The sequence below is a fragment of the Triticum aestivum genome, chromosome 6D (genome assembly GCF_018294505.1).
Source record: "Triticum aestivum cultivar Chinese Spring chromosome 6D, IWGSC CS RefSeq v2.1, whole genome shotgun sequence".
NCBI classification, from domain to species: domain Eukaryota; kingdom Viridiplantae; phylum Streptophyta; class Magnoliopsida; order Poales; family Poaceae; genus Triticum; species Triticum aestivum.
Genome location: NC_057811.1, coordinates 148,546,395 through 148,618,483, shown reverse-complemented (window position 1 = coordinate 148,618,483; position 72,089 = coordinate 148,546,395). Strand labels below are relative to the sequence as shown.

The 72,089-nt window shown below is 45.9% G+C and overlaps 1 protein-coding gene across 1 annotated transcript; it reads right to left on the bottom strand.

The window, feature by feature from the left end:
- Positions 1–29,090: 29,090 nt before the first annotated feature.
- Positions 29,091–34,275, bottom strand: LOC123144201 (protein MONOCULM 1). The gene is made up of 2 exons (XM_044563252.1): positions 32,401–34,275; positions 29,091–29,473 (listed from the first exon to the last, which is right to left on the bottom strand). Exon 1 carries the CDS (start codon positions 34,023–34,025, stop codon positions 32,838–32,840), a length of 1,188 nt encoding a protein of 395 aa, XP_044419187.1. The 5' UTR covers positions 34,026–34,275; the 3' UTR covers positions 29,091–29,473; positions 32,401–32,837.
- Between the last annotated feature and the right edge of the window lie 37,814 nt (positions 34,276–72,089).

Below are 72,089 nucleotides of genomic sequence, written 5' to 3'. Positions count from 1 at the left end.
TCGGTCGTTGACCAGGCCGCGCCGAGAGCACCAGGGCGGTGGACGACGGTGAGGCCTAGGAAGGGAACGACACGGAGGCAGGGAAGACTCGGCAGTTGTTTCCCATGCGGAGGGGAGTACGACTGTACGAGGGTTTACTGGTTTGTCTGCCGTCGCCGGAGAATAACAGCAGGTGTGGGTGAGTAGAGGGATGGCTAGGCCAGCGATGGGAGTACGATGGGGCGGTGAGGCCTGCGCGGCAGCACAGCCGGCCACGGGGAGGAGGGAGCAGGCAGTCCCGCTTGCGCTTGTTTGAGCGGCTGGAGCAGGAAGAGCAGAGATTGAAGAAGCACGACGGCCATTCGATGGACATCCAACAGTCACTGCTTGTGCGTCAACCTTTTTTTAGGAAAGCCTCAAATCTGTGGAAAACAGTATACAACCCATCTGCCATTATTTCTAATAATTTACAGCCCATTTGCTAATTCTTAAGGTTTTTTTAGAGCCCATATTCTTTTTGTTAGCATTACAGCCCATATTGTGGCCACGGTTAAAAAATTATACGAAATTTTGCATATTTCGGTGCGGTCCAAACTATTTTTAATCCCGAAATTTTGACTCACATTCAAACTGATTTTAAAAATAAATGTATATCAATATAAAATCCAACAAATTCTCCACGCATAAAAAGTAATGTAATTTAAAATCTCGAAATGAAAAAAAGATATTTGAAACTAATTGTCGGTTTGATGTGTTTTAAAAATGTACAACCCATTTCTCATTACTGATAGGCCATTTTCTCCGCCAGCCGAATGAAGCTCTCCTCGTCTTGAAAGATTTGCAGCCCAACAGGCCTGACAAAGCGACTTACTTGGCAAATCACAAAAAAACTGGGCTGTGGCCATGGACCCAGCTGTCAGCCTCTCCACGTACAGTACTCTTCTGATGGAAGTCGGTCGTTGACCACATTGACCACGCCGCGCCGAGAGCACCAAGGCGGTGGACGACGGCGAGGCCTAGGAAGGGGACGACGCGGAGCCGGGGAAGACGCGGCAGTGGATGCCCACGCGGAGAGGAGTACGAGGGTTCACTGGTTCGGCTGCGGCGTGAGGCTGCCGTCGCCGCAGAATAACAGGGGGTGTGGGTGAGTAGAGGGATACCCTGGGCCAGCGGTGGGAGTAGTAGGGGCGGTGAGGCCTCCGCGGCATCACAGCCGGCCACGAGAGGCAGGAGCACGCGGCACGACCGGCGCTGCTTTGGGCGGCTGGAGCAAGAAGACCAGAGGTTGAAGAAGCACTATGGCCGTTGGATGGGGACATCGTACGGTCACTGGAGCTAGAATCGTTCATATTGACTAAGTTGACAAAGCCCTCCGTCCTCGTCAACTTAGTAGGCCCACAAGTCAGCCACCCACTATGGTGGGTCCCAGCTAGCAGGGGTATTCATTTTTTGGTGCGTAATAAGGAGGCACTTCCTTGCGTGCGAAGATATAGCTGGTGGGTCCGACCTGTCAGCGGGGGAACGTTTTTTTCGCGAAATACAGAAGCCCTTCCCACGTACCGTGCACGTACAGTGCGTAATAAGGAGGAACTTTCCTTGCGTGCGACCATGGACCTCGTGGGTCCCAGCCGTCAGGCTCTCCACGTACAGTCCTCTTCCGATGACTCTCGTATGTTGACCACGCCGCGCCGAGCGCACCGAGGCGGTGGACGACGGCGAGGCCCCAGACTGGAACGACCCGGAGATGGGGAAGACGCGGCAGTGGAGTCGCAGACGGAGAGGAGTGGGAAACTTGACTGGTTCGGGTGCGGGGTGGGCCTACACTCGGCAGAGAATAACAGGAGGTGCGGAGTGGAGGGATGGCCTGGCCGTCGGCGGGGTAGCGTTTCGCTGAGGAGCGCAAAACAACGCCGCTGGACGCCGAAGGCTGGAGCAGGCGGTTCCGGCAGCGCTGGGGGAAGAAGATGAGAGATTGAAGAAGAATGCCGGCCGTTGGATGTAAATCCAACGCCTTCTTAGGCTTCGACCTACTGGCCCACATGTCAGCCAGTCCATTTGTTTTTTAGTCCATTTGGTGGGCTGGGTGAAACAATGATGTAGCATCTATGCAGCCCGTTTAAATCCCATTTGCATTTTTCTCGAAATCCGCGGACTTGCTGGGCTGGGTGAAAATATCATGTTGGGCTAGACGGAGAAATGTTATAAAAACATAAACACATGATTGCACGTCAGTAAAATCTTTGCAAGCTTATGTACGCAATCACTAGGAGTTAACTTGCCAAGTTATATATAAACAATTATTATTATTATTTTGTAAGAACTTTCAACTTACAAAATAAAATATCATTTTAATTTGATGAGTTAATAGTACGTGGGGTATTATTATTTTTTAGGCTAGACGTGGGACAGTTGAGTTGGTTCTAGGGGAAAGTACTTGAAAACTCAGTTTACATCGAAAAAGAAAGTGGGAGAAAATTCAGAGACCTGCTGGGTCCACCTGAGGAGGGGAATATGTTGGGAGGAAGGAGATTCAAAGCACGGCAGCCGAGTGAACTAGTTTTTTTACGGACAAGTGAACTAGTTTACATACATAAGCAAATAGCCACTAAAAAAGCAATCAGGTTAATGGGTTCTTAAAAGAAATATTTCGGACAAAACAGATAATTACGACACATAGGCTAATGCATGAAACACTCAGATGATAAAGGTGCTTATAAACAGATAAAGTACAACATCTAGACCTTCCTGGCACGCTTGATCATGACGTTGCGGCTGTCCGTGTACTCGTCGGTTACGGGAAGCAGACACGCCCTCATGTCCAAGATCTGCCTGTACATGTCGTAGCATGCGTATGCGTCCTTGGCCGCGTAGGTTATGTAGGCTAGATTCAGAGGTACCTCCCACGTGTTCAGGTCGTCTTCTTTCATGTTGGCGTATCAGGGGTCGATGATGGTCTCAGCGAGGTCAACCACGGAGTCCTTCTCCTGCCCGTTGCTGATGATCTTGTATTGCTTCTGGATGTCGACAAGCTTGTTGCACCAGATGGCCGAATCGTCGCGTTCTTCCTTCTCTCCACCATAGCGAAGGTGCAGTCGGCGCTGCCGATGAAACGGGCGAATGCTCCAGAACCTGGTGCAGCCATAGGACTGAGGCGAGGCAGAGCTTCACCGAGTCCGTATCGTTGGTGTACATCACATTCAACTTGGTGCAGCCATAGGACTGAACGGCGAACTCAAAGGGGAACTCCTTGCTGAAGTCCATATCCAGCAGGCTCACCCCTCGGATCGCCATTGGAGTCTCTTCGAGTGAACGAGTGTGTAGGCGGCGGCAGCAGTTCGTTTTTCAGCTCTTGGGGAACTGGATTCAACAGTAAGCTGAGTGTGTACAGGCGACAACAGTTACTACCCCTCCCTCGTCCGCTGCACGCCCGGCAGAAGATGCACCCTCGGCCACACGTCGGTTCACGAGCGGGTCTGTATTGGTACTGTAATAACAGGAGTTAGTGGTCACTTTACTTAAATTTAATTAGCTTTAATAGAAATTTATACTTAAAACAAGCAATGCATTCGCTCGTTCTATCAGTGCCACAGGATCAACATGCACAACAATTAGAATTATTATTCTCAGGACGCACACGATCAGCACATTTGTCGCACTTTCACAAAGATAATACTACCAAGTTTGAACTGTTTGTTATGGTTGTTGTCCTCTGCATCATCATGCCGTGTTTCCCAGCTTGCAAGATTCAGAACCAACAAATAAGATCCAAATAATAAGTACAACAAAGATGCCTACACATCTCATTGATTCCCAGCTTGCAAGATTCAGAACCAACAAATAAGATCCAAATAATAAGTACAACAAAGATGCCTACACATCTCATTGATTCCCAGCTTGCAAGATTCAGAACCAACAAATAAGATTCAAATAATAAGTACAACAAAGATGCCTACACATCTCACTGATTCCCAGCTTGCAAGATTCAGAACCAACCCATTAGAGCCTTTTGATAAAGTGAATATCGGGATTAAATCCATCTTGGCTAGCCATGTCATACAATCGAAGAACTTGGCGAATGCTCTTGACCGTCACAACATCTGTAGTTGAGTATTCCTGTTTGCACACACAGATAATAAAGAGCATGATTACTATAATACTGGCACTATTGGAAGTCAACCTGCAGCTCCACTCGATGATTCAATTCATGCCACTTTTTCTGCAGTTCACCTGAAATGAAGTAAAAATTGTATCATTCAGCTAGCAAGAAGTACTTGCTCTTGTGAGCTGGCAGGTTCTTCTTTAGTAGTTGCACAAAAATTGAGCAACATTAAGGTTGGCTGTCCGGCTCATGTAAGGTGCAACTATAATTTTCTTATCCTTTTGTGCAGTTCCACTAAAATAAAGTGCCATTGTGGTGACAGTGACGGCTCCATCTTGCAAAGGCTAATAAAATGTTGCACGAGATTACCAGCAGAACTTGACGGAGATTTTGGAAACTCCAATCACCATTTTGTGCAGTTCCACCAAAATTGAGAGATGTTGCCCACGTGACATTTTAGTTGAACTGCACAAGACACTCATTCCAAAAAAAGTGTTTTGTGCAGTTCACCAAAAGGTCACAATAGCAACAAGGTGAAATGGATATCCCTATCTGCACAAAAAGATAGAAAGTAAACAGTTGCTGGTCAATAAGAATATACGAAACATATACAAAATGAAAAGAAGCATCTTAATTATGTTCATGGCAATCACGCAAGGACAGTAGAAATTTTAAAACGTCAGCAATGCTTCATGTTACCAGAAGCATTACGATCAACAATGAGATTCCTCAAATATGGGATTACTTTAATGGTGGCATTGCTTGTTTACCAGACACAGTAAATCAACAGCAGCTAAAGAGTTGGTTTAAGGGCATGGGACCGTGGGGACACCAGGACACTCAGCAGCGTAAAGGAGCAACTTACTTATCATACTGGGGAAAACAGCAGGAGTGCCATTTGTAACACAGTTTAATTGCATCTTATCACTGGAGGCATTAGATTAACAATAACACTGGTTAGACATGTCCCTAAGGTAACAGTGTGATCGCTTCATTTTACATGCGCCCTTACATTAACAACAGCAAAAGGTTGGTATAAGGACATGCGACAGTGGACGCATCAGCACAATGTACCTACAAGGAGGCATAAAGTGGTGATGCCGAGTTTGTTCATGCTATGTGAGGGCAGCAAACCTAATCCTGGAGACCTTGTACTATGTGAGGGCAGCAAATCTAATCCTGGAGACCTTTTACTATGTGAGGGCAGCAAATCTAATCCTGGAGACCTTTTACTATGTGAGGGCAGCAAATCTAATCCTGGAGACCTTTTACTATGTGAGGGCAGCAAATCTAATCCTGAGACCTTTTACTATGTGAGGGCAGCAAATCTAATCCTGAGACCTTTTACTATGTGAGGGCAGCAAATCTAATCCTGGAGACCTTTTACTATGTGATGGCAGCAAATCTAATCCTGGACATACTCTGTTGACTTGTCCACCAGCCGCCACTTTCTATCCTTTTTTCAACCAATAATAGATCTGTTCCTTATCCAGTTTGTACTGCGTTTTCCCATTATTTCCCTTTTCAACCAAGAGACCGGTTGGGTATCCGGTCTCTACTACTTTCACCATATTATTTCCTCTTTGAATCAAGTCCTAGATTCATGCTACAACTTTCCCCCCTTTCTTCGTTGTTTGAACAAAGCCCTAGATTCGAATGCATGAAGTAGCTTTACCTCTAATAATACTAAAAATTTAGGTGGCTTTGGAAGAGCTGATGGGAGTAGAAAAAGATGCACATGCAGACACGTGGGGAGCTGGGGCAGTAGAGCAAGGCCGCTTTCGAAGAACTTATACCTGAGGGTCGCCGGGATGTCGGCGGCGGCAGGTCGGATCTGCGGACAATACGGCAGGGAGGAAGAAGGGTCGGAGGACCTCCCGAGCCGGCGCTGTGTCGGAGAGAACGGCACGGGCAGAGGATCGGGCCCCTCCGGCAGCTGTGGGTTTCCTCCCTCGGCGGTGATGACCGCGTGAACGATGCACCTTTTAGTCCTCTACACACACCGGCCGAAGGGATCCGGCCGGATCTGTGACCAGCGGTGAGCAGAGAGAAAATGTCGCTACCGCTGTCTTGTTTATATCTGGAGAGGATGAGAGAATGAAGAGAGCAACCCTAGTAAAGCAAGCGCTCAGGCCCCTGCGTCCATATATAGTGGAGTGATTATCTTTTTTCTCTCCACAACAAGCGTTTCAATTTGTGTACGTGGCATTAAAGAAAAGAAACTCTCTATTTAAGGTGACTACTGTACGACTCCTACTTACTACTAGTAGTACTACAGTATTGTTCACTTGTGCTCCCCGCCCCTCCATTCATTGAACAACCCCACGGGTGAATAAACATACAGTAAGTACTGTATTTATATAGAACGAACAAGCTCGAACTATTTTCGCGTAGTTAAAAGTTGAGGGCGGGGCTTTTCCCGGGCAGTACGCGCGACAGTTTTCGGGTAGGCGGTTTGACAGAGAGGCGAGGAGGGTGAGCGAGTGGGGCTGTGCGATTTGACGGCGCGTTACTGCTGGAAAGACTTGTGATATGACCACTCACTATAGTCATGAATTACTGGCGCTCCGACCGGGGTGATGCCCCCCTTCCGTTCCGCGCTCTAATCTGGTGCATGACACGTCGACCCGGATGCTGGCTCTCCCACATGTCGGAGTAGTAAGAAGGAGCAAAGAATGATGCGGTATATACTAGTACTATACTACAGTACTACTCAGGTCGGAGGAGTGCGAACCACGGCAGCCCAGTGAACCAGCAGTGCGAACCACGGTAGCCCAGTGAACCAGCAGTAGAAAACAATGTGGTGATATGGCCATAAAAAACAATGTGCTACGGTCCACACTGTAGCATGTACAGTAACACTCCTCTTTGTTTGGATCCCTGAGTTAGAGCTAGTTTGGGTTGAAATAGCCTCAAATTATCGAAACAAGAGGGGTTAGTTTGAGCTAGTTTGCTCTAACCCAGCTAAAAAAACTAGCCCGGTGGAGAGGTTCTAATTGGGTTAGTTATCCTCGGGCCCACTAAAAGAGAACTAAAAAAATCTCCCCTGCCCGCACCAGATCGCTCCCCCCTCTCGCACGACTCCTCTCTGTTCCCCATAGGGCCGCTCGCCCTCTCTCTCCTCCGGCCGCCCTCTCCTTCCGGCCTCCGCCGCCCTACTCCGGCCGCCCTCTCCCTCCGGCCTTCGAAGGTCGCCCCGCTCCCCCTTCACCAGTCGTTTTTCTCCCTCTGTCGTGCGCGGCGGCGGCGCATCTACCAGGGAGGTCGCGAGAGGGGTGAGTTTGTTCGTTCCTTCTCTGTCTCACGGCCATATCATTGATCTTGCTTGCTCTAGCGCTAATTCTGATTTGGAAAAGTAGATCCTGATCAAACTTGGTATAGATTTGTGGTGCACGCATGGAATTGTTTGATGCTGCTTGAGGAGGTAATAAATCTTTCTAGAGGCCCAAAGATTCAGGTCACCTTTCTAGGTATTTCAATTTCAGGCTTGCATTATTTCTAGAGGCCCAAAGATTCAGTTCACCTTTCTAGGTATTTCAATTTCAGGCTTGCATTATTTCTAGAGGCCCAAAGATTCAGTTCACCTTTCTAGGTATTTCAGTTTCAGGCTTGCATTATTTCTAGAGGCCCAAAGATTCAGTTCACCTTTCTAGGTATTTCACTTTCAGGCTTGCATTATTTCTAGAGGCCCAAAGATTCAGTTCACCTTTCTAGGTATTTCAGTTTCAGGCTTGCATTATTTCTAGAGGCCCAAAGATTCAGTTCACCTTTCTAGGTATTTTAGTTACAGGCTTGCATTATTTCTAGAGGCCCAAAGATTAAGTTCCCAGTCGGCGGCAAGCGGCCCTGCTACCCATGCCGGTGTCGACCTCAACTCGCAAGGGCCGGCGTCGGAGGGGTTCCCGGGGCTTGGGCTCTACAGAGCCTTCCTCCAGAGCGACGATGGCGAGCTCCTCCCTCGGTGCGTGAGGGGCTCCGGGCTCCCTCCCTATCGTGAATGACTTCCGTGATGAGTTAGCTCATTCTTTGTTTCATGAAGTGTTTTTTTATTTTGTGAAGCTTGATTGACGACTTGTATGTTTAAGTGGGATATCTCATTTGTATGGACAAAGTAAAAATTATCATGTTTTGCATGCTTGATTTGTATAGATGGTTCGTTTATGTCAATTGTGAGCGGGAGGAGGCCACAGAAGAGCCGGCCACACCAAGAGGGTGCTTGGATCCAAGGGACTTATTTTAGTCTGACTAAAAATAGTCTCTTTAAGAGGCTAAAGTTTCAAGCACCCCTGACTAAAGAGGGGCTAAAACTAGTCTTGAGACTAAAAATTTTTAGTCAGGGGTACCCCTACTAAAATGTGGATTAGTCCTCTCTCTCCTCATTTAACTCCTCTCCTTTAACACAGGCGAGTTCTGGATTGGAGGGTTTGGAGGATAATAAATGCTCATTAACTTGATTTTAGTCTCTTTAGTATTTGGATCCAAGCATGGGTGAGGCTAGCAAGTTTTAGTCGGGCGTTGCTAATTAGCGCTCGCGCGTCGGAGCGCTCGCTTTCCGACCAGCCTTTGTATTCCAGATTGAAGCGGTTCCATGTGTTGTTTCCTTTTCCTTTATTTCCTTTTTTTATTTGCATGCAAACCGTAAACACAAGTAAGGCCCAGGAAACAAAAGTACGATGCATGCAGCCACCCACCCCCTTAAAATCAGGGGGAGAGATTAGAGGGAGGAGAGAGAGAGATTAGATGGAGATCTCAGGGGAAGAGAGAGAGATTTATTTGAGGAAAGACCCCACGGTTGGATTAGGGGGAGATTTATTAGGAAAGAAAGAGGGGCCCACGGTTCCAACAATTCCCGCATGGGAATCGAGCGTCGCAGCGCTCGCTCGCCAAGGAGTAAATCCGGTTTTAGTCCCACTACTTTTAGTCATGGAACTAAAACGTATCCAAGCACCCTCCAAATCCGGCAGGAAATAGGGTCCAAAGTAGTCAAATGATTGAGATAGAGCATTTATTGTCAATCTAACCCTGCCATCCATACACCTCTTTGGTTTAGAGTTAGTTCAGGGTTAGAATCTAACTCTAACCTCTAACTGAGTTAGAGTTCTCCTCGTCTCGGTTCATCGCCATCATACTTTCCCCATTCCTGTGTTTTCAGTATCCTGCGAATCAAAGAGGCCCTTTTTTGCGGGAAAAATCAAAGAGGCCCTTAGACTGGTTTCGGTCCGGTCATTTTTTATAAACGTGTTATGTCCAAAATTTAATGAACGTGCTCCGGTTTCCACGAAAATAATCCGGTTTCATGTAGTAATTCATTCATTTATTTATTCTTCTGCGGGGGGTTTGCATGTAATTCGTGAGGTCTGAAATGTAAAGTACCCCGGCATATGCTCCGAGTCGTGCATGCACTACGACCCAGATGCTCTATGTCCCACATGTCGGCGAATGGGAGCACGTGGAAATAGCCTAGGAGTACATATAGGAGGATAAATGCGTGAAATAATATGTACTGTGAAGCGTAGCCGCGGTTCGAAAAGGAGACCTAAAGTGATGACAGCTATAGGTCGCACGCACCCAACTAGTGGTACTAGACATACGACTAATTTTTCCCTCAAAAAAAAGAGGCACGAGTGCTCAGTACTCCTATTCTATAAACACGAGTCCCATCTGACAACAGCGTCCGTGCTACAGCTAGCTCTCCTCCCTCGTTTCTCTCTTCTAGTAATTCTAAACTCGGCCGACGCCCGGTGGGCGGGGTGGGTTTGCTCAACTGCGGCCCCACCTCACAGTGAAAACGTTACGACTGGAATAAAAATGCCATATACTCCCTCCGTTCATAAATATAAGCCTTTTTAGATACTATTTCAAATGGAATACAGCATACAGATGTATGTAGACATAGTTTAGAGTGTAGATTCACTCATTTTGCTCCGTATGTAGTAGTCACTTGCTGGAATCTTTAGAAAGACTTATATTTGGGAACGGAGGGAGTACTATACTAATAAAACATTAAGGCCACGAGGCGATGCAGTGCTGGTTACAGGAGGCAAGAAGAGATGCATCCATCGACGACGTCCACCTCCTCGACTCAGGGCGCCGGCCCACCGAACGGCGCCTAAGTAGCAGCGGCTTTCGTGGCCAGGTCGACGTGCTTCTGAACAATGGCGTCCAAAGATTCCAGCCGCTGGAAGAAGGCCAACGTCTTTCTGTCCTCGCTTGCCTTGTAGTGGCCTATGTAGACGATTTCCTCGTAGACGTGGATGTGCAGGTCGACGGTTTCTTGCATGGCGAGGCGCTGCGCGGCGAGCGCGGCCTCGAGGTGCACATTCTTCGTCGCGACCTCCGGCACCTGCAGGGCCACCAGGGCTTGAAAGAGTTCGTCACCATGGAGGCCGATGAGGGTGGCAGGCAATGAGGAGCCTGGGCGCGCGGGCTGGAGCAGTACGGCAAGGTCGTCCGCGCGCTTCTTGACGGCGGTGAACTTGCGGATGGAGTTGACCATCATGTCGTCCATGCGAGAGGCGAAGCCGGCGTCGGCGAGGGCTACGATGCCTGCGGTCGCCAGCACCGTCTGGAAACGCTGCGCGGTGCGGGGCCGCAGGCCGGCGCCTTGGATGATTTGGCACAGCCGACTGCCGCTCGCGTCCATCGCCTCCATAGGTGCTTGTGGCTTCTGGTCACTTGGTCTTGGATTGGAGTGAGCAGTGTTGCGCAGAGACTTGGGAGTAGATGGATTGGAGTGGTGGGGCGCCTTTATTATATGAGAGTCCAAACTCTGTTGCATTCACATCGTGCTGGCTCTATTCTGCTTCTCCAATTAATTCCCTCTGCATGTAATTGAGGATGCATCATTGACCGTTCAACGTCTCGGGAACCGCTACCCTCTCCCTCCTTGGCATTCAAGCACCTATGGACCCGTCGACGACGAGGTGCCTATGGTGACTTCGTAAATTTCAAGATGATAGTGCCGTGCGTGTGTGCGTTCATAGGGGTGAGTGTATGCGCGTGTATATGAGCGCTTGCGTCTGTACTGTGTAAAAAAACGTAAATGCGTGTCAAAAAGAGACTAGTCAGTATACTCAATATTGTGCACCTCGGAGAGGAAAACGATAGAACTAGTACGTATTTATTTACGGTGCAGATTCACTCATTTTGCTCCATATGTACTCCGTCTCGGTGTAGTCTAGTCACTTGTTGAAATCTCTAGAAGGGCAAATACTCCTTTCTGGTTTACAGGGCTATACTAGCAAGTAGTTGTACGTACTAGTACAATAGTGGGCTCACATAGCAATTTTGTCTCATGCAAGAGCCTGGCTATATGCGTGCTCCAATGTTCGCAACTGCAACGTTCGGTTTGCGCTTGGCTCTTCGCCTCTTCGAGAAGACGAACAATGATGTTACTACTACTGCTTCTACAGTGTCGAATCCACTGCTGCATGTCCGTCCACCGCGAGCGGGACGGATAGCTTGTTGTAGAAGTACTACTAAGCAAAAGCCTGTCCTCGTTTGCGAGCAACCGCGCGCATGGGTGAGGGAGAAGGCGTGTAGTAAAATCAAGCTTCTCCTCGTTGTACGAGTTGACGCGACACATCATAGCACTGGCCCCACATGCTTGCCTCTAAACTTGGCTGAAAGACCCGCAGTGTACAATATATTTGCTGCAACCTCTAACATTTACCCACCACAAATTAAAATATATGTGGCCGTATGCATCGTTCTGATGCAGAGGCCGGGGAGTCCCCCCTTTTCGAAAAAAACAAATTAAAATATATATTCCTGTCTTGACCAGATGAGCGTGCAAACTACAATCACCAGGGTGTCAGGTAGGGCCAGAAGACTATTTTAATTTTTTTAAAACTTCGAGACGGCCACATAGCATGGAGCCGACCCCAACGATTTTAAGCTTACAGGCACGGTACACGCTATCCTAGACTACTCTACACATGAAACTGCCACACGAGCGTCCGGGCTGCGCTTGGCTCTTCGCCTCTTCGGGAAGTCGAACAATGATGGAGTACTACTGCACTGGAGGAGTACTACAGTACGCTTCTGGCCATCTGACACCGATTGAACTGCTGCATGTCCACCGCGTGCGGGAGGGAGAGCGTGTAGCGAAAGCTTCTCCTAGTCTTGCCAGCCACCACGCTCATGGGCGAGGGAGGGACGCTCCTGCCTTTGCGTGTATGACAGGTGGGCCCGACAGGTGTGTGGCCAACCTGTCATACAGCCAAAGGCAGGTGCAGTTAAGTCCGCGAGGGAGAGGATAATCAAACTTCTCGTTGATGTACGAGTTGACGCGACACATCAAAGCACTGCACTCGATATATTTCAATAATTTGCGTTTACCGATGCATTAATTACAACGCATGCATGCATGCCGTGACTCTCCTTTTGATACTTGCATGTGTTGATTTAATGCACCTTGAAGTAGTATAAAATATGTGACGGTAAAGCTTTGTAATACCCCGGCCCAAGTCGAGAGATGGTTGTGCACGAGGAGGGCGAGATCATGCAGACCGAACAGGACCCGACGATGGAGCTCTCTAAGGTCTCGATGGACCTCACCGTGCTCCACTGCCCCTTGTGCCTCCGCCCCTTGACGCCTCCAGTGTATGAGGTTCGAATACACCTCGTCCGTTCGGCTGATTGAGCAAGGTGCAGGTTTCTTGATTGATGTGCTGTTCGATTGATTTCTGCAGTGCAAGGGAGGGCACCTGGCCTGCGCGGACTGCCGCGTCGAGCGCCCCGGGAACCAGCGGCAGTGCCAGAAGTGCGAGCGCGGCGGTGGCTTCGACGTGCGGAACACGGCGGTGGACTCCGTCCTTTCGTCGGTGAGGGTGGAGTGCCCGCACGAAGGCTGTGGGCTCTACGTCACTTACCACAAGCTCGCCGATCACCAGAGCGTGTGTCCGCTCGCGCCCTGCAAATGCCCCGTGCCCGTCTGCGGCTACGAAGGCCCGCCGCCGGCGCTCTACCACCACATCAGCACCGCGCATCCCATGCCCGTGCACAGGATCCAGTACGGCAAGGTGCTCCAGCTGCAAGTGCCACTGTCGGAGCCACGGCTCTTGCTGTTCGCGGAGGAGGACCGCCGCGCGTTTTTCTTGGTCGGCGGCGTGCTCGACATCGGCGCGCCTATCGCCGTGTCGGTCGTCTGCATCAGAGCGGGGGCGTCCCCACTGCCGCACTACGTGGCCAAGCTGTGGGCGAACGGCCCGCCGGGGGAGCCCAAAGGCACGACCGACGCCGTCAAGGTGGAAATGGAGGTGACAAGCAGCAAGGATCCCGGCGACGTCGACGTGCAGGAGCTGACCTTCTTGACAGTTCCGCCCAAGCTGCTGGCCGGGGCTAAGCTTGTGTCCCTCCACATTCAGATTGACAAGCTCACGTCCTAAATGTTTCTACAGTGCCTTCTGTTTATCTTAGTAATATGCTAATATAGGGATTACCTTGGTCTACTTTAGCTTAAGAAATGGTGGGTTTTGGTGGCGATGCAGCAATTACTTCGACATCAGATCAGTAATTTCCAACAGTCGAACGGATATTTTGTGTCTGTTGGATATAAAGTTCCTTTGGGTAAGAAGTACTACTTGTCATCAAAATGGATAAAAGGAGATGTATGTAGACGTATTTTAGTTCTAGATACGTCCCTTTTTATCCATTTTGATGACAAGCACTCCCTCCGTTCCACAATACATGCCTTCCATTTGTCAAAATATAGATGTATCTAGACATGTTTTAGTATATAGGTACATCCATGATAGAGCCAATCGGATGGTTGAGAACACTACAATTCGTAGCTACAGATGCGTGTGTGACTCCCAGATGCAGAGGCCGGGGGTCATCATCCTCCTTTTCGAGAAAAAACAGACGCGTGTGTGAGAGGACGAGTGCGTGCGTGCACCTCTTCTCTTCCTGTATAACGTACTACTAAACTCAGAGTACAAGTTTTTGTGGGTGGCACGATGGTGCGTGCGAGAAGTCCCGAGAGATAGGTTTAATGCGTCTGAAAAAAAGACTAGCCTAGAGCTCGCCACGCGGCTATTCCTGTCGAACGCCCCATTAACCGTAAGATATGTATACGACGGTGCCAGTTATTGCACGTACACAGCAGTACTCCCTCCTTTCCGGTTTATAGGGCTTAATTCAAAAATCTCACCAACCAAGATGGTGAGTGGTGGAATATTTTTTGTAGTTTGCAAAAGCACCTAATTAATGCTCTTGTTTTTCTCAAAAAATTATGTTTATCAATGCATTAATTGCAATGCATGCATGCATAAAGTACATGCATTGGTCAATTTTCTCTTAATACTTGCATGCAATGATTTAATGCACCTTGGAATCTGAACATGTGTTGGGGAACAACCAAATTGAGCCTTATAAAATGGAAAAACTAAAATTTTGAGATAAGCCCTATAAAACCGGAAAGGAGGGAGTAGAAAAAGAAGTACTCCATCCGGGAATAGTGCCGCACTTCGAAACTAGAACCGTCAATAAATTTTGAGCTTGCGTCTCGTCACATTCCAAATTACTCCACGCTATATTGAATTGCAAACCTGTTCACACCGATCACAACCTAAACGGTTTCCCACTTAGGAGCGTATTAGTACCACGCTATATTGAATTGCAAACCTGTTCACACCGATCACAACCTAAACGGTTTCCCACTTAGGAGCGTATTAGTACTCGGTTATAAATACTAGTATGCCAAGATGACTGCACATTCCTCCTCAACTCCTCATCCACAAAAACAAACAAGTCATTCAGCATCCTTCCCTTGCGTCTGCCATGGCCAGCGTGAGTTCTGGGTCGAGAGATTGCCACCAGGGAGAGGCGAGCATGGAAGCGGAAGCACGAGAGATGTCCCGCCTCGCTGCGAGAGCAGCCGACATGTCCCGCCGCGCGGAAGTAGCAGCACAGAGGTCCCGCCGCGCCGCTGAAGCAGCACGGAGGTCCCGCCGCGCCGTCGATGCAGCAGACTGGTCCGGCCGCGCCGCGGAAGCAGCAGAGATGTCCCGCCGCGCCACGAATGCAGCAGAGATGTCCCGCCGCGCCGCGGCGGCCTGGGAAAATTTCTCGCGGGCAGGCGACGACTGTTACAGGCGCATGCATGCGATCGTCCATAGCCAGATGGATCAGATCTCCGGCTGGGCGAGGTTGCAGGACGACATGAAAGCCTCGTTTGAACAGGCTACCGGCGTCATCCGGCAACTAAGGGAGGGCAATGAGAGGCTCCGGGCCGAGCGCGACCTGCTGAGGGAGAAGATCGTCCGAAGTGCAGACCAGCAGGAGGAGACCAGTGCCTTGTTGAAGAGGACCGGCGTCATCGTCAAGAAACTTATGGACGAGAATGACATGCTCCGCAACGAGCGCCAAAGGCTGGTGGAGGAATCCGTGGATGTTCTCAAGCAGCGTCTTGAGGACACGAAAGAGCTCATCGCCGCTCGCCGCGGAGACTAGTTCCCGCGGCCTGCAGCAACGCATCAAGAAAGTAGAGATCAGCGAGCCAGATCCTTGTCTTCCTTCTTCTTTTGCCCTTGTGTATTTCGGGCGTAGCCGCATGTGGCTTTTTTAATTATCTTTCTAATTATGTAAGACAATTAATCGTCCTTATCTTTCTGTGGAAGATCAATGTTGCGAGGCTGGAATGAAGAAAACTCTTGCTGTGGCGACCCTGGCGTTGCTGTTCTTCTAGTTGCTGCTGGGCTTCCTTCAGTTTCCTGGTTTCTTTTGATGTAATAATCGGTTTAGGATGTGGATTGTGTCGTCGGTTGTGAAATGTTGGGTTCTAGCGCGGATGTTTGGCCTTTGTTGGCCTCTTGGGATGTTGCGATTTCAATCTGGTAGCTTTTAGTCCTTCGTGTTAGGCTGGAGTTGTGCTGAACTTCTTGTGAATTGTGGTGGTTTTCAGTAATGAAAATCGGAAGGGGCAAGCCCTTCTTTGATCAAAAAAAATTAATCGTCCTTATATATTCATCAGTCTTGCTATAAGTCGCAGTAGATGCTATATAGGTCCGTCGGATCTTACATCAAGATCCGTGCTTTCAGATTTTCTTTTTTCTCTCTTAAATCTCAGTCGAGTGAGACATAGCCACGCCATTAAACAGAGGCTCGGGCGCCATTAATGGAGACCTTGGGAGAGAGGTGGACGGCAGATGGAGGTCAAAGGGCTCTCCTCCCGATAAGCACGCGCAGGGGTCTGATCGCACGCCTCTCGTACTCAAATAGCTACCCTGCACGGCGCCTCCTAGCTAATAAAAAATGGGGACGCGTGGCGGCACGTAAATGGTACTAGTAAGTAGAACGCCCACGGTTTCAATAATACTTGTGTTTCCGATTGTAACGTGACAGCACTTGTTCCAAAATGACTTTGTTGATTGTTAATGTGTGCGCCTTCGCAAATCGGACTGCAAATTTACCACAGCATGTTGGTGCCATGTCATGGCACCAAGCCAAGTTTCATTATTTTCATGCGTGTTTTGGATTTACAGGAATTAAAAAACTAAGTTTCTCAATGTTTCCAACCCAGCCACGACGCCCAGAATTTTGAATTTCATTCCCATTTCTTGCATGGAACCTAGAAATTTACCCGAGGACACACATGTGATTTTTCAACCAACTTTGGTGCACTGGAACATGTGCTTGTATTTCAAATTTGAATTATGCACACAAAGGTGACACGTTCCCTCCCAGAACCACGAGCCTTCTTGAGAGAAGCTCCGATTTGCAAGAAGCTTATACCAAAATTTGTTCCTATTCGGCCAATTTTTTTACCACGGCATGGTACTACCATGACATGACACCATGCCAAGTTTCATGATTTTAAAACCAAGTTTCTCAATGTTCTCGACCGAGCCACGATGCCCAGATGTTTGAATTTTATTCTCATTTTTTGCATGGGACCTACTCCCTCCTTCCATCTATATAGGGCCTAATGTGTTTTTCAAGACAGCCTTTGACTATTGACAAGATTAATAGCACATGAGATGTATACTATGAAAATTATATTATTGGAAGCTCCTTTGACATACAAATTTGAAGGTATGCTTTGTGTAAGTTGCATGTCATATATTATTGCTCTAACGTTTGGTCAAAGTTAGCCTCGAAAAACGCATTAGGACCTATATAGATGGAAGGAGGGAGTAGAAATTCACCCGAGGACACAAATGTGATTTTTCAACCAACTTTGGTGCACGGGAGCATGTGCTTGTAGTTCAAATTTGTATTATGCACATTAAATGACCAAAAACTCAATTAATGTGTAAATAAGGCCAAACGAAGCCGGAATAATTCCAAAATTTAACAGGGCACTCATGTAGTTCTATGTTGCCTTTGTAAATAAACTCAAGGGGGACAACGTATATCGTTTCGCACTCAAAGGTGGCACGTTCCCTCTCAGAACCACGAGCCTTCTTGAGAGAAGCTTCGGTTTGCAAGAAGCTTATACCAAAATCTGTTCCTATTCGGCCAATTTTTTTACCACAACATGGTAGTACCATGACATGACATCCATGCCAAGTTTCATGATTTTCAGACGTGTTTTGGATTTACAAGAATTTTAAAACCAAGTTTCTCAATGTTCTCGGCCGAGCCACGATGCCCAGATGTTTTAATTTTATTCTCATTTCTTGCATGGGACCTAGAAATTCACCCGAGGACACAAATGTGATTTTTCAACCAACTTTGGTGCACGAGAGCATGTGCTTGTAGTTCAAATTTGACTTATGCACATTAAATGACCAGAAACTCAATTAATGTATAAAAAACGACAAACGAACCCGGAATAATTCCAAAATTTAACAGGGCACTAATGTAGTTCTATGTTGCCTTTGTTAAGAAACTCAAGGGGGGGCAGCGTATATCGTTTCACACTCAAAGGTGGCACGTTCCCTCTTAGAACCACGAGCTTCCAAATCGGCCCAATTTTTTACCACAACATGTTAGTGCCATGACATGACACCATGCCAAGTTTCATGATTTCCAGGCGAGTTTTGGATTTACATGAATTTAAAATCAAAGTTTCTCGATGTTCTCGGCCGAGTCATGACGCCCAGATGTTTGAATTTCATTCTCATTTCTTCCATGGGACCTAGAAATTCAACCAAGGACACACATGTGATTTTTCAACCCACTTTGGTGCACCGGAGCATGTGCATGCAATTCATATTTAGATTATGCACATTAAAAGTCCAGAAACTCAATTAATGTATAAAAAGGCCAAATGAACCCGAAATAATTCCAAAATTTAACAGGGCACTCATATAGTTCTATGTTGCCTCTGTAAATAAAATCAGGGGGGAGGCAGCGTATATCGTTTCGCACACAAAGGTGACACGTTCCCTCTCGGAACCACGAGGCTTGTTGAGAGAATCTCCGGTTTTGCAAGAGGCTTATACCAAAACTTGTCCCAATTCAGCCAAAAATTATACGTATGAAAACAGGGTTTAGATTATCCCAAACATCTCGCTACCTAGACCAATAATGTACTATGATTTGAATTCAACATAAAATGGATACAAATATTTGAATTGGAGAGCGTATGGTACATGTAGTTCATAGTGAAATATGATTACTGCTATATGTATGTTTTTTGTTATCAAGATAATATTTAAATTATTGTATAACTTGACAACAATCGTATTCAAATAAGGAAAATTGATTCAAATTTAGTCCATATGGTAGACGACAATATATATGTTCACATGGTGGAGTAAAATGTTCATATATGATGGAAGATCAAAATGTACGACTACATCAATTATAAACCGCAAGGTCACCTAACGATATATTCGAATTCAACATAACGTGGATTCAAAAATTGAAATTCGAGATCATGGCATCTGTAATCATATAAAAAGGGACATTACTCTTTCTTTGGTGGGAATTGATTTGTTTTTTGTTGTTGTTGAGGGAAGTGCGAATCGATTTGGTACTGTGCAGGGTAATCTTGTTCTCCCGATTTTTTTACATTTTTCTTGTAGTTTTTTCAATGGCATCTATAGCAATATAGTAAAAGGGGACATGACTCTCTTGTGTCTTGTATGAATTGTTTTTTTACACGTTAAGTTTGTTCTGCCGAACAAGGAATCCGCACCTTGTTATCCCGAAATTTTCAAGCTCGAGTATCTTTTGTCTCACCTGCTTTGAAACTCCCGCTTCTTCAACCCGCGCCGCGCCTTGTTATCCCGAAATTTGGACGCGCGCGAGAACTCCCTCCTCATCCGAAATCGCTCCCGCAGCCCAGACACGCGAAATCCCCCTTCTACCCCTCAGCCGGAAATGAAGCTCCACGTCGCGGTGTCAAAACCGGTGGGGGTACGCTGGTAACTTACCCTACATTTCGGACAAGCGCGTCCCTAAGCTTGGCTCCCCCCTCCCCCTTCGCCCCCCCATTCGTACACCGAGGCCGCCAAAACCCGCGAAACCCCACGCTCCTCCGTCGGCCTCCCGACCGCCGCCCAGCCGGAGACTCTTCCCCGACTACGTCGTCCACCGCAACAGCTCGCCGTCCCTCATCCACCGCACCGGATGAGGATCCGTTGTCGATCTCGTCGTCCCGCCGGATCAGCCGCCCCGTCCTCCACCTCCAAGGAGCTGCCCCGACGTTCGCCTCGTCTATCGCGCCACCTCAATCCCCACAGCGCCGTCTTGACCTGCCCCACCGGAACCGCAGCACCCTCACCAATTCCTCCGATGAAGCCGAGGCCAACTCGGCGCCACCAAGGAGGTTCTGCACTCACCGCTGCATTTTATCTTTTATTCGATCTCACGGGGCTGCCGGTGCTCGATACCGAGCAGACATGGCGTGTCTCCATCGACGGCGCCGTCGCCGGCCACATCATCCACGGCGTCTCTCCCCCATGTCGTTGCTTCCTCGGCGGCGACTTCCACAACGGCACTAGCTGCAGCTGCTCCGGCTCTCGCTCGCGCTGCGGCTCTGTTCTTGCTGTCGGTCGCGCTGCTGCACTGCTCCTGCTTTCGTTCGTGCTGCTGCTCTGCTCTTGCTCTCGCTTGCGCTGCTGCTGCTGCTGCACGACCTCCGGCAGCTACAGGAGTTGCTGCTTTAGCACTCGCTCGCGGTGCTACTGCACGACTTGCTCTCTGCTAGTGCGTTCCCTGCTCGAGCGTCTGCTGATTTAGATCACTGCTTCTCTGCTACTAGTGCTCGAACGCCCTAAACATCTATTGCAATGCTCTGTTACTAGTTCAATCAGTTTCGACAGTAAAATTCAGTTTCGACTGTGAAGTTCATTTTCTTCAGTTAAGTTCAGAGTGAACAGTACTTACAGCATCTGTCGGAGCGGCCGTGGCGCGGCTGATGCGTTTTACATCTAGCACTTTTTGGTGATGTATTTTACATCATCTATTGCAGATGATATTAGGGTCCCACTTCAGATTAACGTTGTCTGTCTTGTCATGCTTCAGCCTCGTCGCCGTACACCTTAGCGGAGCTGCTCCAACGACGGAACCGTCCATCACAGCGGAGCAGTACCCTCGGCGCCGTTTCCAGAGGCCTCGGATCTTCTTCCCCGCCTCCGACAGTCACACCAGCATCATCACCATCCTCCACGTCCAACCCAATGATGCTGAGGTCCACAAGGCTATGCCAAAGAGGTTGTACACTCGTCGCATCACTTTGTTTCTCCATTCCTCTGTTCTTCCAATTCATGTGAGCCAAACACCCAGGTTGACTGAAATCCTATGTTTCCAAATGCTCTGTTTTGCACGTGCATTCCTATCCTATTCCTGTGTTTTTCCTGTCCCTGCGTTTATAGAATCCTCCAATTCTAAGGAGCCCTTACAGATTTACTTCATTTTCAGATAGGCGTCAAAGAAAACTCTGTGTGTTATGTCCTGCTCCTGCCGTGCCGTCATCCACCCCACCTGAGGTGCACCATCGACAGAAGCGTTCACTGCAGCAGAGATCCCCCCTGCAGACTTCCTTTCGCCGCCTCAGATCATCTTCCCCGTTGCCGGCAGCCACGCCAACTGCATTACCATCATCGACTGAGCAGATGAACCTGAGGACTACACAGTTCCGGAAGAGAGGTCGCAGTCTTTCGTGTTTGCTTACGTTATACATCGGTTATTATTACCTGCTACTTTATCGTTCAATCTTGAGTTTTGAATTGCCCATGGGTCTCATATCGAGCCAGCAACGAATAGTATCTGTCTACTATCTGGTTCATCTGGGGTCTTCTATGTGGTTCATGTTGGGTGGGCAACAAACAATAGATGATCCATTGTCTATCTTTTTAAACTGAAGCTATAATCTACCTGCTATCATTAGTTTTGGATCCATCCACTCGTTTGCTACCATCAGTCTTGATTTTTGCATGCACCCCTTAGGCCTTACAAAATCTAACTATTTTTTTATTATGCATGTCAGATATTGTACACAATCGTACTGAACATGTAGAGAAAAAGAGAAGACCGTTGCGTGCGAATATAATGTCATGCAGACGCCGCTCCATGGTGGGCGAAGTGCCCCCCCTCCTGCATTTCCAGATTGTATTCCAGAGGAAGATAACTGTTCAGATGGAGATTCAGAAGGAGCCGACCACGCCTGTTTACCACCTGAGGTGTTTGCTCTAACCTGGCATGCTGATGTTGGTCATATCATGCATATGGCGCCTTGCATTGCTTACATTATACATCTTATATGTCATCAGCTTAGTTTAGATTTGCTTTGTGTGAATGCCACCTGTTTGGTTTCTATATCATACTCCCACCATTCCTAAATATTTGTCTTTTTAGAGATTTCAACAAGTGACTACATACGGAACAAAATGAGTGAATCTACACTCTAAAATATGTCTATATACATCCGTATGTGGTAGTCCATTTGAAATCTCTAAAAAGACAAATATTTAGGAACGGAGGGAGTATATGGGAATTATGCAATGCCATCTTCTTTAGCCAGGCATCATATACGTGAATCATGCAATGCCATCCTGTTTAGCCAGTCATCGTATATGTGAATTGTATTGTGCCATATTTTTTTCCATAATGTATTCCATTTGTCAACAATGTTTATACATTCATCTACTCTTCCTGTGCATCAGCCATTTGAGTCGGTCATGGGAAAATCTGGAGTGAAAACAAGGTCTTCTGAGCAGTCAGTGCTACCTGTCGATGCAGATTTCTTGCTGGTTACAGATAGCTCCTCAGAGGAGGATTCAGAGAGAGATGACCAGTCGTATTCCCCCCCCCCCGAGGTGCATGCTCTAACTTGGCTGGGTTATATTGCTCATATCATGCATATGGTGTCTTGCATTGCCATGCCATCTGCTTAGATTAGACATGCTTTGTGTGAATGCCTCCTGTTTGCTTTCTATATCAGATATGTGAATTATGCAATGCCATGTTTTTCAGCCAGTTATCATATATGTGAATTATGCACCGCCATGGAGCCAGGCATCATATATGTGAATTATCTCATGCCATCTTTTTTTCATTACGTATTCCATTTGTCGACAATCTGTGTATATTGAACTACTCTTCATGTGTATCAGCCATTTGAGCCGGTTATGGAAAAATCTGGAGTGAAAACAAGGTCTTCAGAGCAGGCAATGGTACCTGTTGAAGCATATATCTCGATGGTTACAGGGAGCTCCTCAGAGGAGGATTCAGAGACAGATGACCAGTCCTATATCCCACCTGAGGTGTATGCTCTAAGTTGCAATGTTTATATTTCTCATATGATGCATATGGTGTCTTGCATTGCTTAGTTTAGACATCATATGCACAATATTGAATTCTATCTGCTTAGTTTAGAGATCATACATGCGAGTGCCAGCTGCTTAGTATATGAATCAATTATGTCAATTATATCATGCCATCCTGTATACTTAGACAACATGTATGTGAATTATTTCATCCCAACCTATTTTAGAAAGACATCATATAGTTTTGTCATGTCATCCTGTTTAGGTACTCATCATATGTTGAATTATGCCATTATATCCTGTTAAGTTATCCATCATATATCTGAAACTGTGTCATGCTATCCTGTTTAGTTAGGCATCATATATGTGAAATTGTGTCATGCTGTCCTGTTTGGTTAGACAACATATATGTGAATTACCACATCTGTCTATCATACAATGTCTGTACGTTCAATTTCTTTTCTTGTTTATCAGCCATTTGAATTGGAGGGGGTGATGGCAGTATCTAAGGGAGCAAAAACCCGTTCTTCACAAAAGACAGTGCTACCCGTCGATGCAGATAGAACCATGGTTGTACTGGCCCACAAACTAGCCCCACCACACATAATCGAGACTCTTCCAGATTGCACACTTACACCGTTGGGCAGAGAACCAGCTACAACCCATCTAACCGCAACCCCAGCGGATAGTAACCCACTTATAGTTGACAAAGCACCATGTCCACCACAGAGTACCCCCACACGAGCAGTTTGTAAAGCTACTGCAGTGCCCAAAGCACGAAGACCACCACAGCTAACCCAAACTCCACGTTTAAAGCAGAAGAGCAACTGTTCTCAGGTCAGATTCCGTAGCTATGGTCCATACTCCTTTGCTGTTGCATCACTGTATTTACTCATACCAACTACTTTCGAATTTGAAGGATCCAATTGAAACTCCAATGGCGCAACAGGTATGTTTTAAACCTATTTCTTTAACTGGATTGCTGTTCTAACTTCTTGCTCTATGTTGATTTCAGTTTAAGTTGTATAAACAGTTATGTTCTCATGTGATGCACATTACAAGTGCTGCCAATGCTGTGTAGTTTCTCACACTTATATTCTGTCTATGCTGCTGTGTCTTAAAAATATATGAGTTGAACTGTGTCTCTATCTTGATTAGGGAACATAAACTAGAATGATATGGACAATACAGTGACCATAGTACATAGATATATGTTTGTTTCATGCTGTTATCCTGTCCACCTTACTACTGAACCGGTTTACCAAAATGAGTTTCGTATACTACAAGCTAAACCTGTGATGTGTCTGCTTGTTTCTCTTGTAGTATGCAAACAGAATATTGGAGAAGAGCACCCCACTATGCAATGGTAGAGAAAGTAATGCAGATAAGGTTCAAGATAGTGAGACAACCCTGTTGGTCTCCAAGAAAGGTGATAAAAACGATCTTGTAGACAGTGAGAAAACCCCACAGTCCTGCGTTGATGTAGTGTTCGAGTTACTGGCCAGTACCGCTGGCACAAGCTCTTCGAACTCGCTGCCTGAATCACTTCGGCTTCTTCAGTCTCAGCTACAAGCTGAAAGGCATCAGTCAGCTGTGCTGCGGCAAGAAGCCGAAGGACTGAGGAAGTCCCTGCAGAATTCAGATGCGTACTTTCTTGTGCAACAGCAAGCGCTGGAGGATTTAAGCGCCAAACAAGAGAAAGTTAATAAGCTTGCTAAGCATCTTGCCAGCATTATGGGTACCCAGGATATTGTTTCTTGAACTCTTCTGAAGTGGTTTCAGTTCTGGACTTGTTTTGCTGCGGCGTTTATATGCTGCTTTGTTCCCTATATTTGCACTGGTGGCGAACTTTGATGCCCAGTGGATGTAATATGTGTAATAGCCGTGATAGCCTAGCATAAGTTGCTTGCTTATTTATTTCCTTGTTGTCTTGTTTATTTGTTTGCTTGTAGTCAGTGCAGTTCTTTTTCCGCGGTTTGCTAGTGGCTGCAATAACCTATTTTTTAAAACTAGTCCACAATAACCATGGGCTAATATTTACTGTAGTGACATTGGGCCTCCTACGGGTCGTAGAAACAGTGGGCCTTCTACGGGCCGTAGAAACAGTGGGCCTTCTACGGGCCGTAGAAACAGTAGGCCTTCTACGGGCCGTAGAAATAATGGGCCTTTTACGGGCCGTAGAAACAATGGGCCTTCTACGAGCCGTCTCATCAATGAGCCTTATACGGGCCGTATGATCGATTGGCCAAACATGGGCCAATAACAGGCCGCATTATGGCCGTAAACGGGCTAGAGTTGGAATCGTCCGTTCATGGGCCGACCATAACGGGCCATCGTTAATAGGCCGTATTTGATGACGCTATGAAAACGGCCCAACGTATTAACGGACCACAAACGGGCCGACTGTAACCACGGGCTGAATTTGGCCCACAAGCAGAAAATGACAATAACGGGCCGTAAGTAAACGAATGCTGGAAATGAGCCCAAGAATAAATGGGCTCTGAGAAGGCTGAAAGATAACATGGGCTGGAAATGGCCCAACGGAATAACGGGTCGTTAATGGGTATAAAGTGATACACTGTTCATTACGGGCCAGTTTCACCACGGGCCGTTAATGGGTGTAAAGTGATACACTGTTCATTACGGGCCAGTTTCACCACGGGCCGTTAATAGGCCAAGAGTTACATAGGGCCTCATATGGGCCGAAAGACGTCATGGGCCATACATGGGCCAGAAGTGAAAACGGGCTGGAATCATATTGGATGGCCCAGATGACACTACTGGGCCTAATTCGGATAGGGCGTAACGGGCCTTGGGTTAGCGGGCTGTAAATGGGCTATATGCGAACAGGCCGTTAACAGGCTTTCCATGGGCCGGCCCGCCACCTTTTGACCAAGTCAAACGGGCCGGCCTTTTCACAGGAATGGGCCTCTGTTGGGCCATGCCACGTGTCGACGTATCATAGGCGCCTTCTGTCCAATGAGTGGATGACATCTGTCCCAACGATGAGCCGACACGTGTTTCCTCCAGCCAATGATGATTTTACACGTGGAAAATCCCCATTGGTCGGGGCTGTTAACGGGTTATCGGATCCAAAACCCGACCCGATAGCTTAACGGCGTTCCGTTATGGTGGATGCCACGTGTCGGTCACCCTTGACGAAAGCACTTCTGTGACGCGCGATTTATCGTCATGGAAGTGCACACTTCCGTGATGATAATTTTGGTAATGTCATGGAACACTTCTACGACAGCACAGGTATGACTATCTTGATTCTGTCATAAAATCGTCATGGATGTACATGCATGACAAAAAACGCGACCTACTGTGACAAACACGTATCATCACGGAAGTGTATTTTTTTGTAGTGTTACCAGAGAGGAATCAACTTGTGATTAACCCTATGGTTTCTAAAGGTTTGGAGGCCGTATCAAGGTCTACCACTAGTGGTTGAGAACCGCCTTCGTGATGATATCTCAAGTAGAAGAGGGTGAGCCTTCATGGTGCTAGCGTGCCTTCGTGGTAACATCCACCCCTTCAACGGTGACTAGCTTCCCTCCAAGGAAGTGAACATTGTGATACATCTTCGTCTTTGTGGTATTCAGTTATCCCTAAACCTAGCTCATTTGCTTGTGGTTTTGTTTCCCCACTTGACATTGCAAGCATAATATATGTTGTATATCTCACCGTAGCATTGTTTAGTCTTGCACTTTATATCCCGCATAGACTAAACTTGCTAATAATCAAAGTAAAATTTGTAATTCCTATTCACCCCCTCGAGGTCCATCTCGATCCTTTCACCATGGGCACCCCGTCTGACCTATTTCACCATATATCTTCTTCCGCACCGAAAACCCTGAGAATGGTTTTCTTTTCACAATTTTCTTCGGGGCGAAGACTACCACCACCTTTGTTCAAGGGTTGTCTGGAGGTAGATTTTGCCTCCATATAGAGGGAATCTTCACATCATCTTCCCCAACTCCTTCTCCATCATCACCATCATGTTTGTGCCATCCATGTGTGAGTAATCTGTTGTATGCAACGGGGTGGATGGGAATTGGATGAGATCCATCATAATAGTTGTCAGAATTACCGGGGATTGAAGCCTAATGTCATTATAGTGCTAAGATTGATGTTGCTATGACTTTGCTATGTGTAATGCTTGTCATTAGGGTCCGAGTGATATGATTTCAGATCATAACTATATTTGTTTTCATGAATATATATGTGTCTGGATCATACATGCAAGTTGTATGCACTCATTGTAGTTTTGTACCAGAGACCCCGAGCTGACATGGTCGGGATATCAATATCAAATGTGAATGGCTATCATTTTTAGGATTACACGTATTCAACAAGTGTTAATGCTTTGTTTCGGCTGCTCTGTAAAGGGAGCATCTTATTTACTCTTAATTCCAATTGTGACCCCGCTGACACAGGAGGGTAAGACAAAATATATTGTGCAAGTTTTTATTGTAAGCACGTACAACTATATTCAAAATACATGCCTATATGATGAAAGAATATGAGCTAGGAAAATTGTTCCATGTGATTTATACTATTATACGATTAATTCCATCCATGCACCATCCCTTTTATCCATCGTCATGCCTATGTTTTCATAGTTGTTGCTCTCTGTAAGACACTTTGTACTTGGGAACGGATGAATATTGCTGTTTTTGTTTACTTTTTTTGCAAATCATACAACAATCACTTCATCGCACTGCCTACTAATAAATTTTCTCGAGCAAGTGTTGTTTCTGGTGTGGCTAAACAGATAACTGCTAAATCCTAAAAATATTCTTTGGCTCCCATGGTGTCAAATATAAATTAGGGTTAAAATACTTTCCAATGAAGACTGTGCGATTCCCTACACTTTGGGTTATCACGGTTGACATGCTATGGGATACTATCCCCTACACTTTGGGTTATGAGGGTGGAGATGCTATGGATACTGATTTCCCTCCCCACTCTCTGGCTAATTGATGAAGATTGTACTCAAAACTATGTTATTATTGAATGAAAGTCATCTTTTTCCCTAAGAAATAGCTCCAACTTTATGGTGTAATAATTTCAGTAACTATGTACTTGTTGGCTAATCCGGTATTCCATGCAAGGACTAAGAAGGTTGATTTCCATTTTTTAAATGAGTGTGTTGCTAAGAACCCAGGGCCGGCGAGGTCCTCCGGTGGGATTCTCCGCTATGCGATGGGCAGCGGCGGTGGCCGTGGATCTGGCCGCCAGATCCGTCGTGGTTCGGCTATGGCCGGTTGGCGGCGCGTGATGGGGCCAGGGTGGGGCGGCCGGTGGTCCTCAACCGGCTTTCGGACGACACCATACGTCTACATGGCGTGGGTGTGCTCGGATCCAGTGAGCGGCGAGATTGTGGTGGCGCTACTTCCGGTGAAAATCGCGCCGACTTCGGTCATGGCGGACGATGATGGCGTCTCCGACGCCCCCTGTTGAGGCATCGTCGTTGCAAACTGCGTTAACATGATCGAGATGTTCCGGGAGAAACCCTAGATCTGGGTCTACCGGATCGGACGATGACGGCGCCTTCGGTGCCGTGCTCCCTCCTGAGGGCATCGTTTTGGAGCAGGAGCTAGCTGGAGGGGACAAGGAGGAGCGGTGTTTCATCTACTGCAAGGCCGACGACGGATCCCGGCGGCATGGCGGTGCGGAGTTTCGGCGACGGGCGCGTGTGGATGGATACGTGCAGGATGGTGGTGTTGTCTGGCGCCGTGGTGGCATCGACGACAGCTAGACCGGGCAAGGTAGATGCAGCAGTACAGTACTGAAGATGGATTGGTGGCAGGTGGCTGCGGCGGCCTTATTCCCGGCAAGTGTCCTGGTTGAGGAGTGCGCCGGACTGATGGAGCCCCATACCCGGCAGGCGTCCTGGTTGGGACCTCAGGTCTTAGATGTTAGGTTTAGCTCCGAGGTCTGTTTGGTATTAGGCCCAGACTATCAGCATTCCTTCATCAACTGGATAGGAGTAACGACAGATGTTGCCTAGACGGTGGCTTTAGTCTTAATGGTGTATGACTTTGTAAGGTCTTGTGTGAATAATTAATAAAGTGGCTAAATGCATCGTCCAAATGCAGAGGCCGGGGGTCCTCCTCCACTTCTAAAAAAAAGGCGTTGGAAATAAATTCGCTCCATCCAAGGACCAGTTGGCAGATATATTCATCAAGGAATTGCCGGTTGATGTGTCTAACAGATTATGGTTCAATCTCAACTTTTCCGCAAAAAAGAAAGGTTCAATCTCAACTTAGTCTATGTAAAGTTGTAGGTGAAGGGGGGCTGTAAAACTAGTTAGAGTTAGTTAAGACTGTTAGAATCCTACCGAATTACGCTAACAATCTTGTTGTACAAGTTGGCATCTTGTAATCTGCTGCAGTCTTAGCAACTGACTATTGTCTGACATGCTACTATAAAAATATACAGCCCAGACGAAAACCATGAGCTATCGAACCAATTCCCTAATCGATGCAATCTATGATTCAATCCCATAGTACCAACAGAAACCAAATTAAGAATTGGCTCCTCTTAATTACGAAAGGTGTAGGCAACATCAGTGCCTAGCTTGGCCAGCGTATGCACAAACGGTCGATGGAGCCTCGTTAACTTTGGGCTTCAATATTAACCAGGTATGAACTGATCATGCATGCATGGTTCTCTTCTCTTGCCAGTAAGAATGGCTTGGGGGCCCAACAAAATTCTGTACTTCTGCCTGCAAAATTAATTTGTAGCAATTCATCCTTTAGAAGCGTACGTATACCGTCAAGCTTAACTGAAAACTTCTTTAACATTGGCACCTATCAATATGTAATTAACTGTTTGGATATTGGTCAAGTGATAAATTATATGTCTCATGAAAAAATAATTTTCATAACATCATGATTATATAGTTCAATATTAACATATTCATATGATATATAACGGTTGAAAATGCACATTGTAGAGGGGGTATATCTACTAGGCATTAACGAGTAATATGAATAAACAAAAAAAAACGATCCATTTGGAATGCTGGAATTTCAGTAGAAAACGGTTAATTTCCATGAGGTTCCAGTGAAATTTCAATGATTCAAACAAATTATTTAGGAGAAAATCAATGAATGTGAACAATGAAAGGATAGTCAGACACATTTATGAAATGTCTGCTAAATCCAAACACCATGATTCTTTTGATGAAGTGTCCACTATTACCATTTCTATGTCACATAGTAGTACCTAACTAATAGTCACTGAATGAGTGGAATATATGTACATACAGAAGAAGATAAACATAAAGGTGATGTTTACTGATGCAACAAGATGAATGCACAGGCTGAAATGATGTCTAGTGCACCGGGCTGAAGCATTAGGTAATGCATTAGACTGACATATTTGGACAAAATGAACAAATACAAAGGAACAAAATGGCATTCAGGTAGTATTCAGTTATGGTTAGGTTAAAAAGCTAGGCTGCTGATGTACTAAAAGCACCTAAAAGTGATCCCGACGAAAGACCGCAATCAACACTGATTCTGTTCTCCCCTTTATATTTTGGGTGTCAATATAAAATTTGACTCATGATTGAGATATATGATACCGATAACTCGTCTCTAAAGAGATGGTGATGACTTATCATCATGAGTCATGCTACAAATTCAAACACTAAACTGATGGCTGAATATTGAGAACATAGATTTGTGAAAGTATAAAAAAATATAAACTGAATATATTCCCAATCATTAGATTTGCCAGTAAGGATTACTCCAGGTTAGATAATATTCTACAATTACTGTTATAATCACACGCAAAAAACAGATGGTCAAACATTAGATTTGTTAGTAAGGATTACTCGCAAACATTAGAGGAGAGTCAAAGATATGAAAGAAATCATGGTTAATTAAGGATAAATTTAACACACTGAAATTTAATCTAGGACAACTACAATACTTTTGTATGTATTTTCGATTTCCCATCATATGCTCTATACCTCAAATTAATTAGCATGATCTACTAAACTATAACTCTCTTTCTATTCAGAAAGTTCTTTAGTGTGACTCGTTATAGTTTAGGGAGAACTACACCTTTTTGGCCCTTCCTCTTCATTCAACTGGCCGTGATGCCAGAGAAATGAGACAATTCGCCAACGGAGCAAGGGATGAGCACCATGAGTGCATGGCATGGCTCTTTTTAAGGAACCAATTAAGAAGGCATGCATGCTAAGATCCCAATGCAATCAGGCTAGAGAGCGAGGGGGGAGGGGTAGACATATGGGTCCATATGTCCCAAAGAAAAATGATCCATGTTCGCATATCCAGGAGGCAACTCAACAAGAGAGGTTTAAGGATCTATTTTTGCCATCCAAAAGGGGTGCCGGTGTTGTGAAATCCCATGATTTTGTTTTGAGGGGACAGGGGTCCAGGAACTAGGAACGGCATGCGTTGATGCATGGGGATCATGCATGATGCCATTTTCCATATGCTTTCTGTGGGACAGCTTACCAGCATATCTCTTGAACTAGGTCTACAAACCCCTTCTCCTTGGGCAGAAGGTAGGAGATCCGTACTAGATTTTCTTCTTTTTTCAAGAAAATTTCACAAAATTCTCCATGTAACTGTAAACTATCAGTATTCAGTAAACCACATTAAGTTTTCGTTGAACAGAATGACAGTTTTATATCGAAAAAAACATATTTTAGTTTCCACCTTTAGGTTTTCGTTCAACAGAATGGCAACCTCTACTGCGGTTTTGTATCAGAAAAAACTCGACATTTTATTTCATTCTTTAGCTTTACCGGAGCAGTGGGCATACTAGAGAAATACTAGCCAGCTATACATAGTGGTACCTTCATCTATAATACTATACAGTAATTAATTAATGGGTAACTAATGTACCGGCCTTTCACAGCACACAAGAGTCTGATCATTTCCTCTAATAAGTACACTAAAAAGGGAAGGCTACCGAAGCATGATTAGTTTATGGTTAGTGGCGGCCAAAGCATGATTAGTTATAACGAAAAAACACCAAGGGGAGCAAGTGAAATGCAGGGATAAATTTTAAAAATGAACTCAATCCACAAGATCCTCCATTGCTTTATGTTGAACAGATCAATTTTGTGTAGCTATACCTAAATTTTTTTTGTAAAGAGAAGGCCATGCATGCATATCTCTTTAGTTAGTAGCATCACAAAAGTGAGAATTAATCCAGATATGGATCAAAATTGTAATAATACACCCATTTAAAATCCAAAGTACATCGCGCCCTAGAAAGTGTGGAGACAAGTTTATATATCTTCAATCACGAATTAACTACTAAGAAAAAAAAGAGTTTTTAGATAAAAAGATGTACCATTGGATTGTTCATGAAAAATAATTTCATGATATTTTAAAAATGACCTGCTTCAATATTCATACTAAAATAGTGGTCAAATTTGTTCAGTGGAGACGGTACAAATTCGAAAACACCATCCACTCTAGAACATTTTTTTAGGGGCTCTAGAACATATTTTTAAGTAGTAATTAGCAATCTATAGCAACTCCACCAATATAGGTTGGAGAGGGGAAGTTGAACAAACAACAAAGTGGAAGTAAATAAAGATAGATGATGATGTAAAGCAAAGAAGAAATAACTGAAAGTATTAGTTAGTGGTGGTAGAAGGTTTACCAGGTCGAGTGCCAAAAGATCCTCTCCGAGATCTCCCAATGGCGATTGGCGCCCTCTCCAGTTCCCATGCAACGCGTCCACCGATCATGCACAACCTCCTCTTCTTCAATTCGTCTTCGCCTTCGTCGACCTCCCCTTCTCTTCTCCCTCCAACAAGAATGGCAAGTACAGTAGCTAGCTAGGATAAATAAGAGCTAGCCTCACTGGTCCTTGCATGCATGCACATCCCCATTCTCCAGTCCCTCCGAAACCTCACCGAAGCCATTTGAGCAGCCGCAAGATCAAGCACCGATCTTCTTGCTGCCGGCCTCCAACTTGCTCGATCCGGTTCCATATGGTTCATTGCGGCAATGCGATGCAGTAGCTAGCTTGGGAGCACGAAATCCATCAATGGAGCACGCAAGAGGTCCAACAGCATGGATAGATCACTTGGATTGCTAGTGCCACGAAGAGACCGACATCAGCGTCCGCGTCTGCCAGCCGAGGAAGCACGCGCCGCCGGCTTCCTCCGCCGCATACCCCTCCGACGGGTAGTGCAGGCGCAGCAGTAGCCGCGCCTGCGACACCGCGAACGTGCTGGCCGGCCACGGCGAGAGCCCCGAGGCGCGCACGGCGGCCGTCCACGCTTCGAAGCTGCGGGGCCGCCCACCGCCGCTGCCGGGGCCAGCCACCACCGCGTCGATCTCCGTGCCGAGGATCTCCTGCTCCACCGCCAGCCGTTCCGCGCTGCCCGGCGGCACCGTGGCCTCCAGCGCGTCGAACACCGCCGAGTAGAAGTCCATCGCCGCGGCCACCCGCCGCGGTAAGTCGTCGTCGTCCTCTCCTCGGCCGGCTTCGCCTTCCCTCTCGGCGATGGTCACCACGGCGGGGTTCATCGAACGCACCCACCTCAAGAATGCGGTGAGCTCACCGTCGCCGGAGAGCCTGTGGAGGAATAGCACGCAGTTGACGGCCAGAGTCTCGTCCGGGTGCAGCTCAAGGCAGGCGGCCGGGTCGGCGGCAAGCTGAGCCGTGCAGGGAAGGAGTAGCGGGTGGAAGCGGAATGGGAGGTTGAGGGAGCTGGCGAAGGCGCGGAGGCGGTCGCCGGTGCGACGGAGCACGTCAAGGTCGGGGCCGGCGCCGGTGATCCTGACCTCGGGCAGGCCGACGGCGGCGTCAGCGCGGTCGCAGATGGCCTGAAGGAGCGGCGGCCACTGCACGCCGTGCGCGGCGTCGAGGTCCACGATGTGCACGCGCCGCGCGCCGGCGGCGGCCTCCAGGATCGCCTGGTTGGCTGTCAGGTGCGCGAAGCGCAGGAACGGCGCGATCTTGTTGTACGCCAGGTGCGCCGCGGACGACGCCGGCGCCACGCCCACGCCCACGGCCGCTGGCGGGCCGACGCCACTTCGTCCCTCGTCGGCCCGTAGAGCGAGCGCGCGCGCGAAGTGGTGCGCGAGGCGGTCGGCCGCGTCTCCCCGCGGGTCAGCACCGGAGAGCACGGCGCCCGCGAGGCGCCGCGCCCCGTCGAGGTCCCCGCGGTGCAGCAGGTCGGCGCACGCGAGGACGAGCCCTCTCGGCGAGGGGGCGGCGACCGGTGCGCGCGGCGGCTGGGCGGCGTCGTCGTCGGGCTCGGGCGGGTCGAGCATGGCGTCAGCAGCAGCAGCAGGTGGTGGGCGCAGCGCATGGCTCGGGCGGCTTAATAGCAGCGCGGAGGCGGAGGTGGCCGCGGCATCTTCTGAGCTTGCTGCTGCCCCAGCGGCTTCCGTGACAGAGGGACATGATCGATCATCTGCAACACGCGCACACCACTACAGGTGTTCCCTTCCGCCAAGTAGACTATGCAATAGGTAGTACTCTAGAGAGAGAGGGGGAGGGAGAGCGTTTTCCTCTCTCTCTAGGAGGGGAGAGGAGAGAGAGACGAGAGAAAAGGTAGCAGGGTGTGCAACTTTGCATTTGTTGTCTTTTATCCCGTGGACTTTGGTGGGGGAATGGTCAAGATGTCTTCTTTCTCTTTTGAGATATTATACTATATGTTATATAATTTGATCTAATTTTTATGATTTGTGGATTAAACAAATAGTAGTAGGCTAGTAGAAAGTTTACCTTGTTAGACCATGAAAGTAAGCTCGGGTTCAAATGCTCCTTATATGAACAGTAAAATTAAAAAAATCTGATTTATTTGGTTGCAAGCATTAAAAAATATTTGAAATGCTTACAAAGTTTCATCATGAAATCACATTTGTGAAAGTCAGGAAAAAAACAACGTTCCAAAATGTGTTTGAAAGTAGCATTTTTGGAGCACTGATTGTTTTGCCGCAACTTCCACGAATGCGATTCTAGGATCAAACTTTCCGATAACCCGAAACACTCCTTAATGTTTGCCACACAATTTGAATTTATTACATTTTTCTGTATTTATTGTTCATCCGGGACTACATGCACAAAATAGATGGTTAATCAAAATACATGCAGAAAATAGAGGGAGAAATGCACTATCTTTTGCAAGAATGGAGCCTAGAAAACACAAGAATTTCCTTTGTTCTTGTATGTCAGAAAAACAGGATCAGAATGGACATGTTGGATCTATGTGCATTTTTATGAAATGTGTATGTTAAAAATTCTATAAATCTTTAATAGCACAAATCCGTTGGCCGGAAAATGAAAGACAGTGCTCAGTTATATAGAACTGAAACCCTTCTCCTGTTAAGGGGCCATCATTTTTTTGATGTGTCTTAGCAGCAAAAAAAACTTAGGTAATCTTAGGAGCAATAGGTTTTATATTCAAAGAGCTTTTTACCAGTTCCAACACCTAGCCACAAAAAATTCATCGTCCACACATGCATCATGATTCGTGCAAGGCCCCACTAATTAATTATAAGTTACTACAATACCAAGCCTATACGAGACTACATACAACCCCTGGACCATACTCTACAATGCATGCATGGCAGGAAAAGGTACTCAGTTTCTCTCTCTCTTCTCTCGACAATAAACACACATTGTTATTTCAAAACCATAATTCTGTTATTAAAACTTTTTATATATTTGAACTCCTAGCCCCAAAACCATTAGAATAAGATTAATTATGGATACATTTCAAACATGTTTAAATTTCAACGTTTCAATCCGCATATGTCAATCAATGAGTGAAATCGGTCTTCAATTTCAGTGAAGTTATTTTTTGAAATGAGTGAAACATGTGTTTCTAAAAAGGAGTGAAGGTTTCTAGTGAAATTAGTTTGTTTCAGAAGAGTGAATTTTTGAAATTATTTTAAAAAAGTGAAATATATTATGACATTATTAGAATGTATTAAATCATTTTGTTTCAAATAGTGGAGTATTATCCAAAATAAGTGAAATACTTTCTGAAAATAAGTCTGAAATAATTAAAATGGTTTTTAGAAAAAATTGAAACTGGATTCTTGAATTGAGTGATATATCTTGTGAATCTAGTTTTTGAAATGATTGTTTGAAATATTTTGAATATGTTTTTTTGAATGAACTAAACTCTACATTTTGAAATGACTGAAATAGTTGAAGTGAAAGAAATCGATTGAAACATTAAAATTTTAATGTGTTTAGAATATATTCAAGATTGGTCTTGTTTTAAAAGTCTGGGCACCATGAGTTCAATATACAAAAATTTCAAAAACAAAATTATGATTTAAAAAGATACAAATTATTGAAATTAGCAAAGATGAAAAAAAGTGTGCATTTATTGTGTGAGAGAACAGGGATGAAACCTGTCTCATCCCATGCATGCATGTATACCACTTCAAAAAACTTTCCCAAACCATGAATACCTTTCTTTCTGAACATAGTTCAGACGTAGCCTCTCATACATATGCACATTCGCTTACCCTTATAAATACACGCACATGCACCCTACCCCTATGAACGTCTACGACAGACTAATCCGGCACATCATCTTGTGATTGACGAAGTTGTCACAGACACCCTCTAGTCAGTGAGAACGTTTCCTCCCACTGAACACACATCGCCAAAAGGCTTGAAATAAATTCAGGGAAACACGACCACCAGTGTCAAGTCTGAGACTTGAACCTTGGTGGGCTAGGGATACCACTGGGTTTGCCTATTTTCAGCCATTTCTGACGATCTAATTTCCATCTAACGCATGTGAGGAGAGTCGTGGTATTTCTATAAAACCTGTAATTGCTTCACATGTGCACAAAACCCATTAGCCTTTCTAGACTAGTCTAGTTCATCTCACACCTCATCCAAACAAATAGGAATAATAAATCTGGGTGAAAGCAAGCATATCATTAATTATATATAAAAATGCGATGATTTTTTCAAGTTTGTGAACATATATTATAATTTATTTTGGATCTGTTGAAAGGCACAAACACTTTGCTAGTTAACATAGTAGTTGTGAGAAGTGATTTTACCACATTCTACCCGTAAGATTTTTTTGAGTTTTGCTTATGCACAATTGTCGAATGCATTGGCCAAGGCAGTTTTAATCTCCCTGAAAATAAAATTTTCAATAAAGATCATACACACTCTAAAACATTATATATACACTGCAACATTAGTTGGAAAGTATCAAGTTGGGTAACTAATTAATCGTCTACTTAACCACTCTGTTTGCAAATTATATTGACGAAATACAATGTGTGCTAAGATCACATGAACTAAATTAAATAGATATTTATAGGGCTTTAAAACAAATCCAGGAAAACATGCATATATATATATATATATATATATATATATATATATATATATAAGTTTAATTTATATGCAAAGTATTGCAAGTTTGCACCTTTTCAAAAAGGAGCAAGTTTGTGTAATATATCACATTTAATACCTTGTGTACAAAGAACAAGTTTACCGCATAATACTACATTTTATAGTTGTGCAAAAATAAAAGCTTTGGTGCATGGTTTCATCCTTCATCCTTATCATTTTTCAATAAACTCGATTTTTCCATAAAATATGTATAGTTTATTCTCACGTGTGCATGGGATTTTTTGGACTTATTTTGTAAACTTAAGTGCCTATTGGATTTCAGGTTTCGAAATGCGTGAAAATATAGTAAAATCATTGGAATGTCATATTCACTTGAATTCATATGAATATTTGTTTGATTTTAGCAAAAACGACACTTTATAAGACGTTTGAGTCGAGACATAGTTTCTTTTAGATGTAAGGCAAATGAATTGTTAGTGTCTCCAACAGAATGTGTGTGTGTGTGTGTTAGCTGGTTAGTAAAACTAGTCATATGATCTACCAATATGTTTCGCCCCCAGCTATGACAGTCCACCCAGCCATTGTCGGGCAAGGTGACCAAAGTCTAGAGCCCGCCACTACTAGGAGGAGTACCCGGGTGCCAAGGCCCAAGGGTAAAGGCTGATCACTGATACATCTCAAACATATCTATAATTTATAAAGTATTTATGCTATATTTACATCAAATATTTTTGTATTTGGCATAATATTTACTTGGGCTAACCTATTAATTCAGTGCCAGAGGCTAGCTCCCGTTTTCTATTGTTTTAGGGGTTTTATATGAAAAATTCATGAAGCTAGAAATGAGCTAATTATTTTTGTGATTTTTATGAAATATATCAGATTTTTGGCAAACGGATCATCGTAAGGTGGTGCTCGAGGGCCCCACACGGCCTCATGGAGCGGGTAAGCCCCTGGCCGCACCGTGGGCCCATGTGGAGCACCCTTAAGTCGGTAGGAGCCGTTCTTTCGCTGCAAGAAAGCTAATTTACGAAGAAAAAATGTGTTAAAATTTCAGCCAGATCGAATTATGGATCTTTCGATGTTTAAGAAACAATGCTTGGCCAGAAAACAGAAGCGAAAATAGGAGACAGACAAGAGAGATCCAATCTAGGGGAGAGCTCCCTCTTCCCTGGATATGGGCCCCCTTCCCCCTTTCCTCTTCTGGCGTCGGGACGCGCAGGGGACATCTCCTGCATCACCATCACCAACAACTCTCGCTCTGTTCCCATGGTGATGTGTGAGTAGTTTATCCTCAGGGCTGAGGGTATGTACTAGTGGCTATGTGTTCAATCTCTCTCTCTCTCTCCTCTCTCTCTCCCATGTTCATGAAAGATTCCGATCTTGATTGTATCATGGGATTTATCAATATAGTTGGATCATATGATGTTCATCCCCTTCTTTTATTTTTATGGTGAGCTGAGTCTTCATCTTTGAAATTTATTTATTTTGGATTGAATAGTTTGGAGTTGAGATTACATGATGCATGTCTAGTCATTAACTTGCGGATACGTGTGGTGACATTGGAGTAATCTATGCATAAAGGTTGAGCGATAAGTATCATATGATGTCGTTGTAAGACAATTCGAGGGACTACATGTGGCGATCATATGGGTGGTTCAACAGATTAATATTGGAAATACGACTTTGAGGTGGTTTGCAAGTGCACCTACGCGATTTCATCCTACTTTATTTGACAAAATAGAAACTTTGGAGTAATTCTTTGCTGCACTTTTGAGGTCATATCATCTGGTTTAATTATGTTAATGATGTTGAGAGTTGACACTAGCGAAATTAAGAACCCTAGGCCTTGTTTCCAAGCATTGAGACACCGTTTTATTCACTTTGTTACTTGCTACCTTGCAGTTTTTATTTATTCAGATTATAAAAAAACTATTCATACCATCCATGTTACACATATATCACCATCTCTTCATCGAACAAGTGCACCTATATGATTGACAACTCTTTTGGGTGTGTTGGGGACACAAGAGATTACTTGTATTTGATTGCAGTGTTGTTTAAGAGAGAACCATTTTATCCTACACTTCCCACGAATTGATAAACCTTAGGTCATTCACTTGAGGGAAATTTGTTGATGTCCTACAAAATTCTGCGCTTGGATGGACAACAAAGTCTAAAAGAAAAAAGTTGCGTAGTAGACATCAACCACCTTCATGCGGGTAAGGGCCTAACCCATGTAATAGCTACTTAGATTGAGAGGCTGGGAAGGGATACGAAGAACCCTATACTCATGCTTCCTCTAATCCTGGAACATGTACTTAGTTAGTTGTATTTATGAGGATATGAACCACTTGGTGTTAGAATTGCTATCTAGAGCCACTGTTCCTCCCCGCTTCTATCCTCAATTCTAAATCCAAGGAGAGGTTTGATTTTGATTTTCTCGACAGTCATAATACCGGTCTAAGGTTGATCGATATGTGTTGGAAATATGCCCTAGAGGCAATAATAAAATGGTTATTATTATATTTCCTTGTTCATGATAATTGTCTATTGTTCATGCTATAATTGTATTAACTGGAAACCGTAATACATGTGTGAATACATAGACCACAACATGTCCCTAGTAAGCCTCTAGTTGACTAGCTCGTTGATCAATAGATGGTTATGGTTTCCTGACCATGGACATTGGATGTCATTGATAACGGGATCACATCATTGGGAGAATGATGTGATGGACAAGACCCAATCCTAAGCATAGCACAAGATCGTGTAGTTCGTTTGCTAGAGCTTTTCTAATGTCAAGTATCATTTCCTTAGACCATGAGATTGTGCAACTCCCAGATACCGTAGGAATGCTTTGGGTGTATCAAACGTCACAACGTAACTGGATGGCTATAAAGGTGCACTACAGGTATCTCCGAAAGTGTCTGTTGGGTTGGCACAAATCGAGACTGGGATTTGTCACTCCGTATGACGGAGAGGTATCTCTGGGCCCACTCGGTAATGCATCATCATAATGAGCTCAATGTGACTAATGAGTTAGGCACGGGATCATGCGTTACAGAACGAGTAAAGTGACTTGCCGGTAACGAGATTGAACGAGGTATTGGGATACCGACGATCGAATCTCGGGCAAGTAACATACCGATAGACAAAGGGAATTGTATACGGGATTGATTGAATCCTCGACATCGTGGTTCATCCGATGAGATCATCGTGGAACATGTGGGAGCCAATATGGGTATCCAGATCCCGCTCGGTCATGTCTGCATGGTTCCTGAACCGGTAGGGTCTACACACTTAAGGTTCAGTGACGCTAGAGTTGTTATGGGAAATAGTATGTGGTTACCGAAGGTTGTTCGGAGTCCCGGATGAGATCCCGGACATCACGAGGAGTTCCGGAATGGTCCGGCGGTGAAGATCGATATATTGGACGAAGGGTATTGGAGTCCGGAAGTGTTCCGGGGGTACCAGGCTATGGCCAGCATGACCGAAAGGTGTTTCGGGAGCCCCGACAAGTGTTGGAGGGCCTCACGGGCCAAAGGGGAAGGGGCAAACCAGCCCACTAAGGGGTGGTGCACCCCCCACACCCTTTCCCACGTTACTTGGGGAGGTGGGGCGCCTCCACCTGGCTTGGGAGGCAAGCCTCCACCTGCTTGGCTTGGGGGGCAAGTCTCCCTAGGATTTTCCCTAGGGAGATCCAATCTGCTTGGCCGCCGCCCCTAGGGGAAACCCTAGGGCGCCTCCCCTCTCCCCTTGCCCCTATATATAGTGGTGGGGTGGGAGGGCAGTTGCACCTCTTCCCTGGCGCAGCCCTCCCTCCTCATACACCTCCTCCTCCTCCTCCGTAGTGCTTAGCGAAGCTCTGCCGGAGAACCACGAGCTCCATTGCCACCACGCCGTCGTGCTGCTGGAGTTCTCCCTCAACTTCTCCTCTCCCCTTGCTGGATCAAGAAGGAGGAGACGTCCCCGGGTTGTACGTGTGTTGAACGCGGAGGCGCCGTCCGTTCGGCGCTAGATCGGATCTTTCGCGATTTGAATCGCCGCGAGTACGACTCCATCAACCGCGTTCTTGTAACGCTTCCGCTTAGAGATCCTCAAGGGTATGAAGATGCACTCCCTCTCTCTCGTTGCTAGCATCTCCTAGATTGATCTTGGTGACACGTAGGAAAATTTTGAATTATTGCTACGTTCCCCAACAGTGGCATCATGAGCTAGGTCTATGCGTAGATTCTATGCACGAGTAGAACACAAAGTAGTTGTGGGCGATGATTTGTTCAATTTGCTTACCGTTACTAGTCTTATCTTGATTCGGTGGCATTGTGGGATGAAGCGGCCCGGACCGACCTTACACGTACACTTACGTGAGACAGGTTCCACCGACTGACATGCACTTGATGCATAAGGTGGCTAGCGGGTGTCTGTCTCTCCCACTTTAGTCGGATCGGATTCGATGAAGAGGGTCCTTATGAAGGGTAAATAGCAACGGGCATATCACCGTTGTGGCTTTTGCGTAGGTAAGAAACGTTCTTGCTAGAAACACATAGCAGCCACGTAAAACATGCAACAACAATTAGAGGACGTCTAACTTGTTTTGCAGGGTATGCTATGTGATGTGATATGGCCAAAAGGATGTGATGAATTATATATATGTGATGTATGAGATTGATCATGTTCTTGTAATAGGAATCATGACTTGCACGTCGATGAGTATGACAACCGGCAGGAGCCATAGGAGTTGTCTTAATTTATTGTATGACCTACGTGTCAATGAAAAACGCCATGTAATTACTTTACTTTATTGCTAACCGTTAGCCATAGTAGTAGAAGTAATAGTTGGCGAGACAACTTCATGAAGACACGATGATGGAGATCATGATGATGGAGATCATGGTGTCATGCCGGTGACGAAGGTGATCATGCCGTGCCTCGAAGATGGAGATCAAAAGGCGCAAGATGATATTGGCCATATCATGTCACTTTATGATTTGCATGTGATGTTTGTCATGTTTACATCTTATTTGCTTAGAACGACGGTAGCATAAATAAGATGATCCCTCACTAAAATTTCAAGAGATGTGTTCCCCCTAACTGTGCACCGTTGCGGAGGTTTGTTGTTTCGAAGCACCACGTGATGATCGGGTGTGATAGATTCTAACGTTCGCATACAACGGGTGTAAGCCAGATTTACACATGCGAAACACTTAGATTGACTTGACGAGCCTAGCATGTACAGACATGGCCTCAGAACACAAGAGACCGAAAGGTCGAACATGAGTCGTATAGTAGATACGATCAACATGGAGATGTTCACCGTTGATGACTAGTCCATCTCACGTGATGATCGGACACGGTCTAGTCGATTCGGATCATGTATCACTTAGATGACTAGAGGGATGTCTATCTAAGTGGGAGTTCATTAAATAATTAGATGAACTTAATTATCATGAACATAGTCAAAAGGTCTTTGCAAATTATGTCGTAGCTTACGCTTTAGTTCTACTAAGATATGTTCCTAGAGAAAAATTTAGTTGAAAGTTGATAGTAGCAATTATGCGGATTGGGTCCGTAAACTGAGGATTGTCCTCATTGCTGCACAGAAGGCTTATGTCCTTAATGCACCGCTCGGTGTACTGAACCTCGAGCGTCATTTGTGGATGTTGTGAACATCTAACATACACGTTTTGATGACTACGTGATAGTTTAGTGCGTAATGTTGAACGGTTTAGAATTGAGGCACCGAAGACATTTTGAAACGTCGAGGAACATATGAGATGTTCCAAGAGCTGAAATTGGGATTTTAGGCTCGTGCCCACGTCAAGAGGTATGAGACCTCTGACAAGTTTCTTAAGCCTGCAAACTAAGGGAGAAAAGCTCAACCGTTGAGCATGTGCTCAGATTGTCTGAGTACTACAATCGCTTGAATCGAGTGGGAGTCAATCTTCCATATGAGATAGTGATGGTTCTCCAAAGTCACTGCCACCAAGCTACTAGAGCTTCGTGATGAACTATAACAAATCAGGGATAGATATGATGATCCTTGAGCTATTCGCGATGTTTGACACCACGAAAGTAGAAATCAAGTAGGAGCATCAATTGTTGATGGTTAGTAAAACCACTAGTTTCAAGAAGGGCAAGGGAAAGAAGGGATACTTCATGAAACGGCAAATCAGTTGCTGCTCTAGTGAAGAAACCCAAGGTTGAACCCAAACCCGAGACTAAGTGCTTCTGTAATGAGGGGAACGGTCACTGAAGCAGAACTACCCTAGATACTTGGTAGATGAGAAGGCAGGCAAGGTCGACAGAACTATATTGGATATACATTATATTAATGTGTACTTTACTAGTACTCCTAGTAGCACCAGTGTATTAGATACCGGTTCGGTTGCTAAGTGTTGGTAACTCGAAATAAAAGGCTACGGAATAAATGGAGACTAGATAAAGGTGAGATGACGATATGTGTTGGAAGTGTTTCCAAGGTTGATGTGATCAAACATCGCACGCTCCCTCTACCATCGAGATTGGTGTTAAACCTAAATAATCGTTATTTGGTGTTTGCGTTGAGCATAGACATGATTAGATTATGTTTATCGCAATACGGTAATTCATTTAAGGAGAACAATGGTTACTCTGTTTATTTGAGTAATACCTTCAATGGTCTTGCACCTAAAATGAATGGTTTATTGAATCTCGATCGTAGTGATACACATGTTCATGCCAAAAGATATAAGATAGTAATGATAGTACCACATACTTGTGGCACTGCCACTTGAGTCATATTGGTATAAAACGCATGAAGAAGCTCCATGTTGATGGATCTTTGGACTCACTCGTTTTTGAAAAGATTGAGACATGCGAACCATGTCTATTAGTATATATGCATGAAGAAAGTCCATACAGATGGATCGTTTGGACTCACTTGATTTTGAATCACTTGAGACATGCAAATCATACCACATGGGTAAAATGACTGAAAGGCCTCGTTTTCAGTAAGATGGAACAAGAGAGCAACTTGTTGGAAGTAATACATTTGATGTGTGCAGTCCAATGAGTGCTGAGGCATGCAGTGGATATCGTTATGTTCTTGCTTCACAGATGATTTGAGTAGATGTTGAGTATATTTACTTAATGAAACACAAGTCTGAATTATTGAAAGGTTCAAGTAATTTCAGAGTGAAGTTGAAGATCGTCGTGACAAGAGGATAAAATGTCTGTGATATGATCATAGAGATGAATATCTGAGTTACGAGTTTGGCACACAATTAAGAAATTGTGGAAATTGTTTCACGACTAATACCGCCTGGAACACCATAGTGTGATGGTGTGTCCGAACATCATAACTGCACCCTATTGGATATGGTGCATACCATGATGTCTCTTATCAAATTACACTATCGTTTATGGGTTAGGCATTAGAGACAACCGCATTCACTTTAAATAGGGCACCACGCAATTCCGTTGAGACGACACCGTATGAACTATGGTTTAGAGAAACCTAAGCTGTTGTTTCTTAAAAATTTGGGGCTGCGACGCTTATGTGAAAAAGCTTCAGGCTGATAAGCTCGAACCCAAAGCGGATAAATGCATCTTCATAGAATACCCAAAACAGTTGGGTATACCTCCTATTTCAGATCTGGAAGCAAAAGCGATTGTTTCTAGAAACGGGTCCTTTCTCGAGGAAAAGTTTCTCTCGAAAGAATTGAGTGGGAGGATGGTGGAGACTTGATGAGGTTATTGAACCATGACTTCAACTAGTGTGTGTAGCAGGGCACAGGAAGTTGTTCCTGTGGCACCTACAGCAATTGAAGTGGAAGCTTATGATAGTGATCATGAAACTTCGGATCAAGTCACTACCAAACCTCGTAGGTCGACAAGGATGCGTACTACTTCAGAGTGGTACGTAATCATGTCTTTGAAGTCATGTTGCTAGACAACAATGAACCTACGAGCTATGGAGAAGCGATGGTGGGCCCGGATTCCGACGAATGGCTCGAGGCCATAAAATCTGAGAGAGGATCCATGTATAAAACCAAAGTATAGACTTTGGAAGAACTACTTGATGGTCGTAAGGCTGTTGGGTGCAGATGGATTTTAAAAGGAAGATGGACAATGATGGTAAGTGTCACCATTAAGAAAGCTCAACTTGTCGTTAAGATGTTTTCCGACAAGTTCAAGGAGTTGACTACGATGAGATTTTCTCACTCGTAGCGATGCTAAGAGTCTGTTGGAATTATATTAGCAGTTACTGCATTATTTATGAAATCTTGCAGATAGGATGTCAAAAACATTGTTTCCTCGACGATTTTCTTGAGGAAAGGTTGTATGTGATACAACCAGAAGGTTTTGTCAATCCTGAAAGATGCTAACAGGTATGCAAAGCTCCAGCAATCCTTCTAAGGACTGGAGTAAGCATCTCGGAGTTGGAATGTACGCTTTGATAAGATGATCAAAGATTTTGGGTTTTTACAAAGTTTATGAGAAACTTGTATTTCCAAAGAAGTGAGTGGGAGCACTATAGAATTTTTGATGAGTATATGTTGTCAACATATTGTTGATCAGAAATGATGTAGAATTTCTGGAAAGCATACAGGGTTATTTGAAAAGTGTTTTTCAATGGAAAACCTGGATTAAGCTACTTGAACATTGAGCATCAAGATCTATAAGGATAGATCAAAAACGCTTAATAGTACTTTCAAATGAATACATACCGTGACAAGATTTTGAAGGAGTTCAAAATAGATCAGCAAAGAAGGAGTTCTTGGCTGTGTTACAAGGTGTGAGTATTGAGTAAGACTCAAGACCTGACCACGGCAGAAGAGAGAGAAAGGACGAAGGTCGTCCCCTATGCTTTAGACGTAGGCTCTACAGTATGCTATGCTGTGTACCGCACCTGAAGTGTGCCTTGCTATGAGTTAGTCAAGGGATACAATAGTGATCCAGGAAGGGAGTCTTCAGGTCATGAGCCTGATGAGCATGACAACGGTCGAACTTATCCTTAGTATCTAGTGGACTAAGGAATTTTCTCGATTATGGAGGTGGAAAAGGAGTTCGTCGTAAAGGGTTACGTCGATGCAAACTTTGACACTAATCCGGATGACTCTGAGTAGTAAACCGGATTCGTATAGTAGAGCAGTTATTTGGAATAGCTCCAAGTAGTGCGTGGTAGCTGCATCTACAAGATGACATAGAGATTTGTAAAGCACACACGGATCTGAAAGGTTCAGACCCGTTGACTAATAACCTCTTTCACAAGCAAGATGTGAACAAACCCCATGGGTGTTGGATTCATTACAATCACATAGTGATGTGAACTAGATTATTGACTCTAGTGCAAGTGGGAGACTGTTGGAAATATGCCCTAGAGGCAATAATAAAATGGTTATTATTATATTTCCTTGTTCATGATAATTGTCTATTGTTCATGCTATAATTGTATTAACTGGAAACCGTAATACATGTGTGAATACATAGACCACAACATGTCCCTAGTAAGCCTCTAGTTGACTAGCTTGTTGATCCATAGATGGTTATGGTTTCCTGACCATGGACATTGGATGTCATTGATAACGGGATCACATCATTGGGAGAATGATGTGATGGACAAGACCCAATCCTAAGCATAGCACAAGATCGTGTAGTTCGTTTGCTAGAGCTTTTCTAATGTCAAGTATCATTTCCTTAGACCATGAGATTGTGCAACTCCCAGATACTGTAGGAATGCTTTGGGTGTATCAAACGTCACAACATAACTGGGTGGCTATAAAGGTGCACTACAGGTATCTCCGAAAGTGTCTGTTGGGTTGGCACGAATCGAGACTGGGATTTGTCACTCCGTATGACGGAGAGGTATCTCTGGGCCCACTCGGTAATGCATCATCATAATTAGCTCAATGTGACTAATGAGTTAGCCACGGGATCATGCGTTACAGAACGAGTAAAGTGACTTGCCGGTAACGTGATTGAACGAGGTATTGGGATGCCAACGATCGAATCTCGGGCAAGTAACATACCGATAGACAAAGGGAATTGTATACAGGATTGATTGAATCCTCGACATCGTGGTTCATCCGATGAGATCATCGTGGAACATGTGGGAGCCAATATGGGTATCCAGATCCCGCTATTGCTTATTGGCCGGAGAGGTGTCTCGGTCATGTCTGCACGGTTCCCGAACCGGTAGGGTCTACACACTTAAGGTTCGGTGACGCTAGAGTTGTTATGGGAAATAGTATGTGGTTACCGAAGGTTGTTCGGAGTCCCGGATGAGATCCCGGACATCACGAGGAGTTCCGTAATGGTCCGGCGGTGAAGATCGATATATTGGACGAAGGGTATTGGAGTCCGGAAGTGTTCCGGGGGTACCAGGCTATGGCCAGCATGACCGAAAGGTGTTTCGGGAGCCCCGGCAAGTGTTGGAGGGCCTCATGGGCCAACGGGGAAGGGGCAAACCAGCCCACTAAGGGGTGGTGCGCCCCCCACACCCTTTCCCACGTTACTTGGGGAGGTGGGGCGCCTCCACCTGGCTTGGGAGGCAAGCCCCCACCTGCTTGGCTTGGGGGGCAAGTCTCCCTAGGATTTTCCCTAGGGAGATCCAATCTGCTTGGCCGCCGCCCCCTAGGGGAAACCCTAGGGCGCCTCCCCTCTCCCCTTGCCCCTATATATAGTGGAGGGGTGGGAGGGCAGTTGCACCTCTTCCCTGGCACAGCCCTCCCTCCTCATACACCTCCTCCTCCTCCTCCGTAGTGCTTAGCGAAGCTCTGCCGAAGAACCACGAGCTCCATTGCCACCACGCCGTTGTGCTGCTGGAGTTCTCCCTCAACTTCTCCTCTCCCCTTGCTGGATAAAGAAGGAGGAGACGTCCCCGGGCTGTACGTGTGTTGAACGCGGAGTTGCCGTCCATTCAGCGCTAGATCGGATCTTCCGCGATTTGAATCGCCGCGAGTACGACTCCATCAACCGCGTTCTTGTAACGCTTCCACTTAGAGATCTTCAAGGGTATGAAGATGCACTCCCTCTCTCTCGTTGCTAGCATCTCCTAGATTGATCTTGGTGACACGTAGGAAAATTTTGAATTATTGCTACGTTCCCAAAAAATATGAACCTTGGAGTGGCAACACATTCTGGCACTGAGGAAGAGTAACCCACAAATCTAGGAGCAGTTCACGCAAGACTTGGTGGATGTCACCGCGTAGAATTTGGAGTCGGCCAAGTGATACGTCTCCAATGTATCTATAATTTTTTATTGTTCCATGCTATTAAAGTATCATTCTTGGATGTTTTATACTCATTTACTAGCAACTTTGTATCATTTTTTGGGACTAACCTATTGACATAGTGCCCAGTGCTAGTTGCTGTTTTCTGCTTATTTTTTTTACTTTGTAGAATATCAATATCAAATGAAGTCCAAATGCCACGAAATTTTTTGGAGAATTTTTTCTGCCCAGAAGACACCCAGGAGGCCCAAGAAGTGCACCAGAGGGGGCTTGTGGGGCCCACTAGGCACCAGGGCACGCCAGGGCCCCTAGGCACACCCTGGTGGGTAGTGAAGCCCACAGGCACCCCCTCCTTCGACCTCTGGCCATATAAATACTCTAAAATCCCAAAAAACCCTAGGGGTGTCAACGAAACACAATTCCAGCCGCCGCAAGTTCCAGAACCACGAGATCAAATCTAGAGGCCTTCTCCGGCACTCTGCCGGAGGGGTCAACGATCAGGGAGGGGTTCTTCATCATCACCCTTCCCCCTCCGATGATGCGTGAGTAGTTTACCACAGACCTACGGGTCCGTAGGAAGTAGTTAGATGAATTCTTCTCTCTTTTTAATCTTCAATACAATGTTCTCCTCGATGTTCTTGGAGATCTATTTGATGTAATGAATTTTGCGGTGTGTTTGTTGGGATCCGATGAATTGTGAGTTTATGATGAGATCTATCCTTGAATATTATTTGAGTCTTTGTTGGACTCTCTTATGCATGATTGTTATAGCCTCATATTTCTTCTCCGAAACTTTGGTTTGGTTTGGCCAACTAGATTGATTTTTCTTACATGAGAAGAGGTGCTTTGTGATGGGTTCGATCTTGCGGTGCTCAATCTCAGTGACAGAAGGAGACATGACATGCATGTATCGTTGCCATTAAGGATAAAAAGATGGGGTATATTCCTACATGAATAGATCTTTTCTACATCATGTCATCGTTTATTGCATTATTACGTTTTTCCATGAACTTAATACACTAGATGCATGCTGGATAGCGGTCGATGTGTGGAGTAATAGTAGTAGATGCAGGCAGGAGTCGGTCTACTAATCTTGGACGTGATGCCTATATACATGGTCATTGCCTTGGATATCGTCATAATTATTTGCTCTTCTGTCAATTGCCCAACAATAATTTGTTTACCCACCGTATGCTATTTTCTCGAGAGAAGCCTCTAGTAAAATCTACAGCCCCCGGGTCTATTTCCTATCACATTATTTTCAGATCTATTTTTCTAAAAATCCAAAATACCTTGCTGCACTTTTTCTTTATTTATTTTATTTTGTGTTTTTTTCTAGATCTATTTATCCAATTTCATACAATTTAATCTATCTCAATACCGAGGAGGGATTGACAACCCCTCTTACACGTTAGGTTGCAAGTTTTTGTTGTTTTGTGTGCAGGTGCTATTTAAATAGTGTTGCTTGGTTCTCCTACTGGATTGATAACCTTAGTTTCATAACTGAGAAAAATACTTACTGTTGTTGTGCTGCGTCATCCTCTCCTCTTCAAGGAAAAACCAAAGCAGATACAACCAATCACCAAGCTCATGAAGCAGATCCTAGATCGGTTCAAGGATCTAACGGAGGAAGGTCGCAACACATTGCCATGATGGAGTGGGTAGAAGCAAATACCAACCATACTAAGAAGAGGGCATATGAGATCGAGAACTGGACCATGTCATTGACACTTCAGCAACAACCCCCCCTCCTCCACAATCGTCATGACCATCATGACACCGTTGTCGCTAGCTTCATCGATCAACGTACAAAACAGTGGGCCACAAAGCCACGCCGATGAACAACTGCATCAAAGTGTTCGAAATATGCCTTACACTAGTACAACGAGGTGCTATACAAACGGTTTTTAACCCCTTTCCACGACGGCATTTGGAACCGTCGCCTAGTGAGTGACTGCGATAGGGGGTCCTTCCCACACGACCCAGAAACCGTCGGGGATATGCCCTCCTGGCACACACGCTCGGCAAAATGAGGTCGTGTGCGACCGACGAGCGATCAAATACGGTTATACGTACAGTAGTTCTAAAAAATACAATTATACAGGCAAAATCATTTCCGGTCGTAAGTAGATCACATACAGTCAGTCCCCGCTAAACGTTTCCATTCGTCTATACATCCCACACAGTCGCTCCAAGAAAAACATTTGCGCAAGGTGGCCTATGCTACCTCTTGAGCATGCGTTGGTTTACCCTTGAAGAGAAAAGGGTGATGCAGCAAAGTAGCGTAAGTATTTCCCTCAGTTTTGAGAACCAATGTATCAATCCAGTAGGAGACAACGCACAAGTCACCTAGTACCTGCACAAACAATCAAGAACCTTGCAACCAACGCGATAAAGGGGTTGTCAATCCCTTCACGGTCACTCGCAAAAGTGAGATATAGTAGAGATAGTAAAATAAATATTTTTGGTATTTTTGTTGTATAGATTGGAAAGTAAAGATTGCAAAATAGTAAACGAGATGCAATGTAAATAAAAGAGATGCAATATAATAGGAAAGAGACCCGGGGGCCATAGGTTTCACTAGTGGCTTCTCTCAAGATAGCATGTATTATGGTGGGTGAACAAATTACTGCCGAGCAATTGATAGAAAAGCGCATAGTTATGACGATATCTAAGGCAATGATCATGGATATAGGCATAACGTCCGTGTCAAGTAGACCGAAACGATTCTGCATCTACTACTATTACTCCACACATCGACCGCTATCCAGCATGCATCTAGAGTATTAAGTTCATAAGAACGGAGTAACGCATTAAGAAAGATGACATGATGTAGAGGGATAAACTCAAGCAATATGATATAAACCCCATATTTTTATCCTCGATGGCAACAATACAATATGTGCCTTGCTGCCCCTACTGTCAGTGGGAAAGGACACCGCAAGATTGAACCCAAAGCTAAGCACTTCTCCCATTGCAAGAAAGATCAATCTAGTAGGCCAAACTAAACCGATAATTCGAAGAGACTTGCAAAGATATCAAATCATACATATAAGAATTCAGAGAAGAACCAAATAATATTCATAGGTAATCTTGTTCATAAATCCACAATTCATCGGATCTCGGCAAACACACCGCAAAAGAGTATTACATCGAATAGATCTCCAAGAACATCGAGGAGAGCTTTGTATTGAGAATCAAAGAGAGAGAAGAAGCCATCTAGCTAATAACTATAGACCCGAAGGTCTGTGGTAAACTACTCACGCTTCATCGGAGAGGCAATGGTGTTGATGTAGAAGCCCTCCATGATCGATTCCCCCTTTGGCAAATCGCCGGAAAAGGCCCCAAGATGGGATCTCACGGGTACAGAAGGTTGCGGCGGTGGAAAAGTGGTTTCGTGGCTCCCCCTGATGTTTCTAGGGTATAAGAGTATATATAGGTGAAAGAAGTATGTCGTTGGAGCTACGAGGGGCCCACGAGGGTGGGGGGTGCGCCCTCCTACCTCGTGGCTTCCTCGTGGACTTCCAGACTTCGACTCCAAGTCTTCAGGATTGCTTTCGGTCCAAGAAAGATCATCACGAAGGTTTCATTCCGTTTGGACTCCGTTTGGTATTCCTTTTCTGCAAAACTCTAAAATAGGCCAAAAAAACAGAAACTGGCACTGGGCCTCCGGTTAATAGGTGTGACGCCCCCGATTCGACCGTACACTAATCATACACGCAAATGTGTACGATCAAGATCAGGGACTCACGGGAAGATATCACAACACAACTCTAGACACAAATCAAAATAATACAAGCTTCATATTACAAGCCAGGGGCCTCGAGGGCTCGAATACAAAAGCTCGAGACACAAGCGTCAGTGGAAGCAACAATATCTGAGTACAGACATTAGTTAAACAAGGATGCCTTAAGAAGGCTAGCACAAACATCAACGATCGAAGAGGCAAGGCCTCCTGCCTGGGACCTTCTAACTACTCCTGGTCGTCGGTGGGCTCCACGTAGCAGCATTCGTCGGCGGTGGCATCTGGCTCCAGGGATCCATCATCTGGTTGCATCAACCGGAAAGAAGAAGGAAGGGGAAAAAGGGGTAGCAAAGCAACCGTGAGTACTCATCCAAAGTACTCGCAAGCATCAGATCTATACTAAGTATGCAATGGTATCAAATGGAAGGGTTGTATCTGTGGACTGAACTGCAGAATGCCAGAATCGAGGGGGAGGCCTAGCCTATCAAAGAATAGCATCTTCAAGCGGCTCCAAGCATCTTGCATCATGTAGAAGAGTAAAGAATAACAGTTTAATTAACAATCATGTTGTAGCATTAATGCCCAGAGATCCTTCCTCGACTCCCTGCGAGAAAGCAATCCCGGAGCAACATATCTCAAGTATCCATTTCTAGTTGTAATAGATCAGGATATAAGTCTGAACGTCCGTTACCGTGGACACGGCTATTAATAGATAATCTTCCCTGCAGGGGTGCACCACGTTTTCCAACACGCTTGATTACTCTGGCCGGACACACTTTTCTGGGTCAATGCCCGGCCTCGGAAAATCAACACGTCGTAGCCCTACCTAGGCTCAGTAGAGACGTCCCCGCCGGTCTACATCCTAAGCACTCCGGGGTCTGGGCCCATCGCCCGTTGCACTCCGGGTCGTTGCGCCCAGGGTGAATTCCAGCACCGCCTCGGATGGCCAGCATGATCCGACCGTGCCGCAATGCTGAACTAGACATCTGACAAAGCTTTGGCTAATACTACGTCGTCGAGGCCCATAACTATTCTCGCGTGGTGGTTAGTGCGTAAAGGCCAGAGGCCAACTCAGAACAAATACCCAAACCATAGTGTATTATTAGCTTGCGGAGACGAGTAGAGACTCACGATAATGTGACTCCGTCGCCCCGTCTCGAGGAAATACGGCAAGGGCTAGCCCAGCCCACTCGGGGGCGGCCTACCGGCCCGGCCGTGCCTCGTAACCATCTTGCGGGTGCTCTCCGGGCCCGCCCGACTTTCCCAAGGGTCTCAAGTAAAGTCAAGGTAACCGTGTGTCCAGACATCAAGGGGAAAACCCGAGGAATCACCCCCGGTGGATTCCACTCAATGTAATCATCAAGGTGAACGTAAGAGGGACCACCCTCGAGGTTCACACTTGAGGTGTTGAACGACAGAGCCGTATCGGGAATGGTGAAAGAGGAAATCACCCTTGATGACCACGACCGAATAGCTACACTACAGAATTATCATCAGGATTGCGTTATGAGGGATCACCCTCGGCACTCGATAGTAGCTCTGGAGAGTCGAGCAACAAAAGGGGCGTGATGTGATGTGAGGTGTCGGGCTCTGGTCGTCGATCACGTTGATCGAGTCGTCGATGATGAAGTAGGGGAAACAAGGACAAGGTGGGGGTCACTGATGGATCACTAACCAACCTATACTAAGCAGTTTAGGATAAGCAGGTAGGTAACAATAAGCAGGTTACAAAAGCAGGCTATGCATCAGAATAGGAGCAATCAATAGTAGTAGCAAAATCTAATGCAAGCATGTGAGAATGGAATGTGCGATATCGAGATGATCAAAGGGGGGGCTTGCCTGGTTGCTCAGGCGAGAAGGAGGGGTCGTCGTCGACGTAGTCGATCACAGGGGCATTGATAACCCACAAGTATAGGGGATCGCAACAGTTTTCGAGGGTAGTGTATTCAACCCAAATTTATTGATTCGACACAAGGGGAGCCAAAGAATATTCTCAAGTATTAGCAGTTGAGTTGTCAATTCAACCACACCTGGATAACTTATTATCTGCAGCAAAGTATTTAGTAGCAAAGTAGTATGATAGTAGTGGTAACGGTAGCAAAAGTAACGGTAGCAAAAGTAATATTTTTGGTGTTTTATAGTGATTGAAAACAGTAGCAACGGAAAAGTAAATAAGCGGAGAACAATATGTGATAAGCTCGTAGGCATTGGATCGGTGATGGAGAATTATGCCGGATGCGGTTCATCATGTAACAGTCATAACATAGGGTGACACAGAACTAGCTCCAATTCATCAATGTAATGTAGGCATGTATTCTGAATATAGTCATACGTGCTTATGGAAAAGAACTTGCATGACATCTTTTGTCCTACCCTCCCGTGGCAGCGGGGTCCTAGCAGAAACTAAGGGATATTAAGGCCTCCTTTTAATAGAGTACCGGACCAAAGCATTAACACATAGTGAATACATGAACTCCTCAAACTACGGTCATCACCGGGAGTGGTCCCGATTATTGTCACTTCGGGGTTGCCGGATCATAACACATAGTAGGTGACTATAGACTTGCAAGATAGGATCAAGAACTCACATATATTCATGAAAACATAATAGGTTCAGATCTGAAATCATGGCACTCGGGCCCTAGTGACAAGCATTAAGCATAGCAAAGTCATAGCAACATCAATCTCAGAACATAGTGGATACTAGGGATCAAACCCTAACAAAACTAACTCGATTACATGATAGATCTCATCCAACCCATCACCGTCCAGCAAGCCTACGATGGAATTATTCACGCACGACTGTGAGCATCATGAAATTGGTGATGGAGGATGGTTGATGATGACGACGGCGACGGATTCCCCTCTCCGGAGCCCCGAACGGACTCCAGATCAGCCATCCCAAGAGGTTTTAGGGCTTGGCGGCGGCTCCGTATCGTAAAACGCGATGAATCCTTCTCTCTGATTTTTTTCTCCCCGAACACGAATATATGGAGTTGGAGTTGAGGTCGGTGGAGCGTCAGGGGGCCCACGAGGCAGGGGGCGCGCCAGGGGGGCAGGCGCGCCCCCACCCTCGTGGACAGGTGGAGGCCCCCCTGACGTGGATTCTTCTTCCAGTATTTTTAATATTTTCCAAAAATATGTTCCGTGGAGTTTCAGGTCATTCCGAGAACTTTTGTTTCTGCACATAAATAACACCATGGAAAGTCTGCTGAAAACAGCGTCAGTCCGGGTTAGTTCCATTCAAATCATGCAAGTTAGAGTCCAAAACAAGGGCAAAAGTGTTTGGAAAAGTAGATACGACGGAGACGTATCAGGCATCAGCAGCGGGCTCGGGGCCTACCGGAGAGAAGAGGGGGAAGAAACAGTAAATACAGAGCAAACAAGTGCATGACAAGACAACAAGCAGCACCAGGCGTGTTCTAACGCGGCACTACACGCTACCAGCGAAGCGAGGAACATCCGGGAAAGCTTTCCCAAAGTTTGGCATTTCCGGACAGATGAAAAGGAGAGGAAAGGTTGCATGTTTGCTATGCTAGGCACATGTGGCGGACGAACAGACCGTGTATTCGGATTCGTCTCGTCGTTCTAAGCAACTTTCATGTACAAAGTATTTTCATCCGAGTTACGGTCATTTTTCTATGAATTGTTAAAGTTCTAGCAATATTCTGAAATTATTATTAAATCTAAAATGGGGTTATTGCATCAGCATGATGTCATCATGACGTAAGCAGTCAACAGAGTTGACCAAAGTCAACCCTGACGTGTGGGGCCGTTCTGTCATAGACTAACAACTAGTTAACAGTTTTAATTAACTAATCAAGTTAATTAGGTACTAAACAGAGTTAGTTAAGTTAATTAATTACCTATTTAATTAATTAATCAACTAATTACTTATTCTTATTTTAAATTACATTTTGTTTTCCCTTTTTTAAGGGGCTGAGCCCCACGGTCAGTGGCCCATAGGGCCAACCGGGTGTGCGGGCGTGCGGGTATCGGGCGTGGACGCCCGACGGGCGTAACGTCGCCCGAACGGTGCGTCGACGAGGCGCGGCTGCGGCCAGAGGGGAGGCACGGCCAGGGGCGGTTCAGGGCCCCTGGGGCGCGCGTCGGAGGCGGGCAACCGTCGGGGTGGGCGTGCGGCTACGGACGCGCACGACTGCGGTGGCCGTGGCGGGCAGGGGGGCCAGCGAGGCCGGTCGGGACTAGGCGCGGGCGGGGGTCAGCGGGAGGCAGGTGCGGTTGCCGGGCGGAGGCCGCGGCGGCGACGCAACAGGGAACCGCGGGCGCGAGCGGGGCCGGTGACTGTGACGAGGCGCGCGAGCGCTGGCGACGGCTACTGGGGCAGAGCAGAGAGGTTCGGGGTCTCACCCCCGTTTGTAGGGGATCAGGGTCGTCGAGGCTCGATGGAGCCATCGAGGGAGAGGTGGGGAGGCGACGCCGACGAGGTGGTGACAAGTGGCGACGGCGCGGCGGGTGGCGCCATTAGGGGGCCTTCTGGATCCAGGAACGGGGAGGAGGATGGGGCCGCGAGGAGGAGGACGACGGGGCAGCGCCAGGCGGCGTCGGGGAGGTGGCGCCAGCGTGGTGGCGCAGGGGAAAAGGGCGGCGGCGTCGTGGTGAAGGGGTCGGGGCCCTCTACCCCAATCCAGACGGGGGAAAAGGGAGAGAGGCGTGGGGGAAGCGAGTGGGGGGAGTGGGGAACGGGGCGACCGGGTTAGGGTTAGTGGGGGAGTGGGGGGTTAGGTAGGTGCGGCTGGGCCGGCCTGGGGGTTACCTGGGCCGAGGCCCAGTGAGGGGCGGGGCCTCTCCCCTTTTTTTTCTTCTTTCTCCTTTTTCCTTTTTTTGTGTGCCTTACCTTTTCTTTTATTTACTTTAAATTTGAATTTGGAACCGACTTTGAATCAATGAGAACTTAACAACAGTATAATCGATGACATGGCACCATTAACAGGGGATTACTGTAGCATAATTATCCGGGCGTTACAATTCTCCTCCACTACAAGAAATCTCGTCCCGAGATTTAGGAGGTAGAAGGAAACAGTTCAGGGTATTCATCACGCAGGCGATCCTCGCGTTCCCAAGTGGCTTCGTCTTCAGAGTGATGCGACCACTGGACCTTGAGGAACTTGATCGCCTTCTGACATGTGCGACGTTCAGCTTGGTCGAGAATGCGGACCGGATGCTCTTTATAGGAGAGGTCCTGTTGCAACTCGAGCACTTCATGATCCACTGCTCGGATTGGGTCCTTGAAGCAGCGGCGGAGTTGTGGCACGTGGAACACATCATGAACCCGAGAAAGGTTTGACGGAAGCTGCAACTGGTATGCCACTTTTCCACGCCTTTCGAGAATAGTGAGAGGACCAATATAGCGAGGAGCTAGCTTGCCCTTGATCCCGAAGCGGTGTGCACCCTTCATTGGTGTGACTCGAAGATAAGCCTTTTCGCCAGGTTGATAGACCATGTCTTTATGATGACGGTCATAATTACTCTTTTGACGTGACTGAGTAGTCTTGAGATTCTCGCGAATGACGCGGACTTGTTCTTCGGCGTGTTGGATAATATCCGGACCGAAGAGTGGACGTTCCCCAGTTTCTGACCAGTTCAGAGGGGTTCGGCACTTTCGTCCATATAACACTTCGAAGGGGGCCATCTTCACACTAGCTTGATAGCTATTGTTGTAAGAGAACTCAACATACGGGAGAAATTCCTCCCATTTCTTGCCGAAGGAAATGACACAAGCTCGAAGCATGTCTTCGAGAACTTGATTGACGCATTCAACTTGTCCCTGCGACTGAGGGTGAAATGCAGTACTGAAAGACAGATGAGTTCCCATAGCTTCTTGGAAACTAGCCCAGAATCTTGAAGTGAATAAGCTGCCACGGTCTGAGCTGATTACCAGCGGAATACCATGAAGTGAAACAATTATGGACATATAGAGAGTTGCCAGCTGACTAGCAGTGATGGTTTCTTTCACGACCAGAAGTGTGCAACTTTAGAAAGTCGGTCAATGACGACAAGAATAGCATCATTACCTTTCTGCGATTTGGGAAATCCAGTGACAAAGTACATTTCAACATGGTCCCATTTTCATTCAGGAATAGAGATTGGCTGCAGAGTTCCAGCAGGCCTTTGATGTTCTGCTTTGATACGACGGCAAACGTCACATTCAACAACATAACGAGCAATGTCTTGTTTCATATTTGACCACCAGAATCTCTGACGAATGTCTTGGTACATCTTGGTACTACCGGGATGAATAGACAAAGGCGTATCATGAGCTTCTTTCATAACCTCCTTAGTCATATCCAGGTTGTCTTTTGAAGGAACCACTAGGCGACCTTTGAAGAACAAAGCACCAGCATTATGAACAGTGAAGAATGACGGCCTTCCTTCTGTGAGGTAGCGTTTAATCTTCTCAACTTGAGAGTCATATCCCTGAATTCTCTTGATGGAGTCCAAGAGATCTGGTTCGACAGCCAGGGTATTGAGGGAACCTTGGGAAAGAACGCGGAGGTTCATCTTGCGGAATTCTGGAGGAGGGGGTGCGAGTGCACCAGGAGGAACAATATGGAGGTTCAGCTTTCTGAATTCTTCAACAAGCGAGGGCTGAACTTTTTGAACCTCGAGGTGGTTGCAATATGACTTGCGGCTCAAAGCATCAGCCATTACATTAGCCTTGCCTGGTGTATAGGAAATACCCAAGTCAAAATCTGCTACGGTCTCCATCCATCTCTGCTGACGGAGGTTCAAGTCTAGCTGGGTAAACAGATACTTCGGACTTTGGTGGTCGGTGAAGATCTCGCAACGATTACCAAGAAGGTAATGTCGCCACTGTTTCAGTGCATGTATGACAGCAGCAAGCTCGAGGTCATGAACTGGGTAGTTCTCTTCGTGAGGACGCAATTGACGAGAGGCATAAGCAATCACTCTGTGCTCTTGCATTAGGACACGGCCTAATCCTTGTCGTGAAGCGTCGCAGTAAATGACGAAATCCTTCTTAGTATTGGGAGGAGCAAGCACTGGGGCAGAAGTCAGCTTGTCTTTGAGTGCTTGGAAGCTTTCCTGACACTTTTCTGTCCACTCAAACTTGACGCCCTTGTGAAGCAAACCGGTCAGGGGCTTGGCGATCTTGGAGAAGTTCTCGACAAATCGACAGCAATAGCTGGCGAGTCCGAGAAAACTTCTGACTTGTTTGACATTCTTCGGAGGAGTCCAATCGAGAATAGCCTGAACTCGTTCGGGGTTGAAGGCAATACCATCCTTGGAGATGACATGCCCAAGGTAGGTCACTTCGGGGAGCCAAAATTCACACTTGGAATACTTAGCATATAGTTGATGCTCTCGAAGTTTTTCCAGAACAAGTCGAAGATGTTCAACATGTTCTTCTTTGTTCTTGGAATATACAAGGATATCATCCAGATAAACCACGACGAACTTGTCGAGGTATTCCATGAATATATAGTTCATCAGATGAGAGAATGTCGCTCGAGCATTGGTCAAGCCGAAAGACATGACGGTGTACTCGTATGAACCATAGCGAGTCACGAAAGCAGTCTTGGGAATATCCTCTTCACGAACCCGGATCTGGTGGTAACCCAACCTCAAATCAAGTTTAGAGAATACTGAGGAACCGGCAAGTTGATCATACAGATCGTTGATTCAGGGAAGCGGATACTTGTTCTGAATTGTTGTCTGGTTGATAGGTTGGTAATCTTGGACCAAACGATTTGTTCCATCCTTCTTCTTGACAAAGAGAGAAGGTGCTCCCCAAGCAGAGGAACTAGCACGAATGAATCCCTTGTGAAGAGATTTGTCAATTTCCTCCTTAAGTTCAAGGAGTTCATGTGGCGGCATCTTGTAGGGTCGCTTGGCAATAGGAGTTGTGCCCGGTTTCAAGTCTATGACGAATTCAACAGCTCTAGCAGGGGGTATTCCTGGAAGTTCTTCTGGGAAGACATCTTTGAATTCACGAACAACTAGAATATTCTCTATTCCCTCAAGAGGTGAAGCATTCAATGCATTCAGAACATATATCTGATTCTCGGCATCCTGAGCTGCTCGGGCTGAGTATTGGACTGTCTGGCCAGAAGGGTGAGTGAGCTGGACTGTCTTGGTAGCACATTCAATCAAAGCATTATGGGCGGTCAACCATTCCATACCAAGAATTATGTCTATGTTGGAAGGTCCGAGTACAATGAGAGAAGCCGGAAAAAGTAGACCTCCAATCTCGATTTGGTTGCAAGGACATAACATTGTGGTTTGCCACTTGGATCCCGGAGATTGGATCGGTAAAGGAGTGGGCAAATTTTCCATATCTAACCCATGAAACTTAGCAAATTGTTGGGACACAAAAGCATGTGATGCTCCTGAATCAAAGAGAACAGAAGCTGGCACTGAATTAACACGAAGGGTACCCATCACGATTTTTGGGGACTCACGAGCTCCTTCAATCTTGACATGGGTGACTTGACCACAACTCATGGCAGGCGTCCTGGCACTACCTCTTCTGGAATGACGGTTTCGGGTGCTCTTCTTACAACCAACAGAGGACATGATGCATTCTGCGGCTGACCCTGGTGATAATCAAGGGTAAGGTGTCCTGACTGTCCACCCTGAATCGTTAGTTGTCTCGGCGGCGGAGGCAGACGATGGCAACATAAGACGGCCTTGGTGTTGGAGGAGGTCGATGTTGAACATTGTGTGGGATCCAGACTCGACGTTTCTGAGCAGGCTGACTCGAGGATGAGTCAACATCTCGAGTACGCTTGAGCGACTCTTGGTACTCAGTCAGACCAGTTTCAATTCGAAAAGCTTGGCTGACAAGCGTCGCAAAGTCTGTGCAATCATGAGCAACAAGTGCGAGCTTTATATCGGGATGCAGTCCTTCATGGAATTTCTCCTGCATGCGAGCGTCAGTGCAGACGTCATCCGCAGCATAGCGAGATAATTCAAGGAATTTCCTCTGATATTCATCCACAGTCATTGTGCCCCGTGAGAGTTTGTGAAACTCCTTCTTCTTCTGGTCCATCATACCTTGGGGAATGTGTCGTGCACGGAAGGCTAACTGAAATTCCTGCCAATTGGTTACAGTCTCTGTAGGCAGCATACCCCTGTGGCTTTCCACCATTGAGCAGCTGGACCCTTCAAGTGAAATGTCACAAAGGTGACATAACTGGCAGGGGCAACATTAGCTGACTCCATCTCAAACAGGATGTCACGAAGCCAATCATCAGCATCCATAGGATTGGTGGAGTTGCGGAAAATGGATGGGTTGAGGCGCACAAATTCTGGCAGTGTTATTGGGGCAGGCTGTTGATGAGCATTCTGGTTTGGAAACTGGGCCATTACCCCAGTCATAAACTGACGATTCAGCTCAAACTGTTGCATCATTGCGGCAATATAAGGTGGAGGTGGAGGATCGTCAGCCATCCTGCTAAAAACATCAGGGAGTAGCTTTAACAAGAGGTTGGAGCAGGTGTATGGAGTCATTCATGATGTAACTTGAACAAAGAGCAAAGGCGCAGTATGTACAAAGCAGTAGCCATTAAAGACATACATATGCATATACAGAGCCAATTACACATTGTTAGTATGAGTTCGGACAAGAGAATCATCCTAGACATACTAGGCAGCACGCTTGCATGCGATGGAGGGATACAACAACGGGACGTAGCAAAGGCTACATCAACGTCGGAGAAAACCACTAGAGTGAGGAATCTGCAGGGGACGACGCAGGGTGCCCTCGATAAAAGCATCCCGCGGCCCGTGAACAATGTGAAGCAGATCCTGGCTCCCAATTCAAGAAAGGCGTATTACAATGGATGGATGTGATCACGAGAACCTAGATAGAGTGTGCAAAATCATTTAACCCGAATAGAAGAGAGATCAGAGTTCCAGAGTATAGACGAGGAGTAAAAGATCCTAATACCACCCAATTGGCGACGTGGGCCCATAAGCCACACAGCCATGTTAGTAAATTAGTTTTTCAAAGACTAGACTCAACTTCGGCCAAGGAGTTGGAAATGTGTACGATCAAGATTAGGGACTCACGGGAAGATATCACAACACAACTCTAGACACAAATCAAAATAATACAAGCTTCATATTACAAGCCAGGGGCCTCGAGGGCTCGAATACAAAAGCTCGAGACACAAGCGTCAGCGGAAGCAACAATATCTGAGTACAGACATTAGTTAAACAAGGATGCCTTAAGAAGGCTAGCACAAACATCAACAATCGAAGAGGCAAGGCCTCCTGCCTGGGACCTCCTAACTACTCCTGGTCGTCAGCGGGCTCCACGTAGCAGCATTCGTTGGCGGTGGCATCTGGCTCCAGGGATCCATCATCTGGTTGCATCAACCGGAAAGAAGAAGGAAGGGGAAAAGGGGGTAGCAAAGCAACCGTGAGTACTCATCCAAAGTACTCGCAAGCATCAGATCTATACTAAGTATGCAATGGTATCAAATGGAAGGGTTGTATTTGTGGACTGAACTGGAGAATGCCAGAATAGAGGGGGAGGCCTAGCCTATCGAAGACTAGCATCTTCAAGCAGCTCCAAGCATCTTGCAGCATGTACAAGAGTAAAGAATAGCAGTTTAATTAACAAGCATGTTGTAGCATTAATCCCTAGAGATCCTTCCTCGACTCCCTGCGAGAAAGCAATCCCGGAGCAACATATCTCAAGTATCCATTTCTAGTTGTAATAGATCAGGATATAAGTCTGAACATCCGTTACTGTGGACACGACTATTAATAGATAATCTTCCCTGCAGGGGTGCACCACGTTTTCCAACACGCTTGATTACTCTGGCCGGACACACTTTTCTGGGTCAATGCCCGGCCTCGGAAAATCAACACGTCGTAGCCCTACCTAGGCTCAGCAGAGAGGTCCCCGCCGGTCTACATCCTAAGCACTTCGGGGTCTGGGCCCATCGCCCGTTGCACTCTGGGTCATTGCGCGCAGGGTGAATACCAGCACCGCCTTGGATGGCCAGCACGATCCGACCGTGCCGCAATGCTGAACTGGACGTTTGACAAAGCTTCGGCTGATACTACGTCGTCGAGGCCCATAACTATTCTCGCGTGGTGGTTAGTGCGTAAAGGCCAGAGGCCAACTCAGAACAAATACCCAAACCATAGTGTATTATTAGCTTGCGGAGACGAGCAGAGACTCACGATAATGTGACCCCGTCGCCCCGTCTCGAGGAAATACGGCAAGGGCTAGCCCAGCCAACTCGGGGGCGGCCTGCCGGCCCGGCCGTGCCTCGCAACCATCTTGTGGGTGCTCTTCGGGCCCGCCCGACTTTCCCAAGGGTCTCAAGTAAAGTCAAGGTAACCGTGTGTCCAGACATCAAGGGGAAAACCCGAGGAATCACCCCCGGTGGATTCCACTCAATGTAATCATCAAGGTGAACGTAAGAGGGACCACCCTCGAGGTTCACACTTGAGGTGTTGAACGACAGAGCTGTATCGGGAATGGTAAAAGAGGAAATCACCCTCGATGACCACGACCGAATAGCTACACTACAGAATTAGCATCAGGAGTGCGTTATGAGGGATCACCCTCGGCACTCGATAGTAGCTCTGTAGAGCGAGCAACAAAAGGGGCGTGATGTGATGTGAGGTGTCGGGCTCTGGTCGTCGATCACGTTGATCGAGTCGTCGATGATGAAGTAGGGGCAACAAGGACAAGGTGGGGGTCACTGATGGATCACTAACCAACCTATACTAAGCAGTTTAGGATAAGCAGGTTGGTAACAATAAGCAGGTTACAAAAGCAGGCTACGCATCAGAATAGGAGCAATCAATAACAGTAGCAAAATCTAATGCAAGCATGAGAGAATGGAATGGGCGATATCGAGATGATCAGGGGGGCTTGCCTGGTTGCTCAGGCGAGAAGGATGGGTCGTCGTCGACGTAGTCGATCACAGGGGCATTAGCAGCGGTCTCGGGGTCTACCGGAGAGAACAGGGGGAAGAAACAGTAAATACAGAGCAAACAAGTGCCTGACAAGACAATAAGCAGCACTAGGCGAGTTCTAACGCGCCACTACACGCTACCGGCCAAGCGAGAAACATCCGGGAAAGCTTTCCCGAAGTTTGGCATTTCCGGACAGATGAAAAGGAGGGGAAAGGTTGCATGTTTGCTATGCTAGGGACGTGTGGCGGACGAACGGACCGCGTATTCGGATTCGTCTTGTCGTTCTGAGCAACTTTCATGTACAAAGTATTTTCATCCGAGTTACGGTCATTTTTCTATGAATTGTTGAAGTTCTAGCAATATTCTGAAATTATTATTAAATCTAAAATGGGGTTTTTGCATCAGCGTAACGTCATCATGACGTAAGCAGTCAACAGAGTTGACCAAAGTTAACCCTGACGTGTGGGGAGTTCTGTCATAGACTAACAACTAGTTAACAATTTTAATTAACTAATCAAGTTAATTAGGTACTAAACAGAGTTAGTTAAGTTAATTAATTACCTAATTAATTAATTAATCAACTAATTACTTATTCTTATTTTAAATTACATTTTGTTTTCCCCTTTTTTAAGGGGCTGAGCCCCATGGTCAGTGGCCCATAGGGCCAACCGGGTGTGCGGGCGTGCGGGTATCGGCCGCGGACGCCCGACGGGCGCAGCGTCGCCCGAACGGGCGCGCCGACGAGGCGCGGCTGCGGCCAGAGGGGAGGCGCGGCCAGGGGCGGTGCAGGGCCCCTGGGGCGCGCGTCGTTGGCGGGTAACTACCGGGGTGGGCGTGCGGCTACGGATGCGCACGGCTGCGGTGGCCGTGGCGGGCAGCGGGGCCAGCGAGGCCGGTCGGGACTCGGCGCGGGCGGGGGTCAGCAGGAGGCAGGTGCGGTCACCGGGCGGAGGCCGCGGCGGTGACACAACAGGGAACGGCGGGTGCGAGCGGGGCCGGTGACTGCGGCGAGGCGCGCGAGCGCTGGCGACGGCTACTGGGGCAGAGGAGAGAGGTTCGGGGTCTCACCCCCGTTTGTAGGGGATCAGGGTCGTCGAGGCTCGATGGAGCCGTCGAGGGAGAGGTGGGGAGGCGACGCCGATGAGGTGGTGACGAGTGGCGACGGCGCGGAGGGTGGCCCCGTTAGGGGGGCCTTTTGGATCCAGGAACGGGGAGGAGGATGGGGCCGTGAGGAGGATGACGACGGGGCAGCGCCAGGCGGCGTCGGGGAGGTGGCGCCGGCGTGGTGGCGCAGGGGAAAGGGCGGCGGCGTCGTGGTGAAGGGGTCGGGGCCCTCTGCCCCAGTCCAGATGGAGGAAAAGGGAGAAAGGCGTGGGGGAAGCGAGTGGGGGGTGTGGGGAACGGGGCGACCGGGTTAGGGTTAGCGGGGGAGTGGGGGGTTAGGTAGGCGCGGCTGGGCCGGCCTGGGGGTTACCTGGGTCGAGGCCCAGTGAGGGGCGGGGCCTCTCCCCTTTTTTTCTTCTTTCTCCCTTTTCCTTTTTTTGTGTGTCTTACCTTTTCTTTTATTTACTTTAAATTTGAATTTGGAACCGATTTTGAATCAACGAGAACTTAACAACAGTAAAATCGATGACATGGCACCATTAACAGGGGATTACTATAGCATAATTATCCGGGCGTTACAATAGGTTAGTCCCAAAAATAATATAAAAGAGCATATTAAAGCCCATTAAACATCAAAAACAGATAATATAATAGCATGGAACAATAAAAAATTATAGATACGTTGGAGATGTATCAGCCTAACACAAACAGTTTTCAAGAGAATGTCGTGTGTGATTGTTAATTGATCCAACACGATTTATTCCTAGAGAGTTTGTGCGTTGCCTGAGGTCATCGCCCACGGTGTTTTATCAATAACCGTGTGCAATAGAAAAACCCAATTAACAGGCTAATCGCCCTATTATTAATAATCCATTTATTAATCTAATTGACATTCATATTAAGCACATAATATATTCCATTTCCATATTAAGGAAGCATGATTTCAAAATTGAAATACATCAGAGTACAACTTGATATAGCTTCAGCACTCAGCTACCCCATTACACAACTGCACCAGCACCAAGTTTCACATGGAACATCTAGAACCTTCCGAAATGAGCATCATAGACGGTACATAGACAAATGCATCTCATCTGGAAACTGCTGAAGGGGAAGGCGAATATTGAGCCTTCATTCATGTTGAAGGTCTTTGCAACTTTAGGCCAGTGCGTGTGGATGATTGACCGTCCATCCTTCGTCCTCTTCAGGAATACTTCAATATTGAACTGTGGGTGTTGTATGAAAACCTTCCTCGCCTCCTAACCATAGAGGTGATTTGAGAGGTAATCATCAGTGAACTGCTTTGGAAAGGCCTAAAAACAAGGATGTGCATAAATATCTTCTCTATTGGAAATGGGGCAAAGGAATAAAAAAGGCAAGGTATAATAGTTAGTACCATCTTATAGTGAACTGATGTCGTCTTCATTGTGCAGACAAAAACTTTGTTGTTTTTTGTCGCTAATTTCTTTATCTCACAATCTTTCTGAGTTTCTTGACTTGATTGATATTGATGGACAACTCATTTCCCCATATGCAAAAAGGGTCGAACTGTGGGTCAAAACCTCTGGCAGCAGGACCTACATGTGCAAGACCAAATTCTTAAAAACCTAAATATTAGAATGGTTCCTGCAATTGCACAATAATGTGCTAGATTAGACAACGGACCAGGCACGTGCTAACCTCGATTGTAAACCTTAGTGCTTCCCATTATTTCCCCGCAACACATATAAGGTAGTTAGTCATCAGGTTAAGTAAGGGCTCGCATGCTATCAGTAAAATATGTTGATGAAAAATAAGCACATTGCAGATTCATCAGATTAATTCAAGCCACATGGAAAACCCATTTATCCAAACCAAGCATGATTAAGAACTAGGAAATATAGCACTTGTATATGTTTCTCATGTATTAAGTGCAGCCAAATTCAATTTATTCCTCACATGCACAACAATACAAAAATTCTACCCACGACAATTGCACATCGCATTGCAGAATTGAACCAAGCAGTTAACTAAACACCACAACAAATGAACCAAACATTAACTGAGCACCACATTGCACAACATAACATACTCTTAATATAAGATCAGACAGTTAACCAAACCAAGCATGCTTAACAACTTGGAAATATAGCAATTGTATTTATTTCTCATGTATTTAGTACAACCAAATTCGATTTATTTCTCACATGGTATACAATAACAAAATGCACCCACAACAATTGAACATTGCATTGCAGAACCGAACCAAACAGTTAACTAAACACCACAACAAATGAACCAAACGTTAACTGAGCACCACATTGCACAATATAACATACTCCTAATAGAAGATCAGACAGTTAACCAAACCAAGCATGCTTAACAACTTGGAAATATAGCAATTGTATTTGTTTCTCATGTATTTAGTACAACCAAATTCGATTTATTTCTCACATGGTATACAATAACAGAATGCACCCACCAAAATTGAACATCGCATTGCAGAATTGAACCAAACAATTAACTAAACACCACAACAAATGATGAGCACCACATTGCACAATGTATAACATACTAGAAGATCAGACAGTTAACCAAACCAAGCATGCTTGACAACTTGGAATTATAGCAATTGTATTTTGTTTATCATGTATTTTTTAAAGAAAAATTCAATTTATTTCTCACATGGAAGACAATACAAAATTGCACCCTGAAGAATTGAACATCACATTTGCATAATTGAACCAAACAGTTAACTGAACACGACAACTAATTAACCAAACAGTTAATAAGTGAGCACCACATTGCACGACATATAGAACATATACATTGGAGCAACAGATTGCATGGTAAAAGTAGATAACACAATTCACTAGAATTTGGTAAGGAAAGGCAGTAGCTAGCAAACTGAACATGGGTCCTTATAGGGAGCTAATAAGACAAGCTACTCCTCATTGTCGGAGATATCAATGATGATTGGCTCCTTGGACATGGAAGAGGGAGAGGCCTCCGCATCGTGGGTGCCCTCGTCGTAGTGGTGAGTTGTCTGAGCCGCTCCGGGCACCAACCTGTTGGCTCTCGAGATGAGGTAATTAAGCACGTGCATGCTGAGAAAACACCTCATAGTCTTCGTCGAAGGCACCGAGGGTGGCATCGAGAAAACGCCACGAACTGTCGTTTAAAGCAGCCAACCGCGTCGCGGCGTCAGCGTGCGAGGCGTTGACGGTGGCTTCGACGGCGAGGTGCTCCTAGATCTGGGGGTCGGCACGAATGGTAGCCATCGCGACCTCATCCGCGCGTGCGACTGCGATTTGCTTCTCCGCTGTCGAATGCTCCTCGAGCTACTGGCTATACTGCGTGCACCATGGCTTAGGGCGGCGCTTATTTGGTGGAGGGGTCGGTGATTTGGGTGGAAGGTGTCGCGCCGGCGGTCGGGGCATGTGGGATGTGGAAGGAGGAGGAGGATGGGGGTCGGGTGTGGATTACCAGCCTGGATGGACGAGGCCAAGCAGCATGAAGGAGGGTCGCCGGCGAGGAGGCAGCGCTGCAAGCAAGGAGTGAAGGTTTCAACTTGGAAAGGAAGGCAGAAACAAGGGAAATGTGGCTTTTGGTAAGGGGGAGGGGGCGGGGAGGTAGATATTTCCGCGAAAGCCAAAAATTTTGAATCGCTTCAGCAAAAAAATTGGCGCGCAAAGTGTCATCAGACGGTGCTCCAGGATATTTTGTACTGCATCTCACACGGTTGGTCATAATAAACTGTGTGGGATCTACTTGATTTTTCATCTTGATTTGAATTACATAATGGGGTCACAGCGGCAATGGACAGTGTTTGAATTGCTAGAACTTTTATCTGCAGTGAACATGCAACTATATGTGTGTCGTAAAAGAATTGGAATTATTCAGGGTTCGTTTGGACATTTTATACATTAAATTTGTTTTCTAGCCATTTCAGGTGCACAATTCAAAATTAAACTACATGCACATGCTCCGGTGCACCAACATGGGTTGTAAAATCATATATGTGTCCATGGGTTTATGCTTATGTCCCATGCAAGAAATGGGGATGAATTTCGAACACCACGACACCGTGGCTCTCCGGGAAACATTGTGGTACTCGATTTTGTAATTCTAGTAAATCCAAAACCCTTCTGAAATTCATGAACCTTGGCATGCTATCATGGAATGGCATCAACATGCTGGTGTAAAAAATATTGTCTAATTTGGGGTAGGTTATGGTATAAGCTTCTCACAAACTAGAGCTTCTCAAAAGAAGCCCCATGCTTCCGTTAGGGAAACGTGTCGCCTTTGTGGACAAAATGATATTCTTCGCCTCTTCATCCTTTCAATTTTTTTCCTGGTGTCAACATAGAAGAACAGGAGTGTCGTGTTAAATTTTGGATTTTTGTGGGGATCGTTTGGACATTTTTATACGTTAGCTGCGTTTTCTAGGTATTTATGTGCATAATTTAAAATTGAACTACATGCACATGCTCCAGTCCATAAAAACGGGTTGCAAAATCAAATGTTTGTCCTTGGTTGCAACCTTAGGTCACATGCAAGAAATGAGAATGAATGTCAAACACCTTGACACTGTCGCTCGGCCGCTAACATTGAGATGCATGGTTTTAAAATTATAGTAAATCAAAAACTCGTTTGAAATTCATGAAACTTGACATGGTATCATGGAACGGCATCGACATGCCATGGTAAAAATATTGTCCCATTTGGGGCAGGTTTGGGTATAAGCTTCTCGCAAACCAGAGCTTCTCTCACAACAAGCCTCATGGTTTCGGTAGGGAATGTGCCACCTTGGGGGACGAAACAATATCTGTTGCCTCTTCTTACTTTCAAAATTTTTCTCGTGTCAACATAGAACAACATGAGTGTTGTGTCAATTTTTGGGATTTTTCGGGGTTCGCTTCGACATTTTTATACATTAACTGAGTTTTCTATGCATTCATGTGCATAATTCAAATTTGAACTACAGGCACATTCTCTAATGCATATAAATTGGTTGAAAATTCAAATCTGTGTCATTGGTTGCATGCTTAGGTCCCATGCAAGAAATGGGAATGAATGTCAAACAACCTTCCACCGTCACTCGGCCGCAAACATTGAGATACTGGTTTTTAAATTCTAGTAAATCCAAAACTCGTTTGAAATTCATGAAATTTGGCATGCTATCATGGAGCGACATCAACATGCCGTGGTAAATTTTTTGTCCCATTTGGGGCAGGTTTGGGTATAAGCTTCTCACAAACCAGAGCCTCTCACAATAAGCCTGATGTTTTCGGTAGGGAACGTTCCACCTTTGGGGACGAAACGATATCCGTTGCCTCTTATTGCTTTCAAAAAAATTCTAGTGTCAACATAGAACAACAGGAGTGTTGTGTTAAATTTTGGAATTTTTCGGGGTTCGTTTGGACATTTTTATACATTAACTGGGTTTTCTAGGCATTTTATGTGCATAATTCAAATTTGAACTACATGCACATGCTCTAGTGCATATAAATTGGTTGAAAAATCAAATATGTGTCCTTGGGTGCATGCTTAGGTCTCATGCAAGAAATGGGAATGAATTTCAAACACCCTGCCACTGTCACTCGGCCGCAAACATTGAGATACTTGCTTTTGTAATTCTAGTAAATCCAAAACTCGTCCGAAATTCATGAAACTTGGCATGCTAACATGGAGCGGCCTCAACATGCCATGGTAAAAATTTTGTCCCATTTGGGGCAGGTTTGGGTATAAGTTTCTCACAAACCAGAGCTTCTCACAACAAGCCTGATGGTTTCGGTAGGGAATGTGCCACCTTTGGGGACGAAACGATATCCGTTGCCTCTTATTGCTTTCAAAAAAATTCTAGTGTCAACATAGAACAACATGAGTGTTTTGTTAAATTTTGGAATTTTTCGGGGTTTGTTTGGACAGTTTTATACATTAACTGGGTTTTCTAGGAATTTTATGTGCATAATTCAAATTTGAACTACATGCACATGCTCTGGTGCATATAAATTGGTTGAAAAATCAAATCTGTGTCCTTGGGTGCATGCTTAGGTCCCATGCAAGAAATGAGAATGAATTTCAGACACCACGACACTGTTGATTGCCGGCAAAACCTTGAGATACTTTGTTTTTAAATTCTAGTAAATCCAAAACTCGTCTGAAATTCATGAAACTTGGCATGCTATCATGGAATGGCACCCGACATGTTGTGGTATTTTTCATGTCCATTTTGAGAGAAGGCGCACTCAAAGAACAGCCAACAAAGGCATTTTGAAAAAATAGCTGCCACTTTAATATCTCAAACGTTTGTATAATTCAAATCGTGCGCGTTCTGTTAACCATTCACGTGACGCCGCGTGTCTTGGTTTTAATGGCTATAGGAGGTGCCGTGCGGACAGCTGCTTGACTGAACAGGAGGCGTGCGAGCGCAGTCCGGTGTGCAGGCTGACCGAGAGGCGTGCAAGCTCTCCTCCAATGCGCAGGCTCACTGGGAAGTGTGCATCTCTTCAACGTAAACGGTTCAGATTGATTACGGTAAAGCCAGACTTCGGTGCTAAGCCAAGAGACACTGTGATTTGTCAAAATATGCAGCTAAAAATCACTAGCACTATCTATTTTTTGCAACTAAAATTTAGTAATTAAGCATAGATTTCATTCATAGATTAAGTTGTCGTTCTCACTTGGAAGTGAGACAGCCTTTGACCACCGCCCGCCTCGCACCCACTGGTCTATATTAATGGCGCGCCCGAGCGGCCGCATCCCCCTTCCTCACCACACACACCATCCCCTCTCTCCGCCCGCATCCTCGACGCCGCTCTCAGTCCTCAAAACCGTCAGTGTATGAGGATGCCGCCGAAGCGCCCCATCGGAGGGAGTGGCAATGCCGGGCTGCTGAAGCACCGGAGCATGGCGTGAATATGGAGACAGAGGTTTCCGTGGCCACCGACGAGGTGGAGAATGAGGCTGCCAACAAGAGGAGGCGGGTCGAGAAAGAACCACAAGTGACTCCAGCAGGCCTAGACTTC

What these genes read in the sequence shown, in the direction of transcription:
- LOC123144201 (XM_044563252.1), bottom strand. Translation starts at nt 34,025, where the DNA reads ATGCTCGACCCGCCCGAGCCCGACGACGACGCCGCCCAGCCGCCGCGC.